Source organism: Miniopterus natalensis, chromosome 9 (genome assembly GCF_054644295.1).
Source record: "Miniopterus natalensis isolate mMinNat1 chromosome 9, mMinNat1.hap1, whole genome shotgun sequence".
Taxonomy (NCBI): domain Eukaryota; kingdom Metazoa; phylum Chordata; class Mammalia; order Chiroptera; family Miniopteridae; genus Miniopterus; species Miniopterus natalensis.
The window spans coordinates 6161760-6232658 of NC_142089.1; the positions used below are offsets into that span (position 1 = coordinate 6161760).

General features: G+C 53.5%; 1 non-coding gene across 1 annotated transcript; it reads left to right on the plus strand.

Moving 5' to 3' along the window:
• The first annotated feature begins 21602 nt into the window (after positions 1–21602).
• Positions 21603–21709, plus strand: LOC148092334 (U6 spliceosomal RNA). The gene has a single exon (XR_015715118.1). It is a non-coding gene; the product is annotated as a U6 spliceosomal RNA (small nuclear RNA).
• The last annotated feature ends 49190 nt before the right edge of the window (positions 21710–70899 follow it).

Below are 70899 nucleotides of genomic sequence, written 5' to 3' on the forward strand. Positions count from 1 at the left end.
TTCTTTTTGGGGTAAAAATGTTCTATAATTGATTGCGATGATGGCTGCACCTACCCACGAATATACGAAAAGCAGAGAGTGGGTGAACTGCAAGGTATGTGAACTAGAGCTCAGTAAGGCTGTCGCCAAGAAACAAACCAAAATAGGCCCTTGCTGATTGCTTTCAGGCAATGTTTATTTACATTCATGATTCTTGAAAATGGGGGTGTCGCCATGTGAATTCCCAGGCTGATTCAGAGTTACAGAGTTACTTTCATGGCCACCCCAACTTGGGCTGACGCAGGACCCGCCTAGGTGGCTTACTCAAAGGTCCCTAAACCTGCACCGCCCAGGGAGCTGGGAGGTCTCAGGCTGTGGGGTGGTGGAAACTGACCGGGAGCAAAAAGGAAACAGGTCACGACTTGTTTCAACTTCCGATTGTCATCTCTTTCCACGCTGAGACGGGAACTTGGGATTGGGACCTGGGACGGTTTTGCAAGTGACAGGATTTAGTCCGTCTGGGGGACTCTTGCCCTGCCTCGGAGAGAGGCCACCGTCCGATGCCAGATCAAACGCAGACGGGATTGCAGCAGCAGAGTTAGGAAACAGCAGCTGAGCAGCCAAGCGAGAGCGAGTCCAGAAACTCAGCTGAGCGGAAGTGTCACACGCACAGAGCCCCGAGGGTCACCCGCCACTGTGGGACTCGGAAGGAAGCCAGGTGGGTTTCCAGAGCAGTTATGACTCATTCACTCAAGCTCAGATTCCAGCTCGACCTGCAACCTTCTAGCACATTAGTGGAAAAACTGGGCACTCAGTGTATACCTGGGGCCTGGTCTCCCTGTCTGCTGTCAGGTGAATCATTAAAGCAGCTGGTTTCAATGCCCCTTTCACCGTTTCACCCTGAACTCACCTGAGTGTTAGGCCCTATGCCTGGTGACCCCTCCCAGAATATTTCCACCCAGAACCTGTGCATGTGACCTTATCTGGAAAAAGGGTTTTTGCAGATGTAAGTTAAGACTCTCCAGAGGAGATCATCCTGAATTATCCAGATGGGCCCTAATCCATCCTGAATTATCCAGATGAGCCCTAATCCATCGACTGGTGTCCTTATAAGAGACGCAAGAGGAGAAACTGACCCAGAGACAGAACAGAGGTTGGGGTGATGCCACCATAAGCCAAGGACACCTGGAGCCCCCAGAAGCTGGAGGGAGCGAGGCAGGGTCCTCTCCTGGAGCCTCTGGAGGGAGCGATGTCCTGCTGACACCTTCATTTTGAACTTCTAGTCTCTAGAAACGTGTGAGAAACATTTGCATTGTTTTAAGCCACATCGTTGGTGGTCTTTGTTATAACGGATCCAGGAAATTGCTACAGTCCTTCTGCGTCATCTGTAATATAGGAATTTTATTTATTTATTTATTTAGTTATTTATTTAGTTAGTTAGTTAGTTAAACAGACACTTATTCTTTTAGTTGGTTTAAATAGATGGTTTAAGATTTCTGAGTGGAAAGGAATTCAGGTCTGAAGAGGTTTTGTGAGTCTGCTCCTTTTTTTTTGGAAATCACTGAGCTGAGCCTTTTACTTATTTTTTTAATTAAAAATTATTTTTTAATAATTACCCACGGATATTTTTCCCCATTGATTTTTAGAGAGAGTGTCAGGGAGGTGGGAGGGGGGAGAGAGAGAAAGAGAAACATCAGTACAAGAGAGACACATCGACTGATTGCCCCCCATATGCACCCCGACTGGGGCCAGGAATCGATCCTGCAACCCAGGTACGTGCCCTTGACCGGGAACTGAACCTGAGACCCGCCAATGTGCTGGCAGATGCTCTAACCACTGAGCCACTCAGGCCAGGGCTGAACTGAGCCCTTTAGGACCCCCGATGGCTACAGCCAGACAGAAAGCTGATATATTAATTTCAAAATAAAGCAGCACTGACCATGCAGGGATTGAGCATTAACTACTTACACCACCTAATCCTTGGACTATCCTGCAGGGTGGACACTATTACATTCCCAGGAGGAGGGAGGTGCAGCGGGTGGAGTGACCCGCCCTGGCTGGGTCAGGACAGGCCGTGTGATCAGCTCCCCCGGAGCTCTTGCCTTTGGCTACCTGACACCCTGAGCACCGAATCAAACCCTCAGCCTTCGCCCGGTCCATCCCTGAGAGCTTCAATTCTGCATGCCAGGTGGGGGCAATGCAAGGGTTAAACCCGAGCCTTAAGTGGCCAGGCCTGAAAAATAACCCTGGGGGGGGGGAGTGTCTCCTACTGCCCTGCCCAGAAGGACCCCTCTTACAGCAGCTGCCCACCCCCATCACCCCAAGTACTGTAGCTGGGACAGGGGTGCTCAGCCAGACAGAGAATGAGAGGGGAGAGCCGGCAGCCACCCCAGAGGGCAAGACACACGTTGGCCCATGGCTTCATGCGAGCGGGGGTGATGGCCAGATGGTAAAAGCTCGGCAGGGCACAGACGGGGTCCCCTGAGAAGGGACAGTGGCCACGAACAGTGTATAAGGGCGGGGGGGGGGGTCACTGAGACCCTTGGAGGGTGGGGACCCCGTGTCCCTGCACATGGCCATGGCGTCGAAGGATGGGTGGCCCTTCTCCCCAAGGCCACCCCTCATCTCTCATTCTTGTGCCCCAGGAAAAAGCAGCACTGGTGGTTAGAAAACATTTAATAAGTAAACCGGTGTGGGCCCCGGGTGCAGGGCTCTGGGGGACACCCGCGAAGGCCAGTAACTTTAGTCCTGCGACCTTTCCCCCCGCAGGGAGCGGTCCATCCGTCAGGCAAGTGCAGGGGAGTCATCTGAGCCGCCTCCCTCTGCCCCCCACCTTGCAGTGACCAGCGGCTCCCAGAGGCCGTGGGGGGAGAGCGGGCACTGGGACGGCCTGTTCCGGGCTCCTGGGGGGGGCAGGCACGCAGGGCGGTTATTTATAAGCCCTGGCAGCTGCCGGAGCTCCGGGAGCGGAGCGGTTTGTTTGAGTCTCCCGTGCCAAGTTTTTTTTCTCTCTTCCCAGCAAGAACCTGCCTCTGAACACAGCCAGGTAAACCCAGAATAAAATCACTGGATCCATACTTGCTCGCTGGCCGCCGTCAAGGCCCCCAAGGCCCAGATGTCCATTTTGTTTTCCACTCCTGTCCTGGATAAATCCCTCTATGGTGGGAAGGAGACCGTGGGGCTGAGGGGGTGTGGGGGGTGCTCCCAAGAGCAGCGGCCTAGACTCGGTCCTGGATTGTGTCCTCAGAGAGGGACACATCAGAGCTTCACTGTCATTTACAAAATAGGCACGTTCCTGGAGGAAGGGCCTTCGGAGCGTCCTGTCGGCTTGGGGCTGCGGGGTTCAGGGCTGCGTGGACTTCCACGGGCCCCGGCGCACTTTTACTTTCGTGGCTCTCTTCTTCCAGAAAAAAAATATTAGAAGTTATATTTTATAACTGTGTTGGTATAAAGACAGACATAATTCAGGCTGGATTCATTATTATATATTTATTATTAGTATATTTCTTTTTTCTTCTGATTTTATAAAGTAATTAAAACATTTCTGTGGGCTCCGAAAAGTCTCAGGACCCTGGGCCTCCTGGGCCTGGAGGTCAAGTCTGCCCTGGTGCTGCCGGGGCCTCCCTCCCCCAGCTGTTTTATTCTTTAATGGTGTCTGCAGCCAGGTTTACTGTGCAAAGTGATCTACATGCAAAGCTGTATTTCTTTTCCTCAACAGGCCCACGTGTTGGGGAGCCTCGCGACGCCCAATCCACAGATGTGGAAGCTGAGCAATAAGATCACTGGTCCAAGGTCACACACAGCAGGGGCCGGACACACAGCTCGTCACCCACAGCCTCGTTCCTAACCTCTGTGCCGGATGCCTCCTGGCCCGTATTTGACTTTGGAAAGTCTGCACGCCCACAGCGTTGTAAAAGCCGCGCAGCTGCCTGGAGGCCTCCGTTAATCAGTAGCCACTTGCAGCTGCCCAGTGGGCACCACCCGGAGCAGAAAAGTACAGTACAGAGGGAACCGCAGGGCTCACCGCCCACCCCCTGCCTCATCCAACCCGGGCCCAGCGCCCTCAGGGCTGCCCAGTGCACGAGGCAGCTGGGTCCCCGGAGCCTCAGCTACCCCAGGCCCAGGCCCGTTGCCCGGTGAGAATTAGTAAACGGCGTCCCTTCCTCAAGACGATTAACTGCAGGGAACTGGTGCAAATCTATGATTTCCTGCGTGTCCGTGCTGTGAACGGCGGTGCTCCCTTCAATGTGATGTGCCCGACCATAGCGGGTGGCCCTGTCCAGGCCTCCAAAGTGCCCCAACGCCCCTACCTACTTTCAAGGGGTTTCTGATCTGAGGGATGACAACCCAGTCCTGGGAGAGGGCGGGTGATGGAGTGTTCACAGCAGAAAGGAGGGGGGCAGTGGGAAAACTGTCAGGCTGGCACCAGAAGGAGGCAAAGGACCGCCAACTGTCCCACGGCCAGGCCCGCCCGGTCATCGCCGTGTCCCCAGGCCTCATCAGTCCGGGAGGGGACAACGATGGGAGGCCCATGGGGATTGGAAAGCCAGGGACAGGTGGCCTCCCTCCTCTGGGCAGGCTGCGTGTGGGCTCCTGCCCCGCTCCACCACTTTTCAGCTGGGAAACTTGGCAAAGACGGTGCCCGCCTGTAAAACAGGGGTAGTCACTGCTCCTCCCGCGGTGCCGGTGAGGATCACTGAGATGACACAGCTGGAAGGCTCAGCGTGGACACCGGGCCGGGCCGCCAGGGGAACTGTGAGCTCCCCGCGGGTCCTCCTCGTGCCGCTGCGCCCCCTGGTGGCTCCAGGGGGGCTACCGCTCCGGCCGGCTGGCTGCTGGGGCTGGGCCACACTCAGGCCAGCAGCTGCTCCCGCGGGGGCTTTGTCTGGGTGGCCACAACCGGTTACTAATCAAGAGCCTCGAAGGTGGCCCTGCTGAGTTTTCTCCCAGCGTTCTGTTTCCAGGGTCCTGGGCGCTATATCCAGGACAGGAGTGGCGGACGCTTCAGGGTCAGTAGGCAGGACTGTGTTCCAAACCCCTTCACCCACCCACGACGGAAATGACCAGGAATGGAGTTCCCTTCCCCTTATCCCCTATCTCCACGCACCCCCCTCTGCCCCTTGGGATCTTGCAGGACACGCACCGGGGTGGAGGGAGCCACCAAAGCCCACACCAGCCCTGGGCAGCTCACCCCACGAAGCCCAGCTGCTAGGGCTGGGTATGCAGAGAGGCCCTCTCCAGGACCCTCTCTCAAGGGCAGGACGCCCAGGGAAGGGCCTGCCACCTGGATTTTGAGGGAGGCTGGGTGCCCAGACTTGCAGGGTGATGCTCAGGAGAGTGAGGTTTTTACCCACCCCCGCCCCTCCAGCAACCCCAAGTAAGGATGAAAATACTGGCAAAGCACGTGTTTCAGATTCTCAAATTGATGGGACTACGGTTTAATTCAGGAAAGGAAGAATTGAAGAGCAAGAGATAATCTACCGGTGAAATAATTGCTTGGTCCTTAGGGGAGAATTCTAGACTCCACTTAACGAGCCCTGTTAGGTTACCCATTTGTGAGGATAATGTATTTATCAATAACCTCTTTCTGGATTATGTTTTGGTGCTGTCCTTGGATGGCCAATGACATCTTTCACGTGAATGTGCCCCCAGGCCCAGCCCTCCTTGAGGGAGCCCCGGAGCCCGCACTCGCCTGGGGCAGCCTGGGGGTGATTGGATTCTGGAGGAAACAGGCAAAGGGCGCAGGTGTGCTGACCTGGAGCTGAATGGGGGCGACAGCCACAGCTGGCAGGGCAGAGGGGGACCCCTGTGGAAGTGAGGGGAGGCCTGGGAGACAGTGTTTGCCCGCCTTTGTGGTTTTAGTCTGGGCTTGAGCAGGTTGTGAAATCAGGGCATTTGAACCGTGTTTGTCTAAATTTCAAAAGGCCAGGTTGGCCCACAGTGACATCTGAGTCGGCCTTGGACGCCGGGGTGCCGTCCGCCAGGCTGTGATGTGCCGACTGTCCCAGAAGCAGCGGCATGGGGCATCCGAGCTCAGGGAAGACACACAGCTAAGGGAGGGGGCACAGGCTCGGGGGGAGTGGGCTGAGAGGCCCAGTGGGATGTCGCCGGCTCAGGCCCGGGCTCAGGTTCTCAGATCTCCTTGGATCTCACACCACTTTCCTCACAGGCAGAATCTTTCTAATTCGCGGGCTCAGAAATCTCAGGACTTGAACTAATTTTAGGTTCTGGTCACTGGAAAGAGGTAAATCGTACAGCATTTTTCATTTTCCTCTGACTTTGTTTTTAAACAGCATTTTCTGTTTAAAAAATGGGTCTTCTATGACAAAAGGAGCAGAGCCACAGAGAGCTGGGGAAACTGGGACAGAAAAACAAATAAAACCTCCGTGTCTCCAACCGCAAAACACGGTCGGCGCATGGCCCGGTTCCCTCTGTTCATGAACATGGCTGTAATCCCAGAGCACTTGTAAATCTAAATTCTGTGTTAAAATTGAAAAACGCTAAGGGAATAGATGGTAAATGTTCTCACTGTGCAAGCACAAAAGCGGCTCCGAGAAGTGATGTGCTAATTAGCCTGATTGTGGTGATCATTTCACAGTATGTACTTATATCAGATTTTCATGTCATACACCTTAAATCTATACAAATTTTATTTGTCAAGTATACCTCAATAAAACGGGGAAAATAGAAAAGCGGGTTTCTTTGACAAGTAAATTGCAAGATGAACAGGGAGCCTAGAAATATATATATATATTTTTAAATGGCACATCAACCAATCTCAATGAATCCTGATTCAAGAGGGCTGTTAAAAAAAAAAAAAAAAAAAAGCACTTTTGGCATTGATGAGACTATTGATAATATGACAGTGATAATTTAATGGCCTTGAAGTGTTTTTTAAAGGTGTGATAACAGTATTGTGGCGATGTTAAAAAGAGTCCTTATCTGTTACGCATTCGTAAATATTTGCAGATGGAATATATGCTCTCTGGGATTTGCTTCAAAATAATACAGTTGGAGGGACTGGATGGAGGCCAGGGTGAAACGAGAATTAGATTGGAAACATGTTGGCAATTGTTGAAGCAGGGTGGTGGTATGTGGGGGTTCATTCGATGATTTCTCTATTTTTTTATGTTTGAAGTTCTCCATAAGAAATGCCCATCATGAAAAGATTTTAAAAATCAAAAAGCGGGTCACACATGGGCTAGGACTGACCGTCTTTCGGTGCAAAGGGACTGAGTCACGGAGAGGTAGCCCTGTGGCCTGGGAGAGAGCACCCGGCAATTCCGTGGGCTCTCTCCGGGTGCCCCCTCTGTGACCCAGCCCCCAGGGCCCGCCAGGGGGCGTCCGAGACCACAGTAACCGACTCGGCCGAGGGGCTGGGCTGGGCTCTGCAGGGGTCCTCCCCCTCCTTTCTTAGCCCCCTCTGAGATCTGCTGAGGCTTCAGGCCCGTCTGTGGGGAAAAGTCTGGGCACAAACCTCAGAGATGTGCATGAGGCCCGGCGAGGGCCAAGATCGCAAGAATGTCGCTGGAAACTTACAGATGAAAATTGGATTTTCTTACTGTTTTCTTAGCCTGGTGTCACTACAGAGAACTTTATTTCTTTGGTTTCTGTCCCAGAGTTTCTCAAGTCGCCCTTGTGTATGTGGTGGTGTTTTTTAATCGATTTTGGGGGATAAAATTCTCGTATCATACAGGCGTCCCATTTAAAGTGCACAATTCAGTTGTTTTCAGGATATTCACAGAGATGTGAAACTGTCACCTCCGTAACTGTTAGACTTTTTTATCACTTCAAACGGAAACCCTGCACCCTTGAGCTATCGCTTATCTAACTGCCTATCCCCCGCCCCAGGCCTAAGCAACCACCAATCCACTTTCTGTCCCTAGGTTTCTCCAGTGTGGTCAAGCGCCCTGTGGTTTTGACGAGCGAGCGGACGTCCTTCTGTCCCACCTGGAGGTGAGGGCCGTGGGGGAGACCCCGAGCCTCCTGCCCCTTCGCTCTGCGAGCCGTGGTCCAGAACACGCAGGCTGCAGATTGCCGCTGTAATCCCTGGACGGCTCCGTGAAACTGGCTTCTCCAGCTCAGAGTCTAAAGAGTTGGGGTCCACTGAAAGGTTCACCCCCCGGCCCAGTACACGTGTGCGCACACACGAGGATCAGACCAGGTAATGAGCAGTTAGGGTCCACAGAGGCCCCAAACCCTCATCCTGGTCAGAGGGACTGTCAGATGGTGCAGCCACCGTGGAAACCGGTCCGGCAGCCCCTCAAAAAATGAAACGCGGAGTCCCCATATGACCCAGCAATTCCACTCCTCTGACAGCCGGGTGGCGAGGCTCCAGGGAAGGCAGGAGAGGGGAGAAAACCCAGGCTCAGAGCCCAAACCCGCGAGTATCCCAACCGCTCCATCCTGCCAACACCGGGCCTGCCATCCGGCCGAGGACAGGTAACTGCACCCTTGGAAACAAGGCGCTGTTCCTGAGCCGGGGACGTTCCTTACAGCGTTCGCCAATGACTTTGAGGGAATTTAGAGGAGAAAAGGCAATAAAAGTGATGAAGAGGCTGGAGGGCCTGATTATGAGGAGACTGAAACAGCAGCTTGGCCGTCGCCAGGATCTGGGAGGGACCCGGCCGCCACCTGGCAGCTGTCCAGCGTCCCAGATGGAAGAAGTTGGGAGAGTCTGGGAGGACGTCAGGAGGAGTAATGAAGTGATATTATGAAAAGGAAGTGATAGGCTGAGGATCAGGATGATTTCTGGGCAAAAAGCCTGTTTCGGAGGATAATAGCATCCCAGGGGCCGGGACGTGCTCCTTGGCCTGATACAGTTGACGTTTCACAAGATCAAAGTCTCAGGGGCTATTCTGCAGGGAGTGGCCGTGGTGGGCAGAGGACACGCGTATTCCCCAGGGAGCCAGGGCCCGACGAGGGGCCAGAGGAAGGGGGGTGCTCCCCGGATAACCAATGGGCTCTGGCCTCCGGTCGAGCTGAGCAAACATTCGTTGGCTCTTTGCTGCCTGTGGCTCCTCTGCCCACCGCTCCTGGCTGGAGAGGCAGTTTCATGCCCGTTGCTCGCTGAAGCTGACCTGGAGTGGGCAGAAGCGTTCGGATCGTCTTCTCTGGTCCTCTCATGTGCCGGCAAGGAAACTGAGGCCCCTAAATGGTAAGTGACCTCCCCAGTGGCACCCAGCACACCCAGGCGGCGCATGCGGAAGGCCGGGACCGCGGTGCGATGGCTCCACGTGGGCCTGACACACGCTAGGGCAGCCCTTCGGGAGCGAGACTGTACCAGGAATCGCACAGGTTTTAATGAGCAGAGCCTGAGATGCTGCTTTTCCAGCAGGCTTCTAGGGGATGCCCGCTGCTGGTCTGGGACCCGCGCTGTGAGTGGCAAGGGGGTGGGCTCTGTTCTTTCTACTCCCAAGAGAACGAAAGTGACAGTGGTTTCAAAGCCAAATCACACCACAGCCCCCTCTGCCACCGGTCCCCTTTCACGGTTGCTACCTGGCACTGCCAGGCACCTGTGAGACCGGAGGGTGAAGGCGGAGGAGACACCTTTCATCTCTGGATGGGGGCCCAGGAGTGTTTGGTCTTCAGCCAGTGATCTGGACCCTTTTCATGTGTTAGAATTACCCGGGGTGGGGGGGGAGGTGAGCCCGGCTTCACTCCCTAGAGATTCTGCTCCAGGTGGTGTGGGAGGGGCCCAGGTTTTTAGAAGCTTCCAGAGGATTCTCATGTGCAGCCAGGGTGAGAACCACTGCTCCTGGCCGTTGGACTGATTGTTAGTGTTCATTCATTCATTCCTTCTGTTAAAAAACAGAAACAGCATTTCAGAATGGAGTCACTTTTGCTCAGCCTCGTCACCAAACCTAAACTTAATGTCTAACCTAATTGCAGTTTCTGCCTCTCCCGGGAGTGGAATTTTAAACCAATCCATCTGGAATTTCCTGATCTACCGTAGCAAGGTAGTCTGCCTGATAAGACCCCTGCCTTCCCCTAAGGAAAGGTGTCCTTGTCTGAAATAATCTGATCTTCACTTCTTGGTCCCACCCTTTTCCTGCCCATAAAACCTCCCGTTCTGTACAACCCCTGGGAGCCTCGGCGCACCCTCCTGGTTGGGCGTGGGATGCTGCCCAGTTTGTGAATCGCTTAGGAAAGCCAATTCCATCTTCGTAGTTACTTGGCTGAGTTTTGTTCTTTAACAATTTGCATAGTTAGCATTTTACGAGATCAAAGTCTTAGGGCCTGTCTTGCTGGGAGTGATCACCTCCCCCCAGTATTTACTGAGGCCCCACTAAGTGCCAAGAACTGATTTAGGCCCTGAGGACAACCTGTGTTGATAAGACACCCCGGGGAGAGATAAAACCGGAGGAGTCAGGGTGGGGGTGGACTGGGCTGGCCTCGACTGGGCTGGGGGCGTGGGTACTCTCTTATACAGGGATGGGGGGGGTCCTCTAAAAAAGTGACCTCTGAGCACCGTGGAGGTGCTGGGACCGAGGGATGAGAAGTCCAGGCCCTGTGCTCAGAGCTTCCAGGATGGTGACAGAGACCACGGAGCAAGTGCAGCCATCAGCCTGGCACCAAGCACAGCGAGGTTCTGGGGCTCGAGCAGGAAGAGAAGCACTTAGACTGCTCACCACCTGATCCTTCACAGGCGGCAGGGGCCAAGGCGGAGGTCGGGCCGCCGCAGTCTCCCCGCTCTGCTGCGGAGGCGGCCTCCTTGCGAGGGCAGAGGCCACCTGCAACGTGATCGGCTCCTGCGGCTGGCACTTCACGTGTTCCTTTTCCCAGGAGCAGAGTCGGCTGTCACAGGAGCCTGCGACCTGTGAGGCTGGGCCCTGCCCCGTGAGGCTCCCTCACCGAACCCTCTGCGGGAGAGGTGGTTCGGGCCACGTGGGCGCCTGGAACGTTCTCTCCTGCACGGGGTTTATAGCGTCAGCCTTGCTCCAGGCCTGGAAGGAGCCACAGGGCCCCTGGAGCCGTGTGCCCTTCCAGGAGCACGTTCCCTCTCATTGGGTGTACGGGGGGCCCTTTACCTAGAATCCGGTTTTATTGTTTTGTTTTTCCTTCAGGAACAAGCTGTTCATTCAAGGGCAGGAGTAAAACCTTGCTTTCTGGAGCCGGGAGGCAACCTCCTGCTGCTCCACTGGGAAGGCCAATCACTGAAATATTAGAAATTGCATCCTTAAAAACACAGCGCTTGCCTAGAGGAAGGCTGCTGGTATAAATTTAAACTCTATCTTTGGGAAACACTTGGAGAATAAGTTCTCTTTTAAAGCAGTGTTCCCCCCGGCCGCTGTGGCTAAGATGTTGAGCATTGACCCATGCCCTAGGGGGTCACTGGTTTGATTCCCAGTCAGGACACACGCCTGGGTTGTGGGCTCGATCCCCAGTAGGGGGCGTGCAGGAGGCAGCTGATTGATGTTGATTCTCTCCCACCAATGTTTCTCTCTCTCTCCTTCTCTCTGCCTCTCCCTCAAATCAATAAAAACATATTTAAAAAAATAAAGCAGTGTTCCAAGGCATTTCATTCATTCATTCAACAGATATGTATTGAGGCCTTCCTGTGGGCTGAGCACTGTGCTGGTCAGCAGTGAGCCAGGCACAGACTTGGCCCCGCAGGATCCTGGTTTGGGTGTGCTGGGGGCGGAGAGGAGACATGGACAGATAATTAAAAACAATGTGTAGGCAAGTGCTGTGACTGAACCACACACGAGGCTGTGTGGAGCCGGGGGACGCAGCTTCCAGCTGGAGGAGAGGTGGGGCGCTGAGTCAGAGAAGGCCTTTTGGAGGAGGTAATGCCTGAATGGAGTGACAGAAGGGTGAGTAAACATTTGGGGGTCCAGGTGGGGTGATGAGAGCATTCCGGGCAAAAGAGACAGCAGGAGCAGAGACCCGAAGGCGGGAAAGCATCCTCTGTGTGTGTGTGTGTGTGTGTGTGTGTGTGTGTGTGAACTGTGAATTGTCTGGCTGATGTATTAAATAAGAGGCGGAGGGACAAAGGGGAGAGAAGCAGGGCTAGAGCTGGAAGGCCCTGTGCTCCTTGCTAAAGAGCTGGTTTTTATTCTATCAGGGCTGGGGAGCTGTGAAGGCGGGTGAGTGAGGTGGAGCCACCTTTGCCACATGTATTGTTTGGGTTCCTCTTAGTTGGGTATTACAGAAACCCAGTTCCAGCTGTTCTGAGCACAAAAGGTTGACCAGCTTCCAAAAGTGAAATGTCTGAGGATAGAGAGCTTCACCTTCAGGAAGAGCTGGATCCAGGCGCTCAGACAAGTGTCGACAAGAACTGGCCTCCCCTATTGTCTCTGATTTCTTCCATGTGGGTTTTAGGCTCACGTGGGCACTCCTTGCCTGGTGGCAAAGGTGGCTGCCAGCAACTCCAGGCTCCCTTTTTGCAGAGAGTGTTGGGACCCCCGCTCTGGGAAAAGTCCTACAGTTGATTCCATTGGCTGGGACTGAGTCACAAATCCATCCCTGAACCGGTCACAGTGACTGGTTTGCAAGGCTTGGGTCATGGGCCCTGCCCTGTGAGCAGGATGTGGTGCAGCCACATGGATAGAGGAAGGGGGGATGGGATGACCTCCCCAAGGTTAAATGCAGGTGCTATGATCCGGAGAAGGGGAAATGGGGTGTGGAGCAGGGGAAAGCAACAGATGTCCAGTCACATACATAGTGGGAGACCCCATTTACCCGAAATGTCCAGAATAGATAAATCCGAAGGGCAGGAACGCACACTGGGGGTTGCCAGGGGCTGGGAGGGAGGGGTATGGGGAGTGACTGTTAAATGGGTTTTCTTTTGGTATGATGAAATGTTTTGGAACTAAGTAGATGTGGTGGTTGCCCAACACTGTGAACGCACTAAATACCACTGAACTGTCCACTTTACAACGGCTAATTTTGTTATGTAAATCTCACCTCGGTAAAAAATAAAGACACAGCACATGTCCATCCCCCGGCATCCTGGGGTGCTGCTGGGTGATGTGACTCTTTCCTCCCTCCTCCCTCCTCCTGCTTTCTCCCTTCACCACCCTCAGAGGATTGTAATGCAGAGGTAATTCCGGGAGTGGTCACTGGCAGGTCCCCTTCCCACTGCAGGGACTGGAGACCTGGGTGGCTGGTCCAGAAGCTGAGCTCACGTATTTTCATGAGACTTGGTAGAGCGAGCTCCAGGGAGATGCCAAGCGCGTCTTGTTTGCCAGCTGTGCCTGCTTCCCTCCGGGGGCTGCCCTACGCAGGGTGAGGGCTGTGGCTCCCACCGGCGGGAGGACTCGGAGGGCCAGGTTTCCATGTCACTTGGCACGGAGAATGCGCAGATGACGCCACCACGGAGAGGGCTGGGCTTGGGGAAAAGCTATTCGCACTGTGACCGTAAAGGAGAAAGAGGGTTTGGCTCACTCTTTGGGCCTCCCCAAACCCTCCATCCTGGGGTCTGGGCAGAGCCCGAGCCGCCTGGGGGGTCACCCGGGATGAGCCTGCACCGGCTCCTTCAGTAACGGGAGGTTGAATCCAAACCCTCTGCCCTGGGTTGCTGGGCACCAGCTGGCTCTGGCGGGGTGAGGACTTCTGGTCCCCGCAGGCCTGGCCCTGGGCTTGTCCGGTGCGGACGCAGGGACCAGCTCCTCTGGCTCAGCTGTGCTCTGTTTCTACCTTGACCTGGGGACAGGCCCGGGTCTGGTCTCAGTGGATGCTTCGGGGATTCTCAGGACCCCGTCCTGGACCCGTGGGTGCAGGGCCTGTTTACGGTGCAGATCCTGGGTCGGAGCCCCCGGGAGTGATTTTATGAGCTCCTTCCTGGGACTCGAGCACAGCTGAAGAGCAATTGTGTTTTGCTAGCGAAGGCTGAGGGTTTCCCCTCCTGCATGGATGTGCCGTTCTCGTGATGTTGGGTTCTGGCAGACAGTATGGTGGGTCCTGGGGCCACGAGCCTGGGTTTGACCCCTGATTCCACTCCTTACCAGCTAAAGGGACTCTAGACTAACCACTCCACTCCACTGTCCTCTGGCCTCATCTGTAAACAGGGGGTCCCCCAATTCATGCCCGCCCAGACCCTCAAAATGCAGCCTTGTTTGGAAATAGGGTCTTTGCAGATGTATTTAGTTAGGGGTCTTCAGGGGAGATCATCCCGCAAGCCTAGGAACTCCTGGTGCTGGAGGGGGCCAGGGAGCACTCTCCCCTGGAGCCTTCAGAGGGAGTGTGACCCCCCGCCCTTGACTGCAGACTTCCTTCCGGCCCCCTGAGATCTGAGAGAACTAATTTCTGTTGCTTTGAGCCACCCAGTTTGTGGTGATTTGCTATGAGCAGCCCTAGGGAATGAAAACACCCCTCGAAGGACAGTTACCACCCAAAGCATTGGGGACACAGCACGTAGCACTGCTCAGTGACACTCACGCTTATCACTGTGCTGCCTGTGGACCCGAAGAGGACCAGCACGTCAGAAGGAGCACCCCCAGGGTCCCCAGGGCGCACCCGCCCCTGCTGGTGCACTGTCCCCCCCGCCCCCCTGCCCCCCCCACTGTCTGAGGCTGGAGCCCTGGAGGACAGCCTGGAGGGGGTGAGAACAGGAGGCCGTTTGGGAAGGGAGGCTGCAGGCTGAGGGCCGAGGGCTGCAGGAGGAATGCTCACCGCCATGAGTCACAGCACAGCCGGCCAACGGCTGCCTGCCGACACACTGCACCCAGCCGGAGGACAGCCGTGACCTCATGCCGGTTGTCACACACCCGGGGCCCCTCCCGGCGCCCGCCCATTGCTTCAACGTCGCCCAGAGGGAGCTGTCCCCACCCAGCCCCTGCCCAAGGGTGTATTCGCTCCCCTCCCGGCGCACAGGCGGGACTAGCAGACCTCCTGAGCCGAGGCTTTCCAGAGGCTGCCGGTTTGGATGCTTCTAGGGACGGGTGAGGGAGCAGTTTCCACTTCCCGAGGGCAGTGGGACCGTGAACCCTGGACCAGCTCATGGGAGCAGGCTGCAGGGATAAGCTTCGAAGGGATTTGTTCCCAGGGCGGGGCTCCGTAAAAATAACAGCTTACAGATGGGGAAACTGAGGCCCAGAGGAGGAAAGGACATGCTTGCTATATACTTCATGTCCAAGAGCTTCTTGGCCGCGGAGCCAGGACTGGGCTTGAGGGTTTATCGTGGGCAAAGCTCTGTTCTACCCCCCGGACCAGCCTTCTCTTCTTGGAGGCTGGGAAGCTCCACTCTCCTGCTCCCGGCTTCTGGATGTGGCCCGGAGTCAGGGCATCGTGGCTCCTGGCCTCTAGAAACACCTCTATCCCCCCCCCCCTTCGGGAAGCGAGCATGGCTGCCTGCAGCAGTGAGCTCTGCGGACTCCCTCCGTGTCCACCCGCCTTCAGAGATGGAGAAAGTTTCCCCCAGGCTCTGGATTTGGGTGCTTGGCCACGAAATTGCCAGGTCACCGTGAGCAAGGATTTGGAGAGAATCCTAGACAGGGCATGGAGCATGAAGGATGGTAACGCTTAAAGACTGGCTTAAATATTGGACCCTGCACGGAGCCTCAGGGTCCATCCCCCCCCCCCAGCCTGCCCTGCGTCTCCCCCGGAGACCTACCCGCTTCCCTGCCCGGCAGCCACCTCAGTGCATGGGCTCCGCCTGGGGCCTGGAACTATGGGCAGGGCCTCGGCGAGCTCCTCAAGGCTCCTGCTTATTTATTTTACCGTCGTGACTTTGAGCCAATATTTAAGAATTACCAAGGCAACAGCTCAAATCTCCCAGCCCTTGGCCCCCCTCCAGCCCCACACGGTGGGGACGAGTAAAATGAGTCAACCGTCCCCCACCCCCACCCACCTGGGAAAACAGTGACCCAGAAACTGGATCGCAGCCTCTCCTACGGGGAATTGTTTCTTTTTGAGCGCCTACCGCTCAGCGCTTTCCACACAAGCAGGGCAGTCAGGCGGGACCTCTGTCCCAATATTTTATTTTGTTTTTGCCGCTACGGTTGGAGCCAATAGGTTTTTCAAACTTTTTATTGGGGCTTAATATACACGAAGAATGCGTGCAGACCATAAGTGGACATTTCCCCCCCACAAACTGAACGCACCCTTTCACCAGCACCCAGGGCCGTAAACAGCAGGGGGCAGCCCCCCAAAAGGCTCCCTTGTCCCCACTCCCCGAAACCATACCCCCGGGGTAACCGTGATCCTAGCTGTTGACAGCGTAGCTTAGTTTGGCCTGTTTTTGTACTTTATATAAACGATCATACACCACGTTCTCTCCTGGGTTGAAGCCAGCAGCACGTTCAGGTTCTGAGACCTGAGTGGCCCTTCTCACTGCTGGCTCCAGGGAGGAGAGAACAGAGCAGACTAGAAGGCACCTTCCCTGTCCCACAGGCCATGTGGTGTCAAGACAGGGACTGGGAAGCGTACAGAGAATTGGGGGTGTGTGTGTGATACTGATTTTTCAAAAAGGCACAGCGTTCTGTTTCCTTGTGTGGCACAACTTGGACTCCCCGGCTTGTCTCCACCTGAGGAGCAGGGAAGGAGAAAGAAGGGTGACCCCAGAGTCATAACAAGGCCACCAGGCAGTTCTCCAGAAACCCTCGCTTGTCCTAGCAGGAGGCCTGGGGCTCCCCACACACTCTTTGCTGGCCAGTGAACCTCTCTGCTGCAGGGCTGGCTCCAGTTGCCCGTTTTCACGCCTGGTCCGTGTGGGCAGGGGACCCAGCAGCTTCCCCGAGTGCCCCTGTGGCGTGGGTGGGCCTGGGCCCCCGCTGCTGCAGGGGTTTCATGCTTTCTGCCTCCGAAAGGGGAAGGGGAGCAGCTCTTGGGGCTTTATACCCCCTTGGCCAGTGAGTCTCACACCACCTGCAGAGAAGGCCCAGCTTTTAACAATCCACGGCAGGCTGCTGCCTCTGAAATACAACAACTGTGCTGTACCTGGGAAGATGCAATAGAAGAAACAAAACAAAAGTGTCACAAAATACAGTTGTTCCTCCATGTTCTCAAGGGTCGGTCCCAGGCACCCCTCACGCCAAGGATACCAAAGTCTGAGGATGCTCAAGTCCCCCGCATAAAATGAGAGTCTTTGCATATAACCTATGCCCACCTCCCTGGATACTTTAAATCACCTCTGGGTTACTCATAACACCCAATGCAATGTAAGTGCTGTGTAAATAGTTGTTACACTGTATTGTTTAGGGTATGACAAGAACAAATGCACCTGTTCAGGACAGACGCAGCCATTGCAGGCCTACTACGTGCGCTGTGCGCATCTGCAGCTCCCTAACTTTTTTTCTGAACATTTTTGATTCATGAACCCGGGTTTATGGAGGGAGGGCCGACTGCATAAACTCACATTTTTTTTTCTCATTAGGTTGAACGTTCACAAAGTTGTATTTCATGAACTGTAACAGGACAAACCTAACAAGGGAGAAGGCAGGAGGGAGTTTCCCAGTGCTTACTCGTCGTTTCTGTACTTATTTTCTTGGACTTGGGACAGGCCGACCGAGCACAGGTCTGTGGGCCACCCTCGGGGCGGCGCGCCCTTGGCCACCCTCGGCGCCGCCTGAGCTGAGCGGGCCGGGTCTCTGCAGCTGGCATCCGCCTGTGGCTCCCTCCAGCGCCTTGCCAGCCCTGTCCCTTCCTGTTTCTGAGCACGTCGCTTCAGCTGAAGCAGGCGACACGGAGCTCTGCCCGCCCATGTTGGGGTGCTCGCCCAAGGTCCCGCCCGTGCAGGCCTTGCTCTTCGGGGCTGCTTATAGGTCCTGGAGTTACATTTCGTTTCTTTTGCCCTCTCATGGCTTTTCTCTCTCAGATGTGGGACAGGTTCCCTCCAAGCTGGGTTGGAATATTATGCTGCTGACAAGAAGACAGTGCCACCCCCCAATCCTCTCTTCTCTCTTTGCCCCCACCCACGGAGTCCTGGCACCCTGGTGTCACCCTCAAGGAGATGCTGAGGGTGTGGGAAGGCGGTTTCTAGAGCACGTAGGAGGCACTTTTGCCCCCTCCTTGCTTGACTCTTCATCTTGTGGTTCGATCCTGAGGTCGCACGTGCTGCACTTTTTCTCGCAGGAAGGTCTCAGGACCAAGCAGGCCAGCAGCTTCATTCTGGCCGAGGTCGCCCCCAACGCCTTCTCTATCCTGCAGGAGATCCAGTCTGGGCTCCTCTTCCTCCAGGGAGATCTCTGAGATTGCTCGTGTTCCCTCCCCTTACAGCCAGGTCAGCTCCGCCGTGGCCAGCTACTGCGTGACCAGCCTCCCCAAAGGACAGGGACAAACGCCTCCACTGCCCCGAGCGCCGCCAGACTGGTCTGAGCAGAATGTCAAGGGTGTGTGTGCGAGGAGGCTGGGGGACGGCACAGCGCGTTTTCCGCAGGACACGGTTTTGTTTGGGCCTCTTTAGGGCCCACGGGCTCGGTGAGGACGGCGCAGCTCGGAGCAGGGACACACGCAGAACCGGGGCGCGGGGATTTACGAGCTGTCACCGGTCCTGCTGCGGACAAGCCTTCCTGCCTTTCCCTTTCCTCTCCTCATTCCTCTGCTTTCTTCCTTTTTTATTTTTTTATTTTTAATAACCCTGGCTGCATATTTTCTCTAAACCAAACCATCTGTTTACTGGCTTTGCTAAGCAGTCATGAAGGCGGCGGGACCAGGGCGCTTTCCCCGGCGCCTCCGGGAGGCCGCCGCAGGTGGCGCGTCCCGCAGGGTCCTCTCCAGCGGGAGCTGCCTGTTGACAGCGGAGTCCCCATGGAGGGGACTCTGTGCCCGCCTGTGCCCGGCTCCCGGTTCCGCAGCCGCATCAGGTTCGGGAGCCGCCTGCCTGCGGGGTAAGGAGCTGGTGCGGAGCAGCGGGAGTGAGGGGCCGTGCGAATCGGGGCTCCCCCGCAGGGGCTGCGGGTGCGGGCGGGCGGGGAAAACGACTGGACAGCAGCGCTCGGCGCCTCGTGACGGGGAAAAGAGGAGTCCGTCTGGGAACGGAGTTCGGACTCCCCGTCCAAGGCATTAGTAATTCAAGCAGCAGCAAGGGTAACGTTTACTTGGGAAACTATGAAAAGTCCTATAACAACGTGCTCTTCACAGCCTTCGTCATCGGCTCGCTGGGTCCCGCGCAGTCGGCCGCCTAACCGTAAGCAGGGGCGGACCCTGCCATCTGTCAGCTGGGCCTGGGGTCCCTTCGAGGGCCAGGTGTCGCCAGGCCCAGTGACAGGCGCTGGGTCCCGGCAAACCCGGAATGGCGAGTCCCGCCCGGTCACCGCCCGGAGGGTGGCACGGTGCACCTCTGGGAGAAAGAAACTAGGGACAGTGGTGGTGGCAGCTATTACGTCTGGCCCAGCAAGCAGGCTGGAGAAAAGGTGAAATCTTAGGTCAGCAAAACCTGGCTTAAAAAACATTTTTAATGTAACTTAAATATTTAATTTTATTTATTATGTTTTGGTGGGAAGAAGCGGGGGAGCTAGAGGAGGAGGAGTGACCGTCCCTGTAGCCTGGGACTGAGGCTAGTCCAGTTCTTGGCCTTCTCAAGCTGGAGAAGTCCCAGGCCAGCAGGGATGAGCTGGTCACCCTGGTGGGGCGGAGATGTCCACAGAGTGGGAAAAAGCACAGGGGTCACTGTTAGCGTTGGTGACCTGCTCCTAGCTCACTGCTTGCCCCCAGGAAAATCGCATGGCCTCCCCAGGGCTTATCTGTGACAGGAAGAGACTGGACTACTGTGGGGAGATGCAAAGTCACCGGCCTACAGGCCAGGCGGGTAATCTGACAGGGAGGGGCCGTGTGAGGGCACAGGCCCCGCGGGGTGGTGGGCTCCAAGCAGACCTGGACAAGAGGCTCCTTTCCCCACCCAGCCCTCCACCTCCAGGGGGAGGTGAGCCCGGCGCCTGCCAGACATCTGATTTTTTAAAAGAAGTTTCTGTGAAAACTCCCAAATTCTGAGATGCTGGCTGCCATGTTAAGGACGCCCTGTAGAAGCCCCACAAACCCATCTGCCTGCCAACTTGGCCCCTGGGCAACAGGTTTGCCACCTCTCGACTACGGGAGTTCCCGTCAACTCTCAGCTTCAGTGATTTTACAAACTCCAGCCAGCCAGCCCCTTGGTAATTTGGAAATTAATTACACGGTTTACTTTGAGGAAGAATAAACAAATATATATATGTTTCAAAAGGTGACTTCAGGGGCTTAATTCTAAAAGGCAACTTCTGCAGAGTGTCCCAGGCCTGTGTATTTATCCATTCATTTGGGCGCTATAGACGCAACACTTCTGAGATGTCTGCTGTAGCCCGGGTGAGCCTTGAAAACATCATGCGGAGTGAAAGAAGCCAGACACTAAAGGTCTCATGATGTATGAGCCCATTGATATGAAATGTCCTGAGTAGGCACATTCGTACAGACAGAAAGTAGATTAGTGGTTGCCAGGGGCTGCGGGAGGAAGGGGTGGGGAGTAACTGCTAATGGGACAGGGTTTCTTTCCGGGGGATGAAAATGTCCTGGAATTTGATAGTGCTGCTGGCTGTATAACCTGGTGAAGATTCCAGAAGCCACTGAATAGTGCATTTTAAAATGGTGAATTTTATGGTAGGTGAGTTATATCTCAATTTTAAAATATACTGTTAAGGTGTCCATTCTCCCCAAATGGATCTATAGATTTTAGGTAATCCCAGTCAAGATTTCAGCAGGCTTCTTTTGGGATAGAAGTTGACAAAAACTGATTCTGAAATTAAATGGAAACACAGAGGACATAGAACAGCCAAACGACTGAAAATGAAGAGCGGCGGAGGAGGGCCCACATGCCTTGATTTCAAGACTTATAAAGCTATGTAATCAAGACAGTGTGGTACTGGCGTGGAGACAGGCAAGGAGATGGAAGGAACAGAATAGAGAGCCCAGAAATAGACCCACGCAAAAACGGACAACAGATTTTCAACCAAGGTTCAAAGGCAATTCAGTAGAAAAAGAACAGTCATTTCCACAAATGTTCTGGAACAACTGAATTTCCATGCAAAAAACCCCCCCAAAATAAAAAAGAACCTTGCTCCATACCTTGCATTATATAAAAACATCAACCCCAAACAGACTTAAGTGTAAAACTTAATCATATAAAACTTTCAGAAGAAAACACAGGAGAAAACCGTGTGACACTGGGTAAGGCAACGATTTCCTAGAAATGGCACCACGAGCACAATCCATAAAAGAACAAATCGATAGAAACTGGGCTTAATTCAAATGAAAAACTTTTGTTTTGTTTTTTGAAACACATTGTTAAAAGACTGAAGACAGGCCACAGACTGTTATAAAATATTTACAAATCATATATCTGACAAAGGAGTTGTATTAAAAAAATATAAAGAACTCTGAAAAGTTAATAATAAAAAACCCCATTAAAAATAAGCCAAATACTTGAACAAACAAACAGATGCTTATTTTGTTTAATAAGCTATATGCTCCTTTTTGGATGGCCAATAAACATATGAGAAAACGTTTCATTAGTCATTAGGGAAATGCACGTTAAAACCACAGTGAGATAGCGCTGCACAGCTCTTAGAATGATTAACATGAAAGAGACTGACCATGCCAAGTGCTGGCAAAGATGTGGAGCCACTGGAACTCTCACAGATTGCTGGTGGGAATGTACAACACCACGACCACTTTGGAAACCAGTTTGGCAGCTTTTTAAAAAGCTAAACATTGTGCTTGATTTGGCAGCACACGTACTAAAATTGGAACAATACAGAGAAGATTAGCATGGCCCCCGCGCAAGGATGAAGCACAAACTCGTGAAGCGTTCCATATGAAAAAAAAAAAAGTAAACATACAACTGCCGTATGACCCAGCCACTCTGCTCCTAAACGTTTACCCCAAAGCAAAGGGAATATAGATTCATACAAAGACTTGTACGCAAATGCTCACAGGAGCCTATGACCCATAACAGGCAAGAACCGGAAACAACCCGAACGCCCATCATCAGGTGGATGGATACATAAATTGTGGTATATCCATACAGTGGAGCATCACCCACCTGCTGAGTTTGCGCCAACTTGTTATGCAGCAAAACTAACACCCCTTGTGGGAAAAGGGTTCCTTGGCCATCCTATTCGAAGCAGCTTCCCCCAACACCTGTGCTAATTTCTCTCAGGTCCCCTGCTATCTGCAAAGCAATGATTTTGTCCGTTTTTGTCTGATCTCTCCCATACTAGAACTTGGCCCAGGACGGCGGGGGCAGTGCTGGTCTTACCCACCCGTGGACCTGGAGTACCTGAGCCTAGACCTGACCTGCACCTGTGCCTCGATAAATGTCACTGAATGGACAAATGATCCCTGAAGATCATCCCTGCTGATGGCCAAGGGAAATCACGTGACCTTCCCTGCCCCCTTCCTTCTGAGGGACGCAACGATAACGCGCTAGTTTGACTGAGAAGTCTTCTCAACAAAAGTCAAAACAAAATTGGATTTAAAAAGTTATGATTATTAATTTCATCTAACCAAAGCAGCTGGTGAGTCAACTTTCTCAGCTAAAATTGAGATTTAATTCTAATATTTGTTTACAATCTTTTTAGATTCTAAAAATCAGTGGTGCTGCTCTTGTGTTATCAAATACGAATGACCAATCCCTAGGACCCCTGAAAAGTGAATAGGGGTGGAAGGTGGGTGCAGTTCCCGGAAAGGTTAAATGTGGAGTTTCCATATAGCCCAGCAATTCCACTCCTTGGTATTTGCCCAAGAGAAATGAAAAGCTCTGCGCAAAAAAAACTGTGTTCACGAATGTTCAGAGCAGCAGTACTCACAATGGCCGAAAAACAGAAATAGCTCAAATGGCTATTTCTGTGAATGGGTAAATAAAACATGGCCTAGCCACACAATGGAAAATTAATCAGACGTAAAAAGGAATGAAACACTGATCCACGTCGCTGCATGGATGACCCTTGAAAACACTGTGTTAAGGAAGTCAGACGTGAAAGACCATGGATTGTATGATTCCATTTACATGAAATGACCAGAATAGACAGATACATAGAGAACGTAGGTTAGTGATTTCCCAGGGCTAGAGGGGATGGGAGGATTGGGGATGATGGCTGAACGGAGCAGGGTTTCTTCTGGGGGGTTCTTTAGAACATAAAGCTGTTCTAAAACGAATTGTGGTGATGGGCCCACAACTCTGGATCAACACCCACCTCCCCTCTTGGTCAAAATCTAAATGAGATCTTCTAAGATTGAGCCACATCAGCTCCACGTTGCCTGAAGGTGTGGGCTCCGAGGGGCCTTGTGCAAAGCCGTGAATCTTGGGTTTTACACAAAAGTGGGAAGGTGTTAGGTGACAGGAGAGAGGCTGGAGTCCCCGGCAGGTGGAAGCCCACTCTGGGTGCTCTGGTCGGCCCTCGCCAGAGGGCGCCACACTCCTCCTTTATCGCTACTCTGGTCTCGCTTCCCAGGTTCAAAGCGTCAGGCCAGATTCTCACAATCACGCCACTTTGCGAACTGCACATTGGCACAGCAGTTTCCTACCAGGTAACCTGATGATTTTAGGAGAAAACAGCAGATCTGACAACAGCTCTTTGATAAGATAACCCATTTTTGTATTGAACAACCACAGTAATTTCCAATCCAATTTAGACTCCAGAATAATTCTCCCCCTTTCCAAGTACAGCGTCGACCTATTTGGATACGACCAAACGGAGCCCTTCTCTGACAAGAGTCTATCCAAACAGACCCTGTTGATCCTGGGCACAGTCGCTGTGCCAGGAAACTGCACCCAGATGTTTCTTTCTTGGTAGCTGCTGGTCGTTATAAGGATACTGTGACGGAGGCCCTCAGCCACACAGGCGTTGGGCCACTTTCTTTGGCCACACGTACTGGGGAGGTTTGTCCAGGGGCAGCCGCTCATCGTCACAGCTCTCACTGTCCACAGGGCCCCCAACGGAAAGCTGCTCAGGTATTTGGGGATGCCCAGCCTAGGTGTCCTGAGGGGGTGGGAGGTGAAGCCACCCCTTGGAGAGGGATCTCAACTATCCCACCAGGTGAGCAAGGGATAGAGGGGCCGAGCCACAAAATGGTGTGTGTGAGCACTTGTGTGAATGCATGGGTGTGTAAAAGTCACCAGGATGCAAAGCAGGGTGATCCCTGTCCCCCAATTCCGCAGTAGTCAGGGCCTGTACTCTTGCCCGGGAGCAGTCTACAGTGTTGGCCTGTGGGTCTGTCTCCCAGTTTGCCAACGTCTAGTCTCGCCAAGCATCTTCCATCCAGCGCCGTTCCCACCAGGGACAGGCTCCTGGCCTCACCAGGCCCCACGTGGCTGGTCGTATGGCAGCCTCCCCGCCCGGCCCCCACCCTCGCGCCCAGAGGCCTCACAATCTAGACACTTGAATTGTCCAGTCCCCAGGCCACCCCTGGAAGGGCTGGGGCCTGGGTCTCAACAGCAGCTCTGGTTTCGTTGGGAGCCTCTAAGGATCAGCTTGGCCCTTTGTCCCCTGGAGGCCTGTGTCCTGGTCACCACTGCCCCAGATGGGTTCTTACTTACGGCTCATAAAACAATCTCAGCCTGGTGGGTGCCTCTCAGCTTCTGTCTCTGCCTCCTAAAAACACTTAAAACTCATATTTCCTCCTCTTTCCACCTTCCTCATTTTATCATTGCCCCTCCCCATGCCCACAAAGCTTAACCAGCGAGCCCTTCCTCTCTCACCTCCATCAGCTCCATCTCTGAGCCCCAGTCTGCCGTCCAGGAGTGTTGACCCTTCCCTGCACAGTCACCCTTCCCTGCCTCCAGCCCCCACGGGCCCGCTGCCTCTGTCTTTCCACATACGGAGTCTAGCCGCCCACTGAGCAAGAGAGGAAAACTCAGCTGCAGTCCGATGGGTTAAGCCGTTTCTCCTGTTGAAAAACAAACGATTCAGTGACACGTGCTGAAGATGATGAGCAGGTGTCATTCGGGGGGGGCATGACACTCACACAGGACCTCGCAGTGAGGGAGGGAGGCTGGACTCAACCCCCAATACAGCGTGGGCATTTACAGCCGAAGTGCAGGGGAGGGCCAGTGGTTGCAAAATTACTAAGAGAAGCGTCAGGGGTTAGGGGCTTCTGGCTAAAGCGACCCAACAGGTCCTCGGCGAAGGCAGCCAGGGTGGCCGGACATCCCCTGGGAGACGGAGGAGAAACCCTCTCAGCCATCGGGGCTGCTGGGCCTGGTAGGGTGGGGGAGGCGTGGCACAGGCCGTGAGTGCTACCCTGGCGTGGAAGGACGGCAGGAAGGGGCCAGCCGCAGGCACTCTGGGAACATCCAGGAATCGGATGTGGTCTGCGGCCGGAGGGGCTTCCCCGGGATTCTGGAGAAGGCTGGCCAGGTGAGCAGGCCCGGCGGCCTCCATCGCCTCCACCACGCGGGCATGCCCACGGCGCTCCCGGGGAACTCGTGTTCTTTACTCAGCAGCACCTGCTGAGTGGAACTGTCCAGGCAGGGAGGGCAGGACGTCGGCACCTGAGGGCCTGGAGAACTTCCTCCAGCATTGGGAGAACAGAACGTCAGCTGTGGCTGCAGCCTCCCCTCGGACTAGTTTTCGTCTAACCCCCAGTATAAATAGCTTCCTCTTCCCATATCAGAAAACATCTGCTGCCCAGTCCTGCCCAGCTCTATAAATATCCCGGCTGACCCAGCCGGCCTTGGCACGGGGCGGAGAACTTGGAGTTAACAGCGGCGAGCTGAGCGCGGGGGGGCCGGGACGCGGCCACTGCCCAGTCTCCCCTCCCCGCTCCTCCAGGCACAGGCTGGCGATGCTCCCACGTGGGCTGGAAACCCCCACAGAATTCCTGGGAATTCGGCAGACACAGATCAACGTCAGCGGCTCCTGGTTGGTGGTTTTCAACACACTGTCTGGTGCAAAGACCCAGCTCGTCTCTCAGCGGCTGAGACCGAGACGCTGCTTGGACCTCGATGTTAGGCAAGCCTCCCAGTTGCAGCGGGATTCCTGCAGGATGGGAAATGACATGGCTCTGAAAGGAGCTGCTCTCCATGCACATGTAAAAAGGAATCATGTAATTCGGCGCTCCTGGAAGCTACTTTCTATGCTTAACACACTGGAGGCCTGCGTTCCACATGGTACTGTGCTCTAGAACCTGCCGATTAGGAAGAAGGGGTTCAGTGTTTGGGAGAAGAGACCTGGGAAATACTCAGGGTCCATCTAAAAACACCGACCGCAGGCATCACATGCCACGCTTGGGAAACTGGGGTGTGGCGCAGACAGGGTTTGTGGGTGCACCAGAGAGAGACCCTTTTACTCCCCAGGGCCAGATCAATACTGCCTGGGGGCTGGCTCCTGCTCAGCCCCCTGGCGGAGTGTCTGGCAGCCCTGTGACCTTTCAGCGCTGCTGGATGACAAGTCCTCTGGTCACTTCGAGTCTACAGGGTCTCTGTGCAGCGGGACTGCTCCCAGCCAGAAGCCTGTGGTGGGAAATGGGGGAGGGCCCTTCTCAAAGCATCTTCTGAGTCCAGGTTCTCCAGAGAAAATTGAACTGATAGGATTACATCTATATTTACTAGAAAGAATTGGCCTCCAAGGAGTATGGAGACAGCGAAGTCCAAGGTTTGCAGTCGGCAAACAGGAGGCTCAGAACCAATGGTGTAAGTTTCAGTCTGAGTCTAAGTCCAAAGGCAGGAGACCAACGTCCCTGCTTGAAGAGACTCGGGAGGGAGAATTCTTTCTTGTCCAGCCCCTGTTCTGTGCAGGCCTTCCCTGGGTTGGCCGAGGCCCACTCCCCTGGGGGAGGGCCATCTGCTTTCTCAGTCTACCGACCCAAACGCTAATCTTTCCCAGAAACACCCCCCACAGACACACCAGGATAATGTTTGGCCCCAAATCTAGGCACCTCGTGGCCCAGTCAAGTTGACACACAAAATTAACCCTCACTGTCAATTTCCCCATGATTTCTGGCTACCCGCCTCCCTCCCAACACTGGTTGCCTCAGGCCCTCCAGGGTCAAGTGTGTGTGTGGGGGCACCCATGCAATCAGCCTTTGCTTCCTTTGGCCACAGAAAATATTTAAGGCTGATTTTTTCTCCTGGGAGGGGCTTTGGGTTCCTTGGAGGCTCCCCATGAGCTGGGGGACTCCCCACCTGTGGTTCCCTCGTGGGGATGGACATCTTCGGCTGGCGCCTTAGCATCTGCTCAGCCCCTCTCCTGGCAGTCCTTCCGGGCCCCCTCTTTCTCATGCCCATATCTGCTCACTGGGAACACACCAGGGGGTGAGGACTCTGTACCCAATGGGGCAGCCACCTCTCCTTGTTCTGACTTCAGGGATTCTTACTGTTAAGATTTCTTAGGCATGTGACAGACACCAGTTGCATGGTCCCCAAACTCCTAGGTATGTCTGTCATGCCTCTGAATGGCCTCCTTGAAGTCCTTTCAGGCCCTCCTCTCACCCACGGTCGGGGTGTACGTGTGTGGGAGGGAAGCGCCGTAACATCCAACAATTCTCTTTAAAGAATCATCTCATTTCCAATCTCTGCCTCTTGGCCTTGCCAGCCTCCACCCTGTGGGGGGTCGCACGTTCTCAGACAGCTCTCTGAAGAGCCGGTCTAGCGCCTCACTTTGGAACACAGGAGTCGCTGGCACCTACTGGTTTGTTCTCTGCCTCGGGACCTGTGCCGGAATTGAAATGGAACCGCTTTTCAACATCTTGTTCTGTTTGTATTAGCTGAGGGTGGTAGGCCAGTGGTTAGTCTTAACAGCAGTTTGTTTTCTTTGATTTAATGATGTTCTAGGCATTTCCAATGTCTGGCTATTGCCATAGTTACACCCCGGGGGGGGGAAGGTTGGCAGCTGGAGTAGCCTTTGTGCACTAGGCTACTACTGGCTGTCCACTAAAGGGTTGCTCGGTCGCCTCGTGGTCATCAACGGCTGCTGCAGCTCCGGGAATCATGGCCACCGTCAAGGCAGGAAGAAGGGGAAGGGGCATGGCCAGTCCTGTCTCTTATAGAAGAAAAGCTAAACCTCTTCCAGAAGGGTTCCAGAGAGATCCACGCATGTATCCTTTGATTGGCCAGGCGCAGTTGGCCCTCCCAGCCTGAGTGGAGATGGGCACGGGAGGAGGGGGTTGGGAGCGTCGACGTGTTAGTCACGGTGCCAGACAGTTAGTGTCTGTCTCACTGAGCAGCCCACCTCAACCAAGATGGTGACTGTGCTGGGGAAAACCTCTCCTCTCCTCCCCCTGCCCTGCCCTGCCCCTGCCGGTGCTGTGTAGACAGGACACTACATATAGGCATAGTAGGTTCTGTTCCCAAAGGGCTCATCCTGACTCTCCTGCAGTCCCTACTCAGCCAGGTTCATAAACATTATACTTTTTACTATGGTTGCCCATGTTAATAAGTTGGGGCAGCATTTCAACTTTGGCTCAAGAATATTCAGATGTTACCAAGTGACGGACTTGAAGGCATGGAAATGTGTATCAAACTGTTAGGACAGAAGAGGAAGGTTCTTTGCAACACCTGACCAAAAAATTGGAATAGCCTCACTGTTTTTCTTTCATGGAACTTTCAGTTTGTAGTTGGTTGTATATAGACCTTTCTAGATAGAATTGCTGTATAGGCTGTAAGTAGTCGAATTTCTGGTCTAAAATTAGTTTTTCTGCCAGACTTCTCAAAGGGAATCCAGTGATTCCTGCAAGCAGGCTGGCTACACTTTCAGGCTAGTGTAGCGTTTAATGTAAGTTACTACTTCATTCACTAAATCCTGTCCTTCAGGCCTAAAATAGCTTCAGAGTATTACCAGTATTCAGAGACACTCTGGCACCAGGATGAATGTGGCTGATGTGTGAAGAGAGCCTTTTAAAAGCACAATAATCCAAACAGCATGGTGCTGGCATAAAAACAGACATACAGATGAACGGAACAGGAGGGAGAGCCCAGAAATAAACCCACACCTTTATGGCCAATTAATATTTGACAAAGGCAAAAACACACAATGGGGTAAAGATAGCTTATTCAAGAAATGGTGTTGGGCAAATTGGAGATACGTGCAAAAAATTGAAATTAGATGACCTTCTTACATCATACACAAGAATAAACTCACGATAGATTTAAAGACTTAAATGTTAGACTCAAAACCATAAAAATCCTAGAAGAAAACATAGGTAGTAAAATCTTGACATTTCTTGTAGTAATGTTTTCTGATAGATCGCCTCAGGCAAGGGAAACAACAGGAAAAATAAACAAATGGCACCACATCAAACTAAAAAGGTTTTTTTTTGCACAGCAAAGGAAACCATCAACAAAATGAAAAGACAACCCACTGAATGGGAGAACATATTCGCCAACGACACATCTGACGAGGGGGTAACATCCAAAATTTAGAAAGAACTTACAAAACTCAACACCGAAACATCAGACAATCCAATTAAAAAACGGGCAAAGGACCTGAATAGACACTTCTCCAAAGAGGACGTACGGATGGACAACAGACATATGAAAAGATGTTCAACGTCATTAGTCATCAGAGAGATGCAAATGAAAACCACAACTGTTGCCTGGCTGGCGTGGCTCAGCGGTTGAGCATCAACCTATGACCCAGGAGGTCGAGGTTTGATTCCCGGTCAGGGCACATGCCCGGGTTGTGGGCTCGATCCCCAGTGTGGGGCGTGCAGGAGGCAGCCGATCAATGGCTCTCATCATTGATGTTTCTATCTCTCTCACCCCCTCTCCCTTCCTCTCTCTGAAATAAAAAATAAAAAAATAAAAAAGCCAACACAAAACCCCCACAACTATAAACCTACTTTTGCCACACCCTGTACAGAGAAATGGCTAAATCCAGACAATGGAATATTATTTAGCACTAAAAAGAAATGAGCTATCGATCCATGCAAAGACATGGAGGAACTGAAATGCACATTACTAAGTGAAAGCAGCCGATCTGAAAAGACTGCATACCGTGTGACTCCAGGTATATGACATCCTAGGAAAGGCAAAACTATGGAGACAGCAGAAAGATTTGTGGTTGCTAGGGGTTACGGGGGGGTTGGGATGAATGCGGGAGACGGTTTTTAGGGAGTGAAACGGCTCCACATGACCCTGCGATGGCGGACACATGTCATTCATTATACATTTGCTAAAATCCACAGAACGTCCAACACCAACAGTAAACCCCAGCGCGATGTACAGACAGGGTGGCGATGACGTGCCAGTGCAGGTTCACTGGCTGTAACAAATGTTCCACCCGGTGGGGGATGTTCACAGTGGGGGGATGTTCATACCAGGGGGTATATGGGACAATCTCTGCACTTTCCCCTCAATTTTGCTATGAACCTAAAACTGCTCTAAAAAATAAAGCCTATTAAAAATATACATGAAAAAGGTTAATGAGAGGCCCAGGCATATTTATTCTCGGAAGCCCAGCCCACTTCATTCCCAAGGTCCACCAACAAATTCTCCCTCTGTCTGCGACACGGGTGTCGCGTCAGGTGCAGGGAGAGCCGCACGGAGGTTCTTCCCGTGGAGACTTCGGCAGCTTCACGCCCCTCCGCTTCCACCTCCCTGCAGGCGCCCGTGCTCCCCTCTCCCCCTGCACGCAGAGAACACTGCCAGGTCAGCAGTATACACCGGCCCTTAGACACAAGGCGTGTTATTTAGTCTAGAAACTCTCAGAGGAAATATCCGCTTGCACGTGAAAAATCTCTGGAATTTCTGTTCCTCTCTGTCCAGCGTCCCAGCATCCGTGAGGCCGACTCGAAAAGCTTCTAGGCACAAGCGCTGCCTTGTTCCGGGCCGGCTGCTGCAGGCCCAGCTCGGGGCGCTTCTGTCCCTGCCACGGCTCCTCTGAGCGGCTCCTGTCCCTCTGATGACGGCTGTGCCAGGAGGAGGAAGAGGGGGAGGAAGGGCAGGGAGAGAACCCTTTGAGGATCAGAGCTGAGCCTCACCGCTGCTCACTCCATAACTACGCCGAGGGTCTGGACCTAGGGTAAAACGATGGGCTCCGCTCCCCGCACTGCCTGAGCCTCTTCCTTAGCTGCTTCTGCTGCACATCTATTCCCCGTGTCCAGCTCTCTTGTCCCCCACAAAAACCAACTGATGGTGACAGATCTGGAGCTCATTTAGATAAGGCCCCCTGGGGTGCTGGGGGCATACAAGGGCCTTCTTAGTGCAGTCTGTGAGGGTGTAAAATACTGAGTGTCTGCCTTCACCTCCTCTTAAACGTGAAGACGGGGAAACAGTCCTTCCCCCGACCCCTGGGCCCCTCTCCGCCCCTCACCCCCGGCCCTGTTTCTAGGGCCGTGGTGTCTCCACCTGAGCCTGGTGTCAGCAGTGAAGGTGAAAGACCACAACTTCCCAGCTTTTATCAATGTCTCTGTCTTCAAGCCGTGTTGGACCAGGCTAACACGGAAAGGGGACCGTGGAAAAGATCCATGGGGACCCTTCGGAAAACAAGAACTATTCAAGTGCCAGGCGAGAGAGTTTTAAGTAGCAGCCTGCTTGCTCTGCACTTGGGGTAGGGACAGCTGGCACACGGAGGGCCGGGTCTCTTCAGAAGCTACCGTTTCGCTTGCAGACGGTCCCGGACAGGCCAGCACCTCGAGCCCGCGGCAGCACCCCGGGTTCCGGCCTGGAGCTTATTCTCTCAGCCACAGGCCGGGCCTCTCGCATTCCAGCACAGGCGCGCACACACGGCTTTGTTTTTCAAAATGCAGTCATACATGGGAATGTCATGACATCAAACCCTGAAAAATGTGGAAACTTCGGTTTCAAGCTACTAACTAGGGGAAAAGAATAAAGCTCTTGCTTCGCAATTTCTCGGCTCGCTGCTGGCCCGGTTCCGAGGCGGCGACTGGCACGGGCGAGCGGCCGGGCTTCCGAGGCATAGCCGAGGGCTCGTATGCGCCCGCCTGGCACCGCCAGGCGCCGGAGCTGGGAACGCTTTCCCTTCATACAGGAACAGAGAGGTTACTTTCGGGTCACTCCCGGTCTCACAAAGGGCTTTTCAACCCAGATGAAAAAGGGAAAGTTCTGATTCGCTAGGAGCAACCAGTAGCGAGCTTTCAGACGGTGAAGATGGGGTGAGCCTCGGGGACCGGCCGGCGTCCCTGGGGTGGGAGGCTGGCGAGCACCCGCCTTGGGCCGAGAAATACAGGGTTACGGGGGGCGGAGAGGCGATGGAGGCCCCGCTTCCTCCAGGTGTCCCTTACACAGACTTTCCAGCAGGGCTGCTGGCTGCAGGGCCGTCCCTGTGCCTGGGGCGCGGGCACTGACTCTGCCTGCCTGCCTGCAGCTGCCTCGCCCACAGCCCCACCAGCGAAACAGTTCTGTTCGCAGCCACGAGAGTGACAGCATTTCAGGTGCATTTCCTCTAGGGGCTCAACAAAGTCAGGACCGTGGGCCCTGGGGAGGGAGCACCTGCGTCCCTAAACCATGGGAGGCTCCGTCTTCCTCCGGAGTGACCCCACCTGCCTGTGTCAGGAAAGCAGAGCACACAGAATCCGTGGGCAGTGAGGTGGGGGGACAAGGCAAAGCATTTGTCCAAGCCCTAAAATCTCTCTGCAGGTTCCTTCATGGAGGGAATTCCTCAACCGCTGGAGAAACTTTTACAAAAACACCCAGTCACCTAAACTAGTGACTGGTGGGCAGCGGCCACTCCATGATTCTTGTGGATACGCTGGGCACGGTTCTGGGCACAGGGCTGCGCCAGTGAACAAGAGTCAAAATTCCATGCCTGCGTGGCCTTGTCCACGCAGAGAAAGAGGAAGCTTCCTCGTGGATTCTGCCTTCGCACCCGGTTCTTAAACCATCTCCTACTCCAGACTCCCCAGAGTTTGTTAGGCAACACTGCTCAAGCATATGATACCCACAATTGTTTTGGATTCGAAACCGAATTGCTGTCTCTGAGCTTCCTACCACTTGATCGGACGGAGATGTAAAAATTGCCAGAGAGTAGTTTCAGACTTCAACCATACGCTGTAACAGCTCAGGACGCAGGTGACAGGTCAACGACATGTGAGCCCCTTGCTACTTCTCAAGTCATTTGGAGCTGAGTCCTGTCACGGCTGTGGGGTGTCGCCTTTCCTTTGTGCCCTGTGCAGATATCCCAGTAACCTCTGTGAACTTAGAGAAGAACATCAGTCCATAAATGGGTGCTCTTAACAATGAGTGTTTGGAGCCCTTGTGAGCTTTTGTTTTTGTTTTCACCAGTTTGGGGCGTTGGCCCAGAAGACATGGCGGCCTGAGGGACATAGTTACCTTTGGAGGTGGCTTCCAAGGCACTCTGAGTCACTCTCTCACCACACAAGTGGAGCCATTCTGGAATAAATAATTAAAATATAAAAAACCCTACCCTGTTTCCTGGCAGCTCTGAAGCTCCTAAGGGGCGCGATGTTGCAATACCAAGGGGGCAAGTTGGGGAGTGAATGCCGTGCTGTGGGAAACTTGGAGGTGACCTCATCGTGCCAGGCTGCAGCCCGGGCTCCACTGGCCTCTGCAGGGAAGTGTTAGCAGAGCAGTGAGAAGGGCCAGACCCCAGAAAATGCCAGAGACAGTGGCTAACCTGCGTGAACTGTGAGGAGGTTGCCCTGGAAGCCTGGACAACGCCTGTCAGATTCTAGTGGGAACGCTGTGTGCTGACCAGCAGCTCTGGTTCCTTTGCCGAAACCCCAGCTGTGCTGGGAACTGACCTCATTCATGAAGTAAACATTGAATCAGATACCAGCGGGCCGAGCCCTGGTGGAGTGGAAATAACAGGGACGTTTCCATAATTACGAAGCTGCCAATTGGATTTGGCAAGAGAAACTCTAAATATGTCGATCGGAATGAGTTCATTACCTTTTCCTGCCAACTTAATCAGAAGCCAATTGCCTTGTTGCGGTTGAAATTATTTGTATGAAAATGCTTTACTTACATTTTAGGTTTTATACTCCAGATAATGTACTGGAAAGCAGCGTAGTCTAGCAACTGGAAGACAATATTGGGAACCCGTCGATTGGCGCTCAGTCCTGGCCGAGCCTGGAGGGCTCCGCATGCCAGCAGTTACCGCACTTGGCCTTGGAATCCTGTTGCTGGAAGACAGGGCTGGGGGCAGGGTCTGTCCCATGATCCGGGCCCGGTTGCAGTCTCGGGCCCGGTGTTTGGGTCGTGCTCCGTGGCCACGCTCACCCACTGTCGGCTCTCACGGTCCCTGCGCAGAGCTCAGAGGCTGCGCACTGGGTTGCAGGTTGTTTGCGTCCCTGACCTCCCTTCCCCCTCGCTCCATCCTCCTTTTCATCTGGGAATAAAAGAGTTGGTCTATTGCCGCACAGTCATCGAGACCACTGTTTGCAGTGCAGTTTCACAATTCTGGGAGAAGCAAATTCCAAAAGCTGTTCCTTCCCTGTCCTCATTTACTTGTAAGGGGGCAGAGCTGATGTGTGGGGCCAGGGTCCTGGGTTCCAACCCCAGCTCTCCCCCTGACAAGACGGGTAGCCTGGGGCAGGCCACTTAAACTCTCTTCTGTGCCTCCATCTCATCACCTGGGAAAAACGAGTGAAAACAGCATCCACTCGGCAGAGGTTCTGGCTATGAGGCGTCCAGAGTTAATTCATGGGAAGCACTTAGAGCAGCGCCTGCATGTGGAAGAGCTGAGCATGAGCCTTTATGATCACTGTCACAGTCATTATTAGTCTGAAGGAGTGAGGACAGACAATATGGAGTGGCTATAACTACATAATTCAGTAAATCAACAGCTACATTCCAGGCATGGCGACAAAAAGCCAGGTGACTCAGTCATGACTGATTCACTGTGCTACTTAAATCAGTTACCTAATTTCGCTTTTAGTTTCTTTATATCTGCCGCAGGGGTTAATGTTTACTCTTCCCTCCTTAGAACAGTCTTGTCTGACTGCTGATAGTGAAGTAAGGCAGAGCGAGGCGCCACAATGTGTCTTCATTTCATCTGAAGACCATTCCCTGGGTGCTTATTTTCTTCATTACTCGTGGAGCTAAAGAACCTGAGGTCCCCGCCATAGGCCATGGGGCTGTTTCTTCAGCTGATGGCGAGAGCAGCTGGCATCTGCCGGTCTCACAAAGCCCTCCTTTCCCCTTAAACTAAGCCATTCGCGATTCCTCTCCACACTGCCCCAGCTGTTTACTAACCCTCCTCTCCACGCGCTGGGCCCTCTGGCCATGCTGGGACGAGAGGAGGCGACCCCAGTGGCTCGTTCCTTCATGATATGAAAGTAAACTGAGCCAGGGAGACGGAGCTGACAAGCCTCGGCAGGGAGCGCTAAGCACATCTGAGGTCTCAGCGTACTTTGAGGAATCGTGGAGAATCAAGATCAATGGTGAGTTGGATAAACTTAAGGCCAATGAGCTTAGTTTTGATCACGGGCAAATTCTGGAGCAGATAACCAAATGAATGGTTGACCAGTATTTAGAAAGGGTGATTATAAAGGTCAACATTGATTATCGAAGGAATGTCTTTCACCAGATTATAAGTCAGGTGAGCGCTTCCTTTGCCACGATGCAATGACTTTTGAAAATACTTTGAGAGTTTCTCATGAAATCCTTATGGACAAAACAGTGACAAGAGACTGCTAGAGCTGGAAGGGACATTAGAAAATCATGTGGCACTTGTTTGATACCACTTGCTCAAGGCCACATAGCTAATTAGTGTCAAGGCTGGAATCCACGCCTGGCTCTGTGTCCCAGGTGAAGGCTCCACCCACTGCAGAGCGAGGTGGAATGTTAATAGCAGATGGGACAGTGCTGTCCCAAGGCGTTCTCTAATGGCATGCCAAACAGTTCTGTCCTTGGCCCTAAACCCTTTAACATTCTATCAACAACTTGGATAAAGCCAAAGATAACTGCTTATCAACTGTGCAAATAACACGAGACTGGGAGGGAAGGCCAATATGTTGGAATTACAGAATCGGGATCCAAATTATCTCAACAGGAAAGAATGATTTTATCCAGCGAGATAAAATTTAACTGGAATACATGTAAGGTCCTGCATTTAGCTCCAAAACTTGATTGCAAAAGTATAGGATATAGTTGGAAAACATGTCCGACCTCACCCATAATCAAAGAAATGCAAATTAAAGCAACCGTGAGATAATTATTTTCCCCTATCAGACTGGCAATGATTTAAAAAAATGAAAACTCCCCATGTTTGGTGGCTAGGGTGTGGGGAAACAGGCTCTCTTATAAACCACTGTGGGCGTATAAAGAAAATCTCCCTTTTTGGAGAGTAATTTGGAAACATACTTCAAAAGCTATAAAATGTACCATTTGTCCCAGAGTTTAATTTATAGAAATGAATCCAAAGACAAGTACGCAAAGGTTTATGTACAAGGATATTCATAAAAGCAGTGTTAGGAAAATACTTTTGGAACTGGTGTTCAGTTTGGGAAGAGAAGACTTGGAGGCCTCAGGAGGGTACCATACAGCTACTGTCAGATACTTGACGCTATAAAGAGGAGGGGTTAGCGTCTGTGTCGCTCCTGCAGGCCAGACCCGGACTTATACGAGATGTGGCCTAATATTACAAAGCAGATTCCAATAATCAATTCTGTCCCAAATTAGAATGGGCTGCCTTGTACCTTCCCAATCACTGGCACATGGCCCTCTGTCCAGGGTGTCAAAGAGGACAGTCACTGTTCTTTAGCCATTGCATGAAATATTCACTGTGGTTCCTCCCAGGGAAAAGAGGCAATGAGTCTTTGCTGCATTAAATCATCAAAGGGTAGAGTCACTACTCAAGTTGAAGGTGGGTGGGGAGGCCACACCAGGTTCCACTTTCTGACACTGAATTTTGGGAATGAAATGAGAAACCTTCCTGCTGCCCAAACCAACTCTTCCTGACAGCCTGTGGGAGATGGCCACCCCCCATCGCCCCAAATCTTTTAGGAATACCTGCTGTGCATCAGTTCCCCAAAGGTAAACCTAAGGGAAGCTTTTAACTGAACCTGGAACCTGAATAAAAGAAAGAAAGACAAATGCTCCTTCTCCCTAAACCATTTCCACTGGGTTTTGGTTTCCAATAGACAGACATATGAGTAAGTGTTGAACTGCTTGCTTTATACTTTTTCTCATTTGCATTAATTTCATCTAGAACTTTCAGTTTTCATCATAAATCACATCTACCCAAACTATATCCAGCACCCCAAAACACAGAGATTCAGTACTTCTGAATGCTTATCCTTAGTGTGTCCTTACATTTATTTGCTCAGTTTACATTGATTTATTCAGTTTATGAAGTCCCTTCCTGGCCTCCGTTTCCTTCAGCCTTCCCATCGACTGTATGCCGTGAACATTATTAAAAATACTCATGGCTATGTATGGTGGGTCCACAATGCGAAACACAGATCACGCATCATAGTAACGTACACTTGAAACCTATATGACCCTGTTAAGCAATGCTACCCCAATAAATTTAATTAAAAAACACACACCCCATAGTTAACCCCTTCCTGAGCCCTAACTGTAAGATACTCACATGCATTCTACCAGGCAGTCCTCACTGTCACAACTCTAGAGCTAGGAATAGCCTCCTTGCAACCCATTTGTGGTTGGAGTAATCTTTTCATGAGACAATTCACCGTATCATCAACAGATCTGGGTGGCTGCCAGGGCCCTGCATGGGTTGCTCCCCGCAACGCCCAAGGTATCTCCTAGCTAGAGCCCTCACTCTGAACTCAGGCCACAGGGGCCTGTCATTTCTTCCAACTTGTCACAGTCCTTCCTATCATAGGATTACAATTTTTTTTTAATCCTCACTTGAGGATATTTTTTCAATTGCTTTTCAGAGAGAGTGGAAGGGGGTGGGGAGAGAGAGAGAGAAAGAGAGAGAGAAAGGGAAACATCGATGTGAGACACATCAATTGTCTCCAGCTTGCATGCTGACTGGGGCTGGGGACTGAGCCTGCAACCAAGGTATGTGCCCTCAGCTGGAATCGAACCCAGGACCCTTCAGTCTGCAGGCCGATGCTCTAACCACTGAGCCAAACCGGCTAGGGCCCTGTCATAGGATTTCTACACATATTCTTCCCTTTGTCTGGATGGTTCTTCTCCCATCTCTCCAGCCTGAGCATCCTTAGGATCTTAATGCTATGAGCTGAATTGTGTTTCCCTCTCCCTGCTCCCCAATTCATATGTTGAAGTCCTAAACCCTCGTACCTCAGACTGTGATTGTATTTGAAGACAGGGCTTTTAAGGAGGTAATCATGTTAAAATGAGGCCATTAGGGTGGGCTCTAATCCAATCTGACTGGTGTCCTCACAAGAAGATATTAAGACACCTGGAGAGACACCAGGGGTGCTAGTGCAGAGAGGAAAGACCATGTGAGGGCACAGCGAGGAGGAGGCCATCTGCAAGCCAAGGAGAGGCCTCAGGAGAAACCAAACTTGTCAGTACTACTGGACTTGCCCCCTCCAGGACTGTGAGAAAATAAATTTCTGTCGTTTAACTCACCTAGCCTGTGGTATTTTGTATGGCAGCCCAAGCTGACTAATACAATTAAGAAGTCATTGCCTCATGAGAGCTCTTTCCCACCCTGACCTTGTCCTCTATCACACTTATCACAACTTGTGAATAATTGTTTATTTGGATGACTATATGGCTATTGTCTGTAACCCTTCCTCAGGATATAGACTCCAGGAAACACATGCATTTAGGTTCTCCATTACGTCTCCAGTAACTAGCACAGTGTCTGCTGGTCACATAGGGAGGTGTTTCATATTGCTGAATAAAAGGCAGAAGTATTGTTTCACTGATAGCAAACATGACGAAACTGAGGCTTAGAAAGGTTAAACTTCCTACAGGTCACAGAGCAGCTAAGTGACAAAAGGGGACTGGAACCCAAGCCCCTATAGCTCTGGCACTTAACTACTACTTAACCCTCCAATTCAGAAATACACCCCTTCACTCAACAAATACTGAGCACCTATCCGCGTGCCAGCTTCTACCTAGGAACTGGAGATGCAGCAAGGACAAGAGAGACAAAACTGCTGCCTTCATACAGAGAGGACATCAAATAAGATAGAGAAATAAGTTATAGTGTATATTAGAAGGTGACCAATGCAACGGGCCCAATGTGGGATCAGACTCAGATTTGTAATTTGAAGTCAAGAGGTTGGAGAGGCCTTTTTGAGTAAGGAATGTTTGAGCCGAGCCTCAAAGGAGGCGAGGGGGGGGAGGGGAGCTCTGGGCATAGTTGAGGACAAGTTCCTTGCAGGGGTAAAAGCAAGTTCAGTGTCCCAGAGGCCGAAGCAGGCCTGGCAAATGACCTCTGTGGCAGTAGTCAAGTCAGGGAGTCAAAATCAGGAGAGGGACTCAGTGAGTTTCAGGAGCCTGGTGCTGCAGGACATTTCTGGCCATGACAACACTTTGGCTTTTACTCTGAGAGAGGAGTCTCTGGAAGGTTTTACACAGAGGAGCAATCCATTTAAGCCTCACTGGGGCCTCCCGCCTTACGCAGAATCCGATCTAGAGCAGCTTGAATTTTTATTTTGTTTGGGCCACTGGCACTTCCGATATTTACTATCTTAGTTCAAGAAACCCCTCAAATTGAATTTGGGGCTCTGACTCTACCTTTGGGGGTTCCTGGGAATCGCCGCCAGACCGGAGAGCGCGAGAGCGTCCGAGTTGCCAGGGGAACCCACGAAGAGAACTTTCCGAAGGGGCCCTTTCGCGCGCTTCCGGAGCTCGCCAACGTCAGCTGACCAAGTCTCCTCCAATCCGGTCTCGGGGGCGGGGGCCGACGCGCAGTCTCCACGGCAACGCTTCTGCCAGTCCCAGCTCGGGGTTTCCGCACCGCGGAGGCGCGCTAGGATGACGTCAAGCAGCCAGCGGCGCTTGAATGACGTCACCCTTGGCCGCTTCTAAAGGGCTCTGCGGAGGGCTGCGCAGACTAGGGGGTTGAACACGAGCACTGCCCCCGATCTGCGCATGTGTCGCCTCGGATTGGCTCTTGTTGCTTTTAAACAGCGAGTCGTGAGCGTGCACCGTTATCTGCCAGCGCTCGCTGTCGCGCCTTTAAATGTAGGCGGAGAACTCATCGGAGATGCTACGGTTGCATCTGGCTTTCAGGGTGCTGAGGGCAGCTGTCCGAGAAGCAGACAGTGCATTCCCTTGGTCTCCTTAGTCTCTGACCTCTTCTGGCACATTCCTCGTTGCATCCATAATGCCACCTACCAGTCTGAAAATGCCAGCTGAATTCCCAAACTGCTGTTGCCAGCAAGCTTCCTCTATCAGACTCTCTCCTTTCTACACCGATGCTTGTAAGATCAGCAAGCAAACTTTTTTGTACTAGTTGTAAAGGTAACCAGCTTCCTACTGAGGGCCTGAGTTCTGTAAGTCAAGTACTCAAATTTTTTTAATTTTTTTTTTTGCCTAAAAATGCTATACAGTTTATGCTTGATAGCTACCTGACATCTGCAGACACTGGATCCAAAGCTTGGATGGCAAGGTAGCCAGAAGGAAACGGAGCGGAGGCTGACTGGGACAGCGCCTGCATTAACTCGCAGTCCTCCCTGCCAGCAGACCTGGTCTCCTGGTCGTATTCCAATGTGCGCGGCACTTATGATGTACCGAGGGTAGTTGTGGGCACCTGTGGCTGGGGCCACTAAGTCAAGCTTCACCTTGGCCTTCTGCTGACTTATGTTGACTGCTTGTGGTTCTTTCTACCTGCTTTCAGATGTTTAGCCAGGATCCAAACAGTCCCCCTGGCTAAATAAATGATCTCCAGGTAAATGAATTGTCACTGTTCTGAAACTTACGAAGTACCCTCTCGTGCTGGGCAGTATGCTGAGTCCTGGGGATACAGTGATTATGACAGTTTGGCCATCGATGATAACTCATTCCATTGACTAATTCAAGAAACATTTATTGAACAACTGTGTGCTAGGCATGGTTTAGATTACCGCTGTTCATTGAAACAATAAAGTGTGATCTTCTAGGATCTAGCATTCGTCTAGAAGTCAGACTTGATTTTGAATCTTGGCTCTGCTCCTTACTTGCTGAATGATCTTGGGTGAATTACAAACCCTCTTCGTACCTCAATTTCATGTTCATAAAAGTGGGCACAATAATGCCTACCTCCTAAAGGTGACTGATATGAGATGTAAACTGTTCCTTAAACAATTTGAGGAACCTTTTCTGTCCACTTCCTTACATGTCTTCCCTTCTCAGTCCCTGTCTGTGTCAGGCCTTACACAGAGGACACCACCACTAGTGGGAAAACAGCCCCCTGACCAGCACACGGCCTCAGAGGTCATCCGCAGAGTCTGCTCAAATTGTTTTAAAAACAGCTTTCACCCAGACGCTGCTTTTTGTGGGTCTGTATGCTGAGGCCAAGTTATATTTAAACAGAGCCCTCCCACCTCATCCTCAAACAAGCTCCTCTAAAATCACCCGAATCCAAAAGGATTAAAAAACCCCTCTCTTCAAATGCACGGTGACTTGAAGCCAAACACGTGCCAGGTGTCAGCGGGTGGCCTGTGAGATTGGGTCAGATCCTGGGTCACTGTCTGAGGAGGACAAGGCGCTGTAAGGGTTGGGGAGCGGGTGTCTGGCTGCCCTGTCACCACAAGGCCTGCGGTTTCCAACCCTGTCTGCATCTTCATCCCACTAAACAGCAGCGAGAGAGAAAACAGACGTGCGCACCGGCAGACACCCCCCCCAGACTTGCACAGCCTTCAGAGGAAGTGGAGCACCAGATGTTCTGGGTTTCCTGTTCGGTGCTTCCACAGCTGGTCGAGTCTGTGGTTGTGGTTTGTCTGTCTCGGGCTCATGTGAGAGACAAAAGCTGGGCTGACGGGAAACCTCCCCCCCCCCGGCCCCCCTTCCTTAGCTCTAACTGATCAGCCACATGGAAGCCTGGCAGGTCAGACATTTCCTGAAACATCCAGAGCTTGGATTCTCCCAGGACGAGACTGTTCCCTGCCACCCCCATCCCCAAGAAGCAGCCCCTGAGCTGATGGTTGGCCGTCAAAGAACCTGGGGATGACAGAAATCTCTCCAAATATACTAGTAATATAGACCTTTGTCCCTGCTGAATGGAACAAAGCTGAGGCCAGGTTGCTACAGTCACTGACCCAGTGTGTGGCACAGAGCAGCCACTCAGAGGAACTGGACACGTGAAGGAATGAGTGAGGAACGGGGAGCTTCAACTTTGGGGGTTAGATCGAAAAGCCCCTGCTGGCCATCACTTCTCCTAAGTGCCTTTGGATTCAAACAAAGGTTTGAAGCGGCACCATGCTACTGATTTGCTGCGAGTAATTTAATCTCTCTGGGCTCGGTTTCCTCATCTCTAAAATGGAGACAATAATATCTACTTCCCAAAGTCGTCAGGGCCCAATGACACATAGGGATTCGCTTGATATGGAGTCTTGCCCATAGTAACTGCTCAGTAAATGCTGGTTTTCTTGTCTTCTTGCAGCACTGCTGTTTATTTACGGAGATGCACTAAAAAAGCAGACAAGATAAAACAAGCAAAGCATTGATCCCAGGATAACTGTCTGGTGGGGCAGTGAAGCAAGAGAGCTGGCATTTGTGTGGGTGCCCATTGTGGGCGGAGGCTGGGGCCCTCCCAGGGTCTGTGGGAGGCAGCACCCAGTCTTTCTCTGGGTGTGGAGTAGGGTTAGCTTTTGGGGGTTGCACAGGAGTACAGGCCGAGTGCTCCTTCACCCCTTAGCTCAGTAGTGATATTAATAAGTATGGCTGCTGTTCAGTCTGCATTTGGACCTGGGCAACAGGGACTCCCTGCTCTGAGCCCCAGCCTTCGACAGGCTTCACTGCAGCTCTCCTCCAGCTGCACCCCTCCCCCCCCATGAGACGAGGCATCCACAGCCAAGTGTAGCCATTGAGGTCATTGCCTCTGAAGTCTGACCGACTAGGTTCAGATGTTGGCTGTGTCACTTAGGAGCTCTGCAGCCTTGGGTCAGTTGCTTCACCTCTCTGTGCCTCTGTTTCCTCATTTATAAAATGGGTAAAACGATAACCACATCATAGGGTAAACGCAATAATTAACTGAGTAAGATCTATGTAGCACTTGGAATAGCTGTTGGCATGTGGTAAAGAATCGATACACGTTAACTGTTATATGCACAAACCCATTTGATTCTTACAACAGCCTAACTACACGTAGGCTCTGGTATTATTTCCTTTCACAGGTGAGAAAACTGAAGTTCAGAGACATGAAATAACTTTTGCAAGCACCTCTCCCAGCTGCATTTTCCCCTCCTTCTCAGAGTCCACCCCTCACCCCAGCCCCACCCCTGCCCCAGGGTGCTCAGCCTCTTCCTGCCCTCCAGGCCCTCACCCCCTGCAGCTTCCAGCTGGATTTGCACTCTCAGATCAAGGTCTTGACTCACTGTTTCCTTGCAGAAGCTTACTCTGCAGAGTAGCTTCTTAACAAGCAATTGCCTTTAGCTGGGAATACTTAGCCACTGCATGAGAAGATTTCACGTGTTTCTGGGACTATTGCATTTTAACCCAAAGGAATGGCTCTCTGGGGAGAGTTTGACAAAGAACAGTCTGGCTGGGGAGACTCATTTGTTGTCGTCTTAGTTGGGGAAGTGGTCCTCGGCTGCACCCCTCCAATCCCACTGCTCTGGTGGTGGCCTTGTCTGATGGAAGAGGCACTGCGGTGTGCCGCAAGGGTTCTGAAACTTAGTGAGCATAGCTATTGCCCGAGGAACTTTGAGAATACAGACTCCAGGGCCCCATCTCAGAGTCTATGACCTACATTTTGAGAAATACTGGTATTGTGCCAAGAGACACAAGACCTAGGTTCAAGTTCTGTAGTTAGCCGGGCGACCTTGACAGGACATGAAATCTGTCCGAGCTTCAGTGCCCTCATCTTTAAAACAGGAACGAAGCCTGTTACGCTTGCTTCATGCCCTGTTCCATGCCTTGGAATGTGAGAGAGGACCCTCTTTATGGTAGTGTTCAACCAAGTGCTGGAGAAATTCAAAGGAAGGTGTGGACTCAGGCCCAAGCCTCAGAGAAGTTCCTTAAGTCTTTGGTGAGATGGGAACCTTCGGGCCCCTGAATAGTATATAAGCATTCCTTTGAGTGAAGGCTGTTGGCCAGAGTGGGAGGGGGCGTTGTTTGCCGCCTCCTGTGGGTTAATTTCTCCACAAACAACATGGTAAAGAATACCAGTGTTCCAGGAGCTTGAGTCAATCACGGCAGGCCAGGTAATGCTGCCGTAATAGTCAGCCCCGGGGCTTGCTGGCTGAACACAACCAGAGTTTATTTCTCGCGCGTGCTGTATGCCCCAGCCTGTCGGCAGGTGGCTCCGCTCCACAGACTCACTCAGGGACCCAGGTGGACAGAAGCTCCACCTGGAGCCGTACCATCTGGAACCCCTCCATAGTCGCAGTGGCCCGAGAGAGACCTGAGGATAGGCTTTTTACCGCCTCCACCTGGCAATGATACCATCACTTCTGCTCAATTTCATTGGCCAAAACAGGTCATGTGGCACAGCTGGGACATGTAGGGGAGCAAAATGGCATATTCGGTGAGCTTATTGTGTCTGCTCAATAGGGAGATTGAGATTTCCAGTTTGGGCACCACGACTGATGCCTCAGAGAGAAAAGGAAGGAGCACTTCTCTGTTGACTGGTATTTGTACCCGCCAATCTGAGGAGCTCAGCTTTCCTGGCTGGTGGAGTGGAGTTTTGTTTGAGAATGTGGGCTTTCCCCCCTTTTGTCATTCTTGCCTACCCTCAAAACATGGGAAGAAAAGCAGCCTGCCCCAAGCAGCCAGCAGTCTGGCCCAGGCCCCCTAGGATGGAGCGGAGCCATTTCCCAGCAAGCCAAGAAATGCCCCAGGAGCTCCCAGGGCCCTGAGGGCGCGGGGTGAGAGGCTGACACAGCCAGGAGGCCGTGTGCCCGGCCGCCAGCTCCACCATAGTCCTAACACTGTGCAGAGCCGAAAGCAACCCAGATACCTTCAGCAACGGAGAACCCTGGCCTGGAACCCAGCAATTTGGGGCGCAGTATTTCTGGAGCGTGCAGCTTGGGAATTTGCCTGAAGAAATCTTTCATTCCTAGAGTGTTGGTGGATAAATGGCACTTATTTGTTTAACCTCAAATCAAGCCACAGCCCCCATTTCTGAGCTGCTTTGAAAGGGTTGTTTCAAAATAGCTGAACAAGCTGAAAATCATGGGTCTGGGCTGCTGGGATGGCTTTGCAGAAAGCAGCGGGCTCAGGAAGTGCCTTCGCTTTCCACAGAATGTGACTGACAGCGGGGTGGGGGGTGGGGGAGGAGCGGAGGCTGGGCCCTTCTCCCCGAAGACGGACCGCATATTGGTCGGACTGTCTCGTGGTTCAGCCTCGGCCTGGTCAGTGTCCCCTGGGAGCTCAGGGCGGGAGGAAGCCCAGGAAGAGTCCTTTCTGAGACCTGATCTAGATCCCAGCTTTGCATTCAACAGACTGGAGTTCCTGTGTTATTTCTGTCTCACCGGCCTCTACTTCCCCTCTTTTGGTAACAGAATGAGTCCTTCCCCAGGAGAACCTGTTTCATTGGTTCCCGCTTGGACCTGTCCCCTCATTTCTATCTACTCACCCATTTACCACCTGGGACTTCTTGGAAAAGAAGGGAGGGAAGGGAGGGAAGGAAGGAAGGAAGGAAGGAAGGGAGGGAGGGGGTAACCTTGAAAGTGGAAGAGAGCCCTCCCAAGCTGATGTTGCCTTTATCTCCCCTGCGCCCTGGAAGCCAGCTGCAGTGACTACTGTTACCCTAATCCCATGAACCTGCCCTTCGGAGCAGCGGTGCTAACAAGCGAGCGGGGCAGCCCTGCAGAGCTTTGCCTGCTCCTTCAAGAAGGAGCTGAACCCCGTCTCCCTTTCTGTTTCTGGGGTGTGGGGGCGGGCGGCTCAGGCTGCAAAGAAGGGGAAAGCCTATGCCAGCCTAGGGCTCAAATCCCATCATTCAGCCCTGCGGAGGGCTCTGAGGCTTCTGGCCTACACCCCCCTCCCCCCAGCTGCTGAGGGCACCCCCGGAACAGCACCTCGGCTCCTAACTGCCAACGCGGTCGCAAGGGGAGCTGGGATGTAGTATTGAGAACAGCAGCTGCTGCTGCTGCTTTCCTAGGAGACCACCTGAGTACCCACCCGGTGTCGGGCTTTACAAGCGTGAGGCTCATTTAATTTCCACAATCCTAGAGGCGAGTTCTCTGATAATCGCCACTATACAGACGAGGAAGCTGATGCTCAGAGAGGTTAAGTAACTTGCCCGGGTTGCGCAGCTAAGAAGAGCTATTGCTGGGTCTCAAACTCAGGTCTGCCCGGCCCCAAGCCTGGCTTCACATCTGTACAGAATGTAAAGCAGAGAGAACTGCATTTGTCTTTCTCACCTGGCGGCACTAAATTCATAATAAGTGTGGCAGGAGTGCTATTCCAGGATGGGCAGGGGACCTCATCAACCCAGTCGGCCCCCATATGCACCCCTCAGATGACCACCTGGCCCCAGACAGACGGAGTGCAGAGTCAACCAGAGCTCCAGAGCCCTTCGGGTCTCCTGGCAGGATGGACCCAGGTGTGGCTCCTCGTGCCAGTCCTCTCTGGTCACGCCCAGCTGTGTGGTCTCCTGAAGCTCCCGCAGCCCTCGCCTGTGGACACTGCTCCAAGGAAAGGGCCTTCTTTGGCTGAAATTTTAGCGGGGTTCTGGGAGCTCTGGCCCCGTCGGATTGGGTGGTGTGGATGGAGGTGCTGGCAGACTGGCAGGGGGAGGGGGGCCCCAAGAACACTGACTCACACGCACCGCAGGCTCCCACTGGCCTCCCTGTCACAGTGGCGCAGAACGCGGTGCCCTCGCTGACCCGCACAGAAGAGCCCCGGGAGGGGGAGAGGGAGCCGGAGGAGGGGATGGGCGGGGGGTGGGGAAGTGGCCCGGAAAGGGGGAGGGGGACGCATGTGCCCCAGGGCAGGGGAGAGGACACACGTTAGAGTAAATAGAGCAGAAGAAACAGAGAGCAGAGGGGAATGGTAAGGTTAGGGCCCAGGGCTGTTAGGTGGGGGCCTCTGAGTCCCAGGAGGGAGGGCTGAGCTGCCCCAGTTTGGGGATGAGTGTTGCTTTTCGGGGCTGTGAGGCCACTGTCTGGGCATGACTGTGACTGGCAGGAAGCTGGGCAGGGCCTCAGCTCCATGGCTTTGGGCTTCCTGAGGGTGCAGAAAGCAGCTGCAGGTCGCTCAGCCCAGGCGGCCCCAGGAGCTGCCCTGGCGGGTGGACATCTGGACATCTGGGGCCTTCTAACAACGAGGATGCCTAAGCTCCTCCATTCACCAGGCGTCTGCAGTCTGCATGGCACTGAGCACGGGTGATGCCATTTAATCGCCCGACCTTCCTGTAAGGGGGGTTCTACACCTACAGGTAGGGAAACCGAAGCTCCGAGTTTAGTCTCATATGAAGTTACAAGCGGTGGAACCAGGACTTGGACCTGGGTCATACCTCTCAGCCTATGACCTCAAGCAGGGTGTCACCTGCGTCCACGGAGGGCAGCAAGAGCGAGGCAGGGGCTGCAGCTGCTGGGGGCAGTGGATGCCAGGGTCCCTCACACTTGACTGTGGGCACGGGCTACCCCTCCAGGGAGGCCCTGGGCCCTCCGCCAGCCAGCTTCTCGGGGTCGGGCAGGAGTCTCTCCTCCCACGGCAGCTCTGTGGGTCAGCAGGGGCGCCGTGTTCTGAGCCACCCCGGGGTGCAGGGGGTGGGCGGGTGGGTTGGTCGTGAGTTGGAGCACGTGGCGCGTCTGAGTCAGTGGGTGAGGGATTGTGAGCGCGCCAGCGTGAGCGTGTGTGGGCAGGAGTGCAAGGCGGGCGTGTCAGTGTGCAGGGTGTGGGTGAGTGTGGGTGTGACGGGCGAGAGTCTGTGCATGTGGGGTGCTGCTCCCAGGAGCCGGCTGCCTCGTTCTGGGGCTGGGTCACCCAGGACACCTGCTAGCCGCGTGCAGTCTGGATGTGCTAGGAAGCCACTCGCCTTGGCGTATGGGATAGCCTTCCCAGGTCGGCACAGGATGCTGCGGTCTCCGCGGGAAATGGGAGCCTGGGAGGGAGTGGGAGGCAGGGGCAGAGAGAGGCTGGGAAGGGTGGGGTGCGAAACAGGCCTAGAGACTTGAAGGGGGGTGAGTGAAGCATCTGTTCCCTGGACCGGCCTCCATCCATCATCAGCCAGGCATCTCCTTGCTTTCTCACCTCCTGGCTTCCTCTGCACGGGCCCTAACTGCCAACCCGGCTCCGGTGCCCCGGCTCAGCTCTGTCAGCAGAAACCCTGCCCATCTCTGAAGACAGAATTCACACATCACCTCTGAGAAGCCGTCCAGCCCACAGTCCAGGGCTTTCTCCCTCGCGTCCAGGCTGCTCACTTGCACAGATCTTAGCTCCTCAGCGACACTGGGAGTCTTTCAATTCTCACCTCCCTCCACGGCATCCTGTTCCATGGGGCCCAGGCTGGGCTAACAGACGACACCACTGCTAACACTAAAAACCACACGTGTTGGGTGGCTGGGGGTCGGGGCAGGGGATGTGGGAAGCAGGAGAGATCCCATCCCTGCCCCGTCCCCAGCAAAGCCTTGTTTCTATTTTCCTTTTAATACTGTTTGTTAGGATTAAAGATGGGGATTTGGGAGTGGGACTAACTTGGGTTCAAGTTCACTCTGTTGCTTCCTGTGGCAACCTTTCACCTGGTAATTCCACACCTGGAGGTTCGAGAATTTGACTGAAGACAGGGACCTCAAGAACAGAAAGACTTTCCCCTCTGAAGATGTTCACAACAGTGTTATTTATAACAGTGAAGAATTGGAAGCTACCTATATATGCCATGATGGGAGAACACCTAAATAAAGAATGGTATTACCTACTGCATAAATGTTAGATAGACATTTAAAAAGATGTAAACCTATGATGCCTTTGTGGCCACAGAAAAGTCTTGTAATAATATAAAATGATTATATCTACGTTAAACGAACAACAACCCCACGTCCAACATGTCTGTGTAAGAGAAACAGCAAAAGAAAACACCGTGAAATGCACTATGGGGTGATTCCAAATTTCTTCTTTCCACTTTTTTATAACAAGCACGAATACTTATATTAAGATTAATTATACTTTAAAAATATCCTTTTTCTTATCTTGAGAGTCATAGTTATTTTTTCGTAAGACAATTCTAATAAGGAAAAGTAGAAAAACATGTTAACGTGTATTTCCTTCCAGTGCTTTCTCCACGCATATTTCCACATCTATAAATAGATACTCGGTTGACCGGGGAAGAAAAAGCCCAAGGAATTTGGAGGCGTTCTTTCTGGGCTCGGAGGTCCCAGTACTCTGGAAGTTTCCTGCGCAGCCGGAAGAGTTAGGCCGCTGGCCTGGGCTCCTGGGGTGAGAGCTGCTCCCTGCTAGGACTTAGCCAGAGGTAGCCCACCATCCTCAACCTGGGAGCTGCCCCTTGGACCAGCTTGCTGACCCGCTGTCCCCAGGCCCACCCCAGCCTCCAGACCCTCCTCTATGCCTTTCTAGGGACCTCTAAGCAACCAGTTTGTGAATTAATCCTGACCTTTCGGAAGTCTGAAGTCTCCAGCCAGCAGGAGACTTTCCCTTTTCCCGTAGTTTGGGCAGTTGTTGGCCACGGGTGGGGATCCCGTCTCCGTGCCACGGGTTGCCCCATCAACAGCAGGTTTGGTGGGGCCAGGCCTGTGGGGTCCTGCCCTGCCTCGCCCTGCTCAGATGGGGACATTTGCCCCACGGCTCTGCCGAGGCCACCACCCTGGGAATGTGATAGAAAGATTCAGGTGGCTCCACAGGGCTGTTGACTCATTTACCCCCACAGACTAGGCCGGCTCACCCCTCCCAGGCCTGGGACCATCTGCACACACCCTTGATCTAGGAGATAGTGCTCCCTCCCTCTTCCCAGGAAATGCCACGCACTGTGGGGAGGGGAGTGGGGGGTGTGTGGGGGGGAAGACCTGCTTCTGCATGGCCCACCCTCAGCATAGGACCAACTCTCCCCGTCCCGCCCCATCCCATCCTGTGGCCACATCTGCCCCCATGAATAAGACCCTGTGATTCAGAGCTTCTCTAGTCTCCCCACATCCCTCCCCAGCCTCCCTCCTTCTCAAGGCCCCCGCTCACCCCCGCCGCCCCCAGGCTCTCAGCAGCTTGCTGATAACCGCAGCTGTTCCTTCGTGGTCAGAGGTGAACATGAGTCTGGAGCCGCTGGGCTCTGCCCTGAGCCGACTTCCCTTTGCAGCAGCCTGTTTCCACTTAGGAGGCAAAGCAGGTCATGCTGGCCGAGCCCTGCCTGCTGGGTCAGCGTGAGGACAGTGTGGGGAGGCCAGGCCGGGACCAGGGCAGGAGTGGGGGGGTGGGCTGAGGTGCCCAGGAGCTGCCGTCTGCACTGCCCTCCAGTGCCCGGCACAGTACCAGACACACGACGGGCTTCAGAGTGCTTTTGTAGAATATACGCTCTGCCCCAAGCTCCGCGGGGGTGTGGCACAGGATATGGTCACATTTTTATTTTCGATGTTGAGAATTATTTTGGTTCCATTCTCTAAGAGCCTAAATCCATCAAAAAGCATCTGGCAAGTGCCCTCTGGATGCAGAATATGCTCTACAGAATGGTGCTCTGCCAGCCTGCCTGTGCCTAGGCCTGGTGTGTTGGAATTTAAGGGAACCTTCTTAGCAACACTTCCTTTAATCCAGTGGGCATGTATTTTAGGTTGAGGTTGTACTTTTAACATCATTGTTAAACAATATTAAATGACAAATGACATAAAGGGGACCTCAGATAGCAAGGTCCACCAGAATTGATGGCCAAACCCACCTGGGGACACTTGCCCAGGAGAAAGCCATGGCCTGGAGGGGACATGGAGCGGGCCTGAACCACCCTCCGTGCTATGGTTGGACTCTTCTGATTTCAGGGAGGGAAAGGTCTGCTCAAGGCTTCCTCAGAGACTGGGGGTACCCTGGAAGGATAACTGTGAAGCTGAACCCTCAACCAGGCCACCCCACCTGGGGACACTGCTGTTTCTGTAGGCCCAGGACCCTCACCTTCCCTCTCCTGGTAGCAGCACCCCTCTGTCCCCAGCATTTCCAAGACCCCACCCTCCTCTCCTTGGGTGGGGCCATGACTCAGAGCCTGCCAGTCAGGGTACCCACCCATAAGTCTTACTGCAGCGACTGGCTTAGGAATAAGCCCATGACCCCCAGCTGGCCAATCAAAATCCTCCCATGCACTTTTTTTTTTTTTGGCCAGTTGTTGGGCAGCTGCCCTATTTTCTGGGGGCTGCTGAGCTGGAAGGTCCCAAGGCTTTGAGTTTCTGATGACCCTCATTCTCTGCTCATAGAGAAGACTTTGTCTTACAGATGTGAGAAAGATGGTGACCTGATGTGTCATTTGAACTCCTGGATCTTGATGGACCTGAAGTTGTATCCATGTATGAAGTTTTCAGATATGTCGTCCCTCCCTACCCCGTGCCATCCTCCCCCCCCCTTTAAGATGGTGCCAGTTGGGTTTCTGTCACTGTTAAGTGGGAGGCACGCCTGCAGGGGTCATTGCTGTGGCTCTGCCCTGCTGGGAAAGACTTGGGTGTCCTCAGGAGGAACCAGTTCAAGCTGATTTTTTAAAACTAGGCCTGGTACACAAGGTCTTGACCCCAGATTCTTTCTGCATCCTCACGGCCGCCCCAAGTCCCAACACACTCCCATGTTCACATACCCAAGTTTCTCTTTGGCTGAACTCAATGTGGTAGACAGAATACTGGCCCTCCGAAGATGTCCCTGTTTCTAGAACCTGCTACTATGTGACGTCACAGGGTAAAAAGGATTCTGCAGATGTGATGAGAGTTAAAGACCTTGAGTGGGGAGATTACCTTGGATTATCCAAGTGGGCCTCATATAATGTCAAGGATCCGTATAAGAGGGGAGCAAGGAGGGTCCAAGTCAGAGATGGAGGTGTGACGATGGAAACAGAGGCTGGAGTGAACTGAGCAAGGGCCAAGGAACACAGCTGGGCTCCAGAAGCTGCAAAAGGCTAGGCCACGGATTCTCCCCTAGAGCCTCCAAAAGCAACACAGCCCTCATGACACCTTGATTTTAGCCCCGAGTATTAGTCTTCTTGGCCCACCATAACCAAATACTACACACTGGGAGACTTAAACAGCAGAAAGTTATTCCTCACCATTCTAGAGGCTGGAAGTTCAAGATCAAGGTGCCAGAAAATTCAGTTTTTGATGAGGTCTCTCTTCCTAGCTTGCAGACAGCCACCTTCTCACTGTATTTTCACGATATTTTCTCTGTGTGTGTATGTGTGTGTGGTCCCTCTGGTGTCTCTTCCTCTTCTTATAAGGACACCAGTCCTATTAAATCAGTGTCCCACACTTTTGACCTCATTTAACCTTAATTAACCTCTTTAAATGCCCTTTCTCCAACTATAGTCACAATGGAGGCTCTAATGTATGAATTTGTGATGGGAGTGGTGGTAACACAATTCAGTCCAAAACACCCATTGAGACTGATTTTAGACTTCTGACCTCCAGAAGTAGAAGGGAATAGTTATGTTGTTTGAAGCCACTAAATTTGTGGTAATTTGTTACAGCAGCAATAAGAAACTAATACACTTAGCCAGCAATGCTCTCTTTCACCTTCATGTCTTCCACCAGGCTGTGCCTTCTGCCTGGCACTCTAAGCTGTCCAGCTCCTGTTAATCCTTTGGCATTCAGCTCAGGAGTCCAAGAAGTATTCCTTGGCTCCATATAACTATCCGTTTATATATCTGTCCCTCTCCCCCAAGCCAGGCTGAAAATTCTTGTCTCCCATTCCTCCATTGACAGGTATCTATTGAGCACCTACTGTGCGTTGTGCAAAAACCAACATTCTTGCCCTCTTGGAGCTTTTTTTCCAGCAGGAGAGATAGACATGAGGACAGAGGGCAGGGTCTCCACCTCTTACCTCTTTCACCTGTGTATCCCCAGCACCCGGCAGTGTCAGGCACATGGCAGACTCCCTAGCTGTTAGATTAATGAGAGACACAGTGAGTGAAAGAATGGGTGCCAGTCTGAAAGAGGCCTACAGTTCACAAATCCCTCTGGCTCACAGGCTGGGAGAAGCCCAGACCTTGAGTCTCAAGGCTGGCAAATCAGTCAGTGTGTTTTGCTGGTGTTTTGTTTTCTGGGAGTTCCCTGGGTCCTCCCACACTTGCCAAGGCTTCTCAGTGCTCAGTCAGCATCCAAGGACAACTCTGGGGCTGAGGGCACATGGAGCCTGCTTATCTGTCTGTGCCCTCAATGTGTTTGTTCCAAGCTGGGCTTCTCCCTGCCCCTTCTTTCCCAGGCCTGATGATTCTCAGCATGGGGTGGTTTGCACCCCCCCTCTTTTTGGCAATGCCTGGAGACACTCTTGGTTGTCATATTGGGGATGGGAAGGGTTGCTACAGGCGAGGGGTGTTGCTAAACTTCCTCCAATGCCCAGGATAGCTTTCCTTCCAATACAACACAGAATTGTCCTGCCCTAAATGTCAATAGTCCTGAGGTTGAGGAACTCTGAGGCCTGGCCCACACTTATGAACTATTTCTGGCTGGAAAGTTTTAACATTTGGGTTATGGAGATCGGGCCCCTCCTTCAGGGAGAGGTAGCTGGATCTTCCCTGTATTGTGTTACAGTGTCCCTGCCAAGGGCTGCTTGCCACCGTGTTATCTTCTTTGGAAGGCCTTCTGCTTAACTCTGTTCTGGTGGATCCTGCACCCTGGGGCTTGATGACTAGAGGCCACATCAGGCTGCGAGAAGTGTGTTCACTGATTCCTGTACCAACAGCAACTGCCCCGCTTCCCCAAAACTGGTGGTTTGGTCCTTGCTCACCTCAGCCCAGCTCAAGCAACTAGCGCAGGTTGAGAATCATCTTGGCATCAGACTCTCCTGAGCTCCAGCCCTTGCCCTGTGGCCTCTGAGCCTCAGCTTCCTGATTTATAAGACAGGGATTGTAAAAGCTTCCCTCCAGACATGCAGGGGAATGAGATGTGAGTTCACTGGAATGTTGGAGCCAGCTTGCACCAGCGCATGAGGGTTGAAGGTTCAGTTTTAATGAATTCTGTGAACCAGTTGTTAAACATAACCATCATTAATAATTGAATTCTATAAATGTACAATTAACTATATTATATTAAAAACAAATACTCAGATCTTATCACTTCCTAATTATTTTACTATATTTTATTGTTATCTATGCTCTTAAGGTTACTTATATCTCTTGGGTCTGTGTGGGGGAAAGCTATATAATGGTGAGGTCACACTGGTAGCTTGAAATCAGCCATGGAAGTATTTACACCTTGGAAATTGGCAAGTGCTATAAGTCAGGGCTTGCTTTATTGTTTTGTTGCTTTGCTAGATTTAGGAGAGTGATGGAGGAAATATTAATGCAGATTAAACTTGAAAGTGAATTGTGTTTCTAGTCATTACATTGTGAGACACACAAAAAATTTAAGAAAATATTCTTCCAGTATTCAAACACTATTATCCAATTCACCAAAAAAAAAAAAAAAGTTTTACCCAGCTGGTGTGGCTCAGTGGTTGATCGATTCTACGTCAGGACACATGCCCAGGTTTTGGGCTCCATCCCCAGTAGGGAGCATGCAGGAGGCAGCCAGTCAATGACTCTCTCATCATTGATGTTTCTCTCTCTCTCTCCCTTCTTCTCTCTGAAATCAATAAAGACATATTTTTTTAAAAAAGTTCTAATAAACATCTTCATTATTTCATTTTTCCCTATTCATTAATATAAATGCAACTATCAATCAATCTTCATGTCAGAACTATGCTCACTCTTCAATGACATGAGCTAATATAAATATATATATTTAATCCTCAATGGAGGATACTTTTTCCACTGCTTTCCAGAGAGAGTGGAAGGGAGAGAGAGAGAAAAAAAACACATCGATGTGAGAGAGACACATCGATTGGTTGCTTCCTGCACCCGCCCAATGGGGGCCTGGGATCGAGCCTGCAACCGAGGTACATGCCCTCTGTTGGAGTTGAACCCAGGACCCTTCCATTCCGTGAGCTGACGCTTTAACCACTGAGCCAAACCGTCTAGGGGCAGAGCTAATATTTTTTGCTGAGTTGGGTAGTAATCAAGCATTTATTTGTAGTAAACGAGAGCCAGTTGTTAAACATTTACCAGCACAGCACAGACCGTGAGCATGGATGTGAAATTTCTTAATTTGGGTAAACAAAAAATCACTTTTTAGTCCAAGTATGTCCCTTACAACCTTTGCAACTCTATGCCACCTGGCCTAATGCACTGGTCCCTGGGCCAGCATCCTCTCTCTATCCCTCTGGGAGGGCCAGCTGTGGAGCAAGGTGGGCTGAGCCAGCACTGAGCCAGCACTGACCCAGGAAGAGTATGGGACCCGGAGGACACAGAAAAGCAGGGGTATCAGGCTGGACCTCTGAGGGCAGATGTGGACTGGAACCAAGATCGGGTCTCGAACCCCTTAACTTCCACCTGCCAAGGAGTGAGCTGGGGCCCCAGGAGGCCACAGGCCTAGAGATTGGAGCACGGGCTTCAGATGTGGGCCCAAACCCTGACTCTGTGACCTTGGGCAGGCACCTAGCTTCTCTGAGTCCTTGTTGTCCCATCTGTCAAATGGAGTTAATAATACTATATGGAGGTGGCTGTGAAAGTTTCAGGAGACAAAAAGCACTCAGCACAGTGCCTGGCATATACAGAATGCCCAATAAATGGTAGGCATGACCATACACTTACCCATTTTATGTGGGTTGTCTCCCAAAAATGTATACACATTTTAGCAGCTGATAGCTCAATTGATGTTTCTTTTCAGATTTAACCCATTGGAATTAATAATTATTCAAAGTGTTTATACATTTTTTTGGGACACCCTGTTCATATCATATCATCACATCACATCACATCACATCACATCACATCACATCACATCACATCACATCACATCACATCACATCATGATAGTGATTTACCACAATAATAAATTATTGCTATAGATTAGACTTTTTTTTTTCTTACTGCTACGTTGCCAGCATCTTGGATGGAGCATGGGAGGTGCTCAATAGTTATGCACCCAATTACTAAATGATAGGAAAGGGCTTCACCTCCACGTAGCTGGAAGGGACCAGACACCCAGCACCCCTGAGGTTGGCCCAGCCCAGTCCCACCTGACCAAGCCACCTGGCATTGCCCTAATGAAAAACAGACATGACATACAGGACCATAGAAAACCCAGTTCTGGGAAATCAGACCTTTTCGACCAGTGACAGAATGCGGGTGGCATCTCGGAATCCTGGCTCAGGCTGAGGGCCCTGTGGGGGTGAGAATGTTGTGATGCCAGACCTGCCCTGGTTCCTCTCTGAGCACAAGGAGAGGAACCTGGGAAAACAAACGTGGGCTGGGCAGCCACCCAGCTTCTGTCCCAGGCTTCCCGGCCTGTCCTGCCCAGGCCCCACCTCTGCGGTGTCCAGCGTGCCCGGCAGGCATAACTGAAGTCAGAGCTCTGATTTCTTGGTTATTTGGGCAAGTTCCTGGGGGTCTAATTGAGATGCCCCACAAGCCCCAAACTCAGTGTCCAAACCAAGCCCCTGACCGTCTCCCACTGGGAATCTGCTTCCCCTCAGGCCTCTGCCTCTGCCGGTGGCACCTCCATGTGCCTGGAGCTCTGTTTACCCTTCTACACCCTCCCCCCAGACGAGCCGGTACCAAGTCTTGTGAATTCTACCTCCCAGGTATCTCCCGAGTCTCTCCACCTGCCGCCTTCCTGGTCCTGCCGTGACCCTGCCATCGTCGCCTGCCGAGTATGACCTGCCCCAGCCCGCTGAGGCCTCCGGAGGCCTCGGGGCCCCCAGCCTGTCCTCCGTGCAGCCGTCCCGGGCGCGGGCCTTTGCCAGGCCGCCTCTGTCCCGTGTACCTTCTCCTGCTGTGCTTGGCTCCTTCCCTCGCAGAAGGCCAGTGCCGGGCTCCCCAGCGAACACCTAAATAGTCACGCCCCTCGCAGACCCAATGACGTTTCCCTCCTGAATGTTTAAACAAGCGTCTTCCACGATCAAGGGCATCTCCCGCGTGACCCGGGTTCCACGTTCGCACCAGGCACTTAGCTTTGCTGCAGAAGCGCTGTCTAACACACAACGCCTCCTCTAGTTCTCCAACAGCCCCGGAGGTAGCTACTGTCCTTATTTGCTTTAATTCAGGATCCAACCAAGCATTGCACGTGGTGTCTGCTCGCGTGTCCCTTCCGTCTTCATACTCCCTTCCACAGCCCTTGAACTTGCCCACCACAGCCCTGATCCTGCTCTGCAGAGGCAGGGCCAAGCCTGTCTTGGGGCTGAGCTGTGTCCCCCAGTTCCCCAGAGCACCTGATCCTTATTTTTTGAACTTGCGTCGAGCAGACGACACAGTCCTGTGTGCTCACCACTACGCTTTCCTTTCACAAGAAAAGCTGCCGCCCTGACAAGGGGATGCGGTTGAGGAAATACTTTGAACTCTTGCTTGCTCGGTCTAAACCTAGAAAGTGACAGTGTCACGGTGTCACGGTGTCACAGAAAGAGCAAGGGCAGCTTGTCTCCACCTGTCCTGTCCATCCGACACATGACGTTGTCCTTTTATAACACGGGGGGGAGGCAAAGGGACACCCAGGCAGGGGTGTGGGAGGCAGGGCAGGTCCCAGCTGAGCACCCTGTCGGCTCTTTCTGGGTCTCAGCCTCCCAGCGCTGCTCATCCCTCCCGCTGTGCTGGTGAATTCCCAGGAGGCCTGGGGTTCCTGGGTGAGACTGCAAAGCCAGGGCGCAGTGAGTGCCCCTGGTTATCAGCTCAGGGGACCGTGCCTTCTCCAAGGCCCCGCACTGGCTGGATTCACAGGCCGGCGAATAACAATGGCCCCGACTGGGCCTTTGGAGGGGCAGGAAGACCCAAACGGCCCTGCAAGACCGAGAGGTCATTCGGAGTCACCGACATTTATTGACACAGCCGTGACTGTTCCTGGGACAGCTGTGAATCAGAGGAACTGCCGGGAATAGCACTGAAAGGCCAGACTCACAGTGTCAGACCCGCCGCTGGCTGGTGGCCCCCCCACCCCGCCCCCCGCCCCGACCAGGCCCGGGCGCTGCAGACACCAGGCGAACACAACGGGGCACCTGCTTCTATCGCCTACTGCACCCTGCTGACAATGGGCTTCATTCCTTCACCTGTTCAGCACATATCGCGAGTGCCTACTGTATGCCAGGCAGAGTTCTAAGCACTGAATTTGGCTATTCGGTCTACTTTTTTTTTTTTGAGCACCTACTGCGTGCTAGGCTTTGTCTAGATACTGGGTTCCACTTATCTGTCCTTTTTTTTTTTTTTTTCTTAGCACCTACTATGTGTGTGGGTGGTAGAATGCTCACCCAGGGCAACCCAAGGCAATGAGGTGAACCCCAGAACCAGGCCCTGCCCTGACTCCCTTGGGTTCCTGGCAGTGCTGCCCTGGGTTGAGGTCAGCCTGGTAGAGGAGCAGCCCCTCAAGGGGGCAACAGTGGGCAACCCAGCTCCGGCCCAGGCTGGGTGTCCAGGCCTGGCTACTCACGGGCCATTCGGCCAGGCTGGCTGTGGCTCTAACCCATTCCAGGGCGCCCCCCCATCAGAGTGGCCCCGTTGCTGGGAGACACTGTGCAAAACAGTGCTGCTCGTTCTGCAAACCTGGCGTCACCCCGGCCCTGAGGGCCATTGCAAGGAGCCCAGTCCTCTAATTAGAACCGGCCGTCTTGGCCCGCGCCCTCCCCAGGCCCGAGCTGACTTCAGTGGCCGTAAAACTTGCAAAGTCTTTCCTGTGTGCTCTCCAGGGATGCAGCCTGCAGGAGCCTCGGAGGCGAGTCACTTCCCCTGGCTGCGGGGCTGGCACAGTTGCTCATGCCTCCCAGGGCCTGGCACACTGTGGGCGCTGGGAAGGGACTGCTGAAGAGAAGACCCCCCAGAAGCCTCTCTTCTGCCTCCTCACCCCTTCCTGCCGACCAGTCAGCCCCAGCTCACCCCCCATCCTTCAGGGCCCGGCCTGGGAGCATGTCCCAGGTGGCTCACAGGCTGCTTCTCTGGGCTTCTGGGCATCTGTGAAGACAGACAGACTGGGTTGCTGATATGTGAGTGGTCTGCCCTGGAATTCCTCTAGGTTAGGGACCGGGATCTGCCTATCTCCGCACCCCAGCACCCACCCCAGGACTTGGCACAGAGTGGGCTTCAGGGGTACTTGCTGGTTGGCTGAATTGGAGGCTCAGCTGTTGGTGTGAAAACCCCTCTTGGGTCACCTGGCTCTGGCAGGAACGCGCTCACACCTCTCCTCCAGGGGCCAGAGAGGCCAAAGCCAAACTCCTCCCTGCAGGTCCCAGAGGCTGGTGTGGCCTGGCCATCGATGTCTCTAGCCATGTGGACCAGGCCGATTCCAGCTCCTAAGCCAACCTCTATTCAAGCCCGGGCTGAGGTTTCCACTTGGAGAAGGTCCCCATGGTTGGGCTGGCCAAGGACCCAGCTCGGAATCTCTGACTAATCCCAGCTGTCCGACCTCTAGTCCCTGGTGCAGGGGAGCAGCTGGCACTAAGCTCCATCCCCTGGGTCCTCCTCAGCCTTGCCTGGGTGAGAGGAGGCCGGGACCCAGTCTGGCTTGGCACCCTGAGCTCTTCTGGCTCCCCTTCTGCACCCCAGAGCTCATGTCAGTTTGCAGAGAGCCATGGCCCCAGCCCCCAACATCTGCGTGCAGTGGCCTCCAGCAGAGCCAAGCCTGGCTGCGTGATTCTTGGGAAGGTGGCTGCTCTTTTTCAAGCTCTGGGGGTGTTTGTCCACACAAGAGGCAGTGGGATTCCCTGGTGGGAGGCCAGAGGGGAGGGCTGTCAGCCAAGATCAAACTTCAGAGGGCTACTCTGGGCTCCCCACTTGGGCCTCCAGCTGCAGGATGGGCTGAGTTGCCAGCTTGGCAGCTGGCAAAACATGGCTCAGCTTGCTCGGAGTGCTGAACAGCAAACAAGGATGGTGCCCAAAGGCAACCTGCAAACAGGCGGGACAGTGGGTGCTCCCAGGGACTGGGTTTGGGGTGGCCTTAGGTTGCTGGCACAGGCAGGTCTACGTCAGCATCTCCCTGGGACAGGGTGGGGTGAGGACCCCTCCCCTCAGTATATATGGCCTGGCTGGTTCTCAGCCATCTTTTCCAGGCGCATGCAACCCAGCTCTTGCTGATTATTTAGTTCCTAATTTGTGAGTGACCCTCCAGGGGCAAAGCAGGGACTAGATGGCCCTAGTGTCATGATGCTAAAGGAAATTGGAACTTGTCAAGCACCAACTGTATGCCTGGCTTGGTGCTGGATGTTGGGGATGGAGTAAAGGAGAGCAGCTCCCTGGGGTGGGAGAGAGTGAGAGGGATATGAGACTAGGCGTGGGCTGCTCTGGGGTCAGCTGGGAATGGGGAGGCTGCCATTCCCCCTCCACCCACCCCTGTCCTTGTGGGTGGGGCCCACCAGTGTGTCCAGAGAATGAGGTCTTCGGTGGGCCACGTCCCTGTGCAGGAGGGGGGTAGGGGGGAGGAAGTGCTGTCTGGGCCGAGCCTGCAGCTGTACCCTCCTCCCAGCTTTCCCTCGCAGGATCCAGGCTCCCTCTCCTCCTGTCCCCACTGTGATCCTAGCAGAAGCTGTGAAAAGGCCCCAGTCCTCCCCCGGCCACCTGCCCAGTTCCCGTGTGACTCAGGAGGGTGGAGAAGCAGCTGGGAGAGTCTCAGCCTCCTCTCCCATAACCTCTCTGGCTGCCAGCCAGAATCCCCCACCTTTTCTATGAGACCCGGATGGCCTGTGGGTTCCTCAGTCCTGCAGAGCTCATAGGATTTGAACCCTGCTTCCACTCAGGAAAGACCTGGTACATTCCACTCAGGAAAAACCTGGCTTGTCCAAGGGTGTGGCCGGCTGGCCTTGGCCAGGGGCCCTGTGCCAACTGAGCAGTCATTGCAATGCCCGGGCTTGCACACCCCAAGCGAGGGCCACCATTCAGCCTCACTGACTTCTCTGGGGAGTCATTTTAAATCTCTCCGGTTGCTGGGTCACTGAGGCCTGGACAGAGGATTCTGGGCTCTGGAATCCATCCCCGGGGAACAGCCTGCAGGGACCAGGAGACAGTCTCCACCCCCCAGCTGCACAGGACCTGCTCCTCCTGGAGGAAAGACACAGAGAGGGTCCTACCCAAGCCGGGTGACTAAGCTTGCGGGAGGCCTCTGGCCCCTGGAGGCCAGTGTGGCAGGACTCAGGGAGGCCCTGGCTTTCACAGAGTGGCCCTCGAGGATGATATAAGGTAGCAAACAGTGGGCCTCAGAGCCCACTACTGCCACACCCTCTCTTGGGCAGCACTGTTCTTTCTTTCTTCCTGGGGACCGCGGAGACCATCCCAGGACATGTTCAGCAGGGCCTGGTCCCTTGTCAACAAACAGCACTGCTAGGGCCCCAGCAGGCCGAAGGAGGCTGCCAGGATTCTGCTGAACGTGTGATCAATCCCGTAGGTGCCAACTCAGGGAAGGGTGACTATAGGAATCCACCCCTCCTCTCCTCCTGTAAATCATTTCCCTTTTTAAAAAATAAAATCTTAAAGCTCTTTATTGCATCCTACACGCCTCGCCCTGAGCAACTCTTCCATCTGGCAGTTCCTGAGTTAGATCCTCTTACAATAAACCAGTGACCGAGTAAGTAACATGTTTCTCTGAGTTCTGTGAGCCACTCTATCAAATTAATCGAACCCAAGGAGGGGGTCTTGGAAACCTCTGATTTACCTGGGCTTGTATCTGGCATCTGAAGGGCGGAAAGGGGAAGCAATCTCGCAGGACTGAGCCCGAACCGGTGGAATCTGATGCTGTCTCTAGGCAGATAGTGTCAAAACTGAGTTGAATTCTCAGACACCCTGCTGCTGTGTGAGCATTGTTTGTCGGTGTGAGAGAACCTACCCCTCACCACCCCCCCCATAGTGGAATTGGGTACAGCAACCTGATTTAGAGATTATAAGGGTGGGGCCCTGATCTGATAGGATTAGTGTTATAAGAAGAGATATTAGAGAGGGTACAGGTGTGCACTGGGGCTCTCTCTCTCTCCCCCTGTGTGCATGCACAGAGGAAAGGCCATGTGAGGCCACAGTGAAAAGGTGGCTGTCTACAAGCCAGAAGGAGGGTCTTTACCAGAAACTGAATCCACCAGCAACTTGATCTTGGACTTCCCAGCCTCCAGAGCTGTGAAAAACAAATGTCTATTGTTTAAGTCTTCCAGCCAATGGTATTTTCCGTGGCAGCCTGAGCAGAGAGAGAGAGAGGAAGAGATGAAAGAAGAGGCCATGAGCCATGGGATGCAGGTAACCTCTCCAAGATGGGAAAAGGCAAGGCAAGGGACTCTGCCCTAGAGACTCCAGAAGGAATGCAGCCCTGACACCTTGATTTCAGGACTTCTGGGCTCCACGACTGTAAGATAATAGACTTGCGTTGTTTTAAGCCATTTGGTGGCAGTCTGTAGCAGCAGCCACAGCATGTGAACATGGGCCACCGGAGGCCTGCCTGCTCTGTCTGGCCTTCTTCCCCTTTCCCTGGTGGCAGCTCCTGGACCTTCCCCTGGGAACCTCCTCTCCATGCTCCCATTCCCTCACCTGTTTGGGTGGAGCTGCCCCCAGTCCCCTTCTGCAGGCCTGGGGTGGAGCAGCTGACCAGAAAACGACAAGGTCAGAACAATGCATCTCCATGGCTGCGGGGCAGGTGGCCTGGAGTCCACAAGGCTTCATTCTGGGACTTTTGCTGAAACGTGGGGAAGAGAGAATCACTCTTTCCACTGAGGTGGCTGAGGAGGAAGGTGAGCCTGGAGCGGCTGGCGGCCATCTGGCCACTGCGGGTGAAGCCCTGCCTGCAGACAGAGCCCAGGCAGGGAATCAAACCAGAACCGAGAGGGGTCCCAGGTGCCTCCTGCCAACCCGGCCAAGCCCCGAGCTGCCCCATCCTGGACTTTCTGACACAAGAACCACCAGAGCCCCGTTTATCTTAAACCCAGTTTGGGACTCTGTCATTTGCAACTTAGCATCCTGTGATAACGTCCCCGAATGCGTTCCTACTGAGGGAGTTCTCAGGTGGGGGCGCAGTTACGGCCACCTGCCGGCCTCATCTTGACTGTGGCCACTTCAGTTTTATTTGGGACCTTCCATGAAAACCCAAGAGAGCTCCCTGCTTGAATGTCTTCCACCCCCTAATGTACAGTCTGGTGAAAATGGAGAACAGCCCTCCCCAGGCATCCCCCACCTCAGTTCCCTTGAACACCCTCCTGCAAATGGAGACCCTCTTTTATGATGTTTTATTTAGTGATGGTCTGGGACGGGGCCCTGGGGGAGTGGGAGAGAGAGCACGTGGATGCCCCTGTGATAACTGGCAGAGTAAATGTGCACAGATGCAAAAGTTATCATCATCATCGTCAGCACAGAAACTGGGCGCCGGCTGGGGTCCATCAGTGCCTCCAAGGCATTGATTTTACATTCCTGGGGACGGAAGAGCCACAGCTCTCCCTTTGGGATGTAACAGCTATTACCTCGTGTCTTCCACTTGCCCCTCCAGATCCTGGCTCCATCTTCTCCTGGCCCCTGCCTTGGAGGCTGCTCTGTGTGGACCACAGGGCACTCCTTTGCCCTCCACCTTCTGGCTGGGGAGCCCCACGGCGGGCTAGAGGGAGGGAGGAGACCGAAGACGGGGTGTTCATTCTCCTGGCTCACTTCCTTCAAGGCCTTTATTAGTTTCCTGGAGCTGCCCTAACAAAGTACCATAGACTGAGCAGCTTAAAAGAACAGAAATGCATTCTCCCCCAGTTCAGGGGGTCATTCTCCCCCAGTTCAGGGGGTCATTAAGTCTGAACTCAAGGTGTCGGGGCCACGGACTCTCTGAGGCTCTAGGGGAGGTCGACCCTGGCCCGTTCCAGCTTCAGGCGGCTCTAGGTGTTTCTTGGCTGGTGGCAGCATCACTCTGATCTCTGCGTCTGTCTTCGCATGGTCTCCTCTGTATGTCTCTCCGGGTGTCCTGCCTCTTCTTATAAAATCACTAGTTATAGATTAGGACCCACCTAAAATCTAGGGTGAATTCTTCTCGAGATCCTTAACTAATTACATGAGGTCGCATTCTGAGCCTCTGGGTGGACATGAATTTTGGGGGATACTGTTCGACACACTCCAAAGTCCTCCTGGACTATCTGTGTCCCCTGACCAAAGGTCGCTGCTCCTCTCAAGGTGCCCTGCTCTGCCCGATTATCTTTCATCCTGGGCTTTGGTTATTGTTCCCCACCCTTGTCCTTCCATGCTTTGGGGTGCAAACCCTGGGCTCCCACACTCTCCTTTTCCCTCTGAGGGTCCCCTCCACCTCATTTGTAACGAACCCTCCTTGAATGGTCCTGAAGCTGCCATCTGTGTCCTGTTGGGGTGCAGGTGGATACGGTGGCGGGCACCGAGCCCTTCCTCCACCTCCTTCCATCCGCACAGTTAGTGTTGTTCCCACTTGAGGGAAGAAACAGGCTCAGTGAGGCCGAGTTTTTGCCCAGACCCCTACCCCTGACCACATGGCTTCCCTGCCATGGTCAATGCCCTTGGGGTCCCTGGAAAAGCCTGTGTGCCTCTGAGAGGAGTTCTTCAGGGTGTGGGGACTTGGGGAGCGTGAGACCTAATCGTGTGGACTGCTCCGGACTCTTGTCACTGTAGGTGACAGAAACCCAGCTCCAACTGGCTTCAGCAAAAGATAGACTTTACCAGCTTATGTGCCTTAGAAGCCCTGGGAGCACCTGGCCGGGCCCCTCTGGATTCAGGTGTGCAGTGGGCTCTGTGTCTTCCGTGTCTCCCTGTCCCCTTTGTGTCCTCTCTGGTCACTTTATGTCCAGCCAGGTAGGAGGCCCATAAAGTCTGGGGCACTGGTCCTATGCTGTTCTCGCCTCCCTCAGCATCTTCAATAAATGTGAGAGACTTGGGAGTGAGGCAGGGAGGGCTCTGTTTTCTCTGGGCTGTGCGTTGAATAAACATGTTTTGTGCCAACTTGGTGCCAGGCGGCCTGGGACACGGAGAGGCAGAGGGACCAGGCCAGATTGGAATCAGAGCCATCTCTCTCTGGACCCAGGCTCTGCCTTCTCCCAGCTGTGAGTTGCGCTTTGGGCAAAGCTGTTCCCATCTGTGCCTGTCCCTGTCAGTGTCATCTGTAAAACGAAGGTGAACAGCTGACCTCATGGATGTGCTTGAGAGCCAACCGAGGCAGAACCTTCCAGCGCTCCACCCGGGCCTGGTCACTAAGTCATGGGCTTGTAGGTGGTTTAGGGAACAGCCGGAGTGACCTGATTTCGCTGGTCACTTGCCCCAGCTGTGCTTGGTCAGACCTCTCCTTCCAGCCCCTGGACTCACAGGTCTTCAACCACTTTCAGTTTTAAAAAGTGGAGACGTCTCTTCCCCTCTGCTTCTGTTTAGCTCCTCCTGCGAGCTGGCCTTGGGGGTGGGGGGACAAGACAGGAGGTGTGTGGCCCCATCGTCCCTGGTCCTTGCTGTCCTCTCTCGGGAGCCAGTGGATGACTGTGGGGTCTCCTTTCCCCTCTTCCTCTGTCCCTGGCCAGGTGCACCCTTGCCCTGGCCCTCTCCCTGGGTGCAGAATAACAATGACAGCCTGTCGCTGCCTGTGGCTTTTGTTTGTCCCTGGCAGGCCCCATTGCTGCCCCGCCACCTCTCTCTGACTTCCTCCTGCTTATGCCACAGGCATTGAAAAGTTGGAGGTGTGACTCATCCGACAGGGGGACAAGGGGACAGGTGACTTCTTGTCTCTCCCCAGAGTTTCCCTGACCCCTTTCTGTGCAGCCAGGAAAGGAAGGTGCCTAGGGGGTGACCTCCTAGTAAGGTGAGGGACACTCGCCCCTGGAGTGTCTCTGTGTCACTGGGATGGGAGTAATTTGGGGCAACAGTAAGCGTCTCACTCACGCTTCCCTTAGATCATCGTCATTGCTACTGAGTGCCTGGGACAAATCCTCTCGTCTGGATGTTGCTGGTGTGCGGGGAGAGGGGAGGGGGGAAGGGGAAAACCCCAGAGTGTGCAGCCCCTTGCCCGGTCCTGGTCGAGCCGTCCACAGCCAGGGGGCCGAGCGGGAGAGCCGCTGCCCAGCACAGGCCGCCTGGCGTGGTTTGGGGACTTTCTCACCGGACGTTCCGGCCTCAAGGTGCCACAGGTCAGCAGAGACCCCAGAGAAAAGACCAGGCACACCCCTGGGTGAGCAGCTGGAAAGTCTGCCTTGACTTCCTGGGCTGAGCAGGGCTCAGGCTGGCCGGCTTTGGGGTCTGTGCTGAGTGGAGGGAGCGCCCTTTCTTCTCACTTTAACCCAAGTGGTTCTGGTCTTGGGTCTGCAGCCTTCCCAGCCCGGGGACCAGTGGGTGGAGCACTGCCTTTGGAGTTCAAAGTTAAAGCCCCCACTGGCTACCTGGGTGTCCATTGCCACAGCAGCCACCACAGGCCTTGTGGAGGGGGAAGTGCCAAGGGGGGGGTGTTCTCTGCTTGGGTCCCAGGGAGCCCCTCCAGGAACACCTGACCTCTTTCCTCCCACAGGCAGTGTGGGCTCATTGGTCCCCCAGATGCAGGGCCAGGGTGTGCAGAGAAGGGGCAGAGGCTGGCAGGGAGATGGGCAGCCCTGTCCCAGCCCGCAGCATGAAGTCTGCTGGCCCCTCCCCAGGCCCCGGCGAGAGACTGGAACACAAAGCTATTTTTATTTATGATAGTGTCAGTGGGCTGGCCTCTGTCTAGACAGCTGGTGTTATCATTCGAGGCCATCCTGGAATGCGCAGCCCCATTTATTGAGAACAGAAGACAGTGTGCAGATTAAACAGCTCATAAAAATAAGCTGGGAACAACGCTGGGCCGGGAGACCAAGGTAACCCGGCTAGGTCAGTTGTCTTGGACATGGGGATGTTTTCAGAGAAAACAAGGAGTGATGTGGCCCTGGGGAAGCAGCACGTCCTGCTGCTATTCCTCAGCCAAGATGCACGTCGAGAGCTACAGAGTCTCTGCCTCACGAGTGGGGTGGCAGGAAGGCGACAAAGGAGACACCACCTCCCCTGGGACAGGCCTTGTGGAACAGCTGAGACTCTGCAGAAAGCAGCACAGAGGTTATTGCTGCTCACCCCAGTCACCTGGGCTTCCAGGGAGAGCCAGGCTCTGGGTGATGGACCAAGGAGATGTGTTCCAGGCTCACATTTACTACTCGTCCATCCATCCATCCATCCATCCATCCATCCATCCATCCATCCATCCATCCATCCATTCATTCTTCTGTTCATTTGTTCTTTCCCTCAGTCGATCCACAAATATATACGGAGCATTTGCAACATCCAGGCAGTGACTCAGGTCTTGTCTTCAAGATACTTTTAGAGGGACGTGGAGGGAGACAGACATGAAAACACAGACTCAGGTCCTGGGGTGACATGCTGGAGACTCACAAATGATCTGATCTTATCACTCTCTTAGTTAAAGGGCAACGGGTGCCTGTGAGGGAGAGGCAGGCACCCAGAGCCAGACTCCCTTGCCACCAGCCTCATTTCTCACCAGTCGGCGCCCCTGGCCTGTCTGAAGCCTCGATTTGCCTAGGAGTGCTGGGGCTCTGTTCCCCTACTTTGCATCCCAGCAGTTTCATTGGGCTGACCCACCAATATCCCAGAGTGCCCGGGGGGGCAATCACCATGCACAGAAGAGGTCTGGGGCACCAAACCCCCTTCCCAGGGCACTGCACTGTGCTGAGTGGGCTCCAAACAGCCACTGTGACTGCTCCCCCCCAAAAGAAGACACCAAAGGGTGGGGCTCAAGGAGCCACACAGATAGGCCCAGGCTCTTCTCAGGAGCAAAGACTGCTGCTGGGTTTGAAGACTGGAGCACCCAGGGGAATCCAGAGCCAGAACCTGGACTAGGAGCTGCCCACAGATGAAAGAACTTCTGTATGGAAGCAGAATAAATGGCCCTGACATTCAGAGTTTAAGGCTCCTTCGAGAGGCTGCCTGCAGGAGGCAGAGAGGCTGTGAGCTTTGATGGCATTACTATTATTAGAAGTAGTATTGCTGTATGCACCCACCACTGAATGGCACTCTCACTGTGTGCCACAGTACCTTACAGAAGGCCACTCAATGAGGTGGGTCTCTAACCGTCCCCCTTTTATAGAGGAACCTACACAAATGGGCTCAGTTCCCTCCCCTTGGAAAACTCCTATTCACCCTTTAAAACCCTGCTAGGGCATCCCTGTCCTGATCACCTGGTAGAGTCCATCACTATCCCCTGCATCACCTGGAATTCCACCTCCCAGGTCTGTTGGTCTGTGCCCACCCCCTGAGCCCTTTGCTCAAAAGCTTGGTTTTCTAAGTCTCAATCCCTGGTGTCCCCATGTGTCTGGCAGAGACAAGGAGTCAAGATGTGTTTGCTAAATGGGACAACGGAGGCTGTGGCACCTCTTCTCCTTACTCCCACAGGGCTTCCTGCAGGAAAAGGTTGCTTGTCTCCCTCAGAGGTGGCCAGGATGACTTCGAGGGCCTGGGTCCTCCAAGGGGAGTCTGGGATGCGCTGCTGCTTCAGCTCATCCTTCCAGGAAGCGAGGGGTGAGGGATACTCAGAGGGGCCCCAGCTCCCACGGATGGCTGCAGGTGCACACGGGGAAGCCCCAGGGCCCAGGGAGGGTTGCAGGCCCATCTAAGGTGCTTATCTCCCCGCTTTCCCGTAAAGAGATATAATAATAAACCCTGGGCCTGTGCGGGCTTCGCCCCACACCCAGGCATTGCCCCACACCCAGGCTTCACTGGGTCTTTGCAGCACCAAGCTTGGCCCGAGATGTCTTTACCCCATTTCACAGCAAAGGAAATTGAGGCTCCCAAAGGCAGCACCCTGAATCACAGGATCTGTGGCTGAGTCTGGACCCCAGCACCCCTGCCCCTTGCCTGGGTCCCTGTACTTCTGCTCTGAGCTTCTCCCTGCTGCGGCCGGCCTGGGAACTTCCTAAATTCCGCCACCGTTTCTGGGAAGCCGGGCTCCTGGGAGAAAGTACCCTGCTGCGCTCTTTCTCTATCCGGTTCTCAGGAGGATTCAGAAGTGACGAGGGGGGAGGGCTGGGCGGGGGGTGCAGAGAAGTCGGGTTCCTTGGGGCTGCCAGAAAGGTAGGCTGGGGGGTCTCCCCTTGCAGCCTGGGGAGGCAGCGTCCCCCGCAGCCTCCAGGCCTGCTCCTCCCCGCAGCCCTCTTGAGGCGCCCCATTCGACGGCGAGCCAAGCGCTAGCATGTTAGCAGAGGATGTTTTCCTGCCCAGTGGACAAAACATCGCTGGCGCTCGCAGGAGGGGACTGAACACTGTGTCCACTTGGGCGGCGTTCGGGATTCCTGGATGGATACAAGTGCGCTTTCACATGCAACAAGATGAATTAACAGGCCCCCACCCGCCCCGCCCCGGCCCCACCCCTTTTCCCTTGTCACCCACTGGCTCCAGAGCAAACATCGGGGAGGCCATTCCAAATGGCCTCGGGAAGTGAACACTTGAGTCATACGCCTCTTGTCACGGGCTTCCTCGGTGGGGGGAGGGGCTGAGAAACACCCCCAAGCCTGAGTCCTGTGAACCCCAACAGTCTCACGTTGGGGACATCTCGGCTGGCTAGTCAGGGTTGGCCCCTGACCTGACATGGTGGCCTCCATCCAAAGGTTGGACCTACTGGTGCCTCCCTGGAAACTCCCCGGTTCACTGGGATTTCCAGAGGTTTGGGAACCTTTCAGAATCCCCTGGATGAAGTGGTCTCGGCCGTGGTCCCCCGTGGCCTTCCACACTGCACTTAAAGAGGCTGGCAAGTAGGGCCTGGACCAGCAGGTGCCTCGTTGCAAAGCCGTCTGTGGGGTTTCAAGGCTTGTGTTAGACCCTGCCTATGCCAGAAGGTCCAGCAGTCAGAACATTCCACAAACTCAGGGTGCCTGCAAGACACCCCGAAGTCAGGAAGGTTACATGCTTCTTCCGAAGCATGGCTCCCAGCCTGGATGGACTCAGGCAGGACTGGCTTGGGCGGTGGGGGAGGGAGCGGCAAGGACGCTGAGCAGAGGCCATGGGCCAGTGCCAGGGCCCTGAACCCGCTGGGGCAAGATGAACTCCAGCGGGAGGCAGGCTGCTAACCAGTAAGCAAGTTGTAAAAACCCAACTCAGACACAACATCTGGCAGCTGCTTCAAATACTTCTCTGTCTGAAGTTGGAGTTGCTCGCGGCCGTCCAGTAAATCAAACCATGTGCAATGTGCAAAGAGGAGCCCTGGGCCGACCTGAGGCACCCTGCTTGGCCCCGTCCCAGCCGCGCCTCCAGTCTCTCTTGCTCTTTAAATAGCCTGGGGTTCACATTCCATTTCCTTGTACGATCAATTCCGAGTGGGCCTGGCTGGGGAAGCTGCAGGGATGCGAACTATCTCCCTCTGTCCCAGAGAAAGATGGAGGGAGACGGGCATGGAGCCCCCACGGGGAACTTGGCACGCCGGGCATCCTGTCCCTGGCTGGCCTCTGTTTCTGATGAATCCCGAGCAATGCCTGCGTCTTCCCAGACCGCGGGACCCACTCACTGTAGCTGGTCAGAGGGACATCAGAGAGAGATGGAGATAGAGAGAGAGATAGAGAGAGAGACATAGCCCTCTGACAAGTTTCAAGTTCTCTCCACATCCTGGCCTAAGCCTGGCCCTGTGGATTGGGCACAGCCTGGGCACCCACCCCGTAGAAGAATGGACATCGATTCTACAGCAGATCTGCTCTCGAGGGCCTGGCTGTCGGGGCCGGGGCAGTAGGGAGGTGATGATGGGAGGACTTGCCTTTTTGGCAGCAGCCCCAGCAGGCCTGGCACTGGGCTGTTTCCCACCCTCATTGTTTCATAAATCCTCATGGTCATCCTAGGAGTGGGTGCTGTGTTTTTTTTGTTTTGTTTTTTAAATATACCTTTATTGACTTCAGAGAGAGGAAAGGAGAGAGAGAGAGAGAGAGAGAGAGAAACATCAATGATGAGAGAGTCATTGATCGGCTGCCTC